Raw genomic sequence first — 71,395 nt, forward strand, 5'->3', positions numbered from 1 at the left:
GGAGAAAAGATGGGAGTCTAGGAAAGGGGTAAGGGTGTTTAATTGAACTTTGTTTGGATCCTTTAGGGTTTGAGGGAATATGGACTTACCAATGTAAACCCCATTATTATTATTATTTTAGATTTAAACCCATCATTTTTAATTCTCTCAAATTAGGAGAATTGGGAGAGGGAGGAGTTCCACTCATATTAAAAAAATTAAATTAAAATTTTAAATTCATCCATACAATGTAAATTTATATTTATTTCTTTAAATTGAACAAAAGAGAAGTATAATTGCCAATTTATATGATGTTTGTCATTTCCTCTCCTTCCCAATTTAAAAATTAAAATATCCACACAAAGGGTTGGGATAATGGGATCAAGGTTTTAAAACCGGACCGGACCGGACCGGCCAATCCAACCGGTTCAATTGGAACCAACCACTAATCCGATCTTGTAAAACTATCCATAACCGACCAGGAACTAGAAAAATTGGGTGCTAAACTGGTTCATTGACCGGTTCGATTTTTTAAACCATGATTGGGATATCTATCCGCCCCACACCCCAGCCACATCTCCTCCCCTTTTCCTTCTACCATCTAATCTAATCTCTCTTTGTACTTTGAACACATGGTTAGAGAGAGAGAGAGAGAGAGAGAGAGAGAGAAGTCATGATAATAAAATTGAGAAAGGTGAGGCCATAAGGCTCAGATTAATAAGAGAAGAGAGATAGGAGGCTAGAGAGAGAGACAGAGAGAGAGAGAGAGGGGTGGTCTAGACTGTTGGCAAAGAATGAAATGAGAGATATTGCTAAGTGCTAAACTGATCACATTTTGATCAATTTTATTTATTTTTCTTTGAAATGTCGTTTCATTTAGTTTTATTAAATTTTATTATAAATATATAATACATAAAAGAAAATGTTACATACAATTAACCACTCACTCTAGTTTCAATTTTGTTCATCCCCAGTAAAGGAACCGTGTAGCTAATCCATGGGATCTCCACAACATTTTAGAAAATGGCAGATAACAGTTGCTTCCGAACACATTCTTAATCATGTCAGTGCACTTATCCAAAATTATATTCATCTCATGTGGTACAGATTAAACCATATGGAGCATATAATGCATACTCCAGATAGGTTTTCAATAGAATGCCATGTAGTCATGCACGTTACACTTTCCAGTTTCCACAACCAGCAACACAATCTTCATATCAATTATTCATCCTCACTCTCTCTCACTCTATGACACGCATTAAATCATACAACCGTATAATTATGGCCAACACAAAGTTATTAAACTTACATACACATGCGCACATATACATATACACACAAAAGTGTGCACTAATCCACACATACATTTGGTAGAAATGATACTGGCTGCAAGTATCTTATTAGTCTAATCATTTCGACTACAATCCCAAAAATAAATGTGCTATGTTGTCGTGATAATGAATGCTCTTTCACATCAGCTCTTATAGAAAAGTACAATTCTTTAGCATATATTTATGGCTACCTAAATAGTAAATACTTAATCACATTGTCTAGGACAAAAGTTGGAACAAATTTCTATTCTATTCCTTTCTATCCTTCTCCCATTGCATGAACTCAGTTCTGCCAAAAAACATGTATGCAAAAAATCCAAATCCAAATATTATCGGGGATCCAAGTCCATGTAGTGCGTGCGTGCAGTGTGCTTCTTTACACGTATAACAATGAATCATGGAGGATATAGCATATGCTTCTAGCCCCAGTCTACGTGTCTGCTGATTTACTTATCGAAGTTCTTTTTCTAAGGGTGAACCACAAAACTCCACACTGCCCAACTGTCACACATGATTCACAAGCACAGGTGGGTGCTGCCATCTTATATGAACTGCATAGGGACATACAAGGCAGCAAACCAACATTAATTGGAACTCAAATATTACCAGTATCCTTTTACCTTGTGTCAATTCCTCTAATTTGCACCTAATTAGTCATCCCTAAACATGACTTAGGAAAAATAGGTCCTTTTTCTTCCCTAAACATGAAAGAGAAATAGACAAATTGCAGAAGTGATGCTTAGAATATCAATGACAAACATTAGCTTTAATTAGTACTGACCTGTGACAACAGTAATTCCACTCTCTTTCAGAGATGGCAGAATTGTCTTCTGCTGAAAAAGAAAAACAAAGCACTATATCCATCAAATTCACGAAAAAAATGAAAAATTGTAGGGCACTCCAATAGCCAGTATTACTCGTACATTCAGATCAAGATCAAATACAAAGTGCACCCATATCAGGTAGCCCTCCATCAACTCCACAGGTTGATGTGGCTTTAGCAGGTCCACTCTTCTTGCCTTGCTTCCGTTCCTTTTTACCTTTTCTAGAGTCAACTGATTGATTACTGATACAACACCACAACCATATTAGAAAATAACACGATTTTAAAGGGCCCCCACATCCAGCCACCAGAGCGGGGAGGGGGTGGGGTCATTGTAAATCAATAGTATAAATCAACCAGCAATTAGACCTTGGTAACAACTAATAACCAATAACAAAACAAAGCATATGAACAACACTTGAGATCAAACATCATTATCCAAGCTCTATGTAACATCATGGTTGAGAGAACCAGTGAAAGAACCTCTTCAAATTTCTCTTCATATGCTAGATAAGATCTGCCCCTTTCACCAATGGTAATCAATAAATCCCTTGCTAGCAAGCCAGTATTCAATTATGCTCACACATACACACTTGCGGGAGGTCAAGGACAGGTCTACATATGTAAGTGTGTGAGCGAGCGCATGTGCTCAAGTTGAATACTGGCTTTAGGTTAAACAGCACCTTCCCAGCAAGTGAATAAGTGGTAAATGCACACGTTATCCTCAATAAGTGGGTTTGAATCCTGCTTCACAGGTGGTGAAATGGTACGTTTCTATATGCAGTCAGCTGGATATACCCTTCCCAAGTTCCTGGGCCGTGGGGTGGTGCCATCACCCATCTTTTATAATTTTTTCACAACGCCAAAAAAAATAAAAAGCCTTAAGTCTACAAAATAGGAGTTCAAGAAAACATACACTACAAACTTAGCAACAGATCTCCCAGTGGCTGCTCCACAGCAAGCTTTGTATTTCTTCTTTGAACCGCATGGGCAGACCTTATTTTTTGAGACCTGGATATTTTTTGGGGGGGAATGTGGGAGGAGATGAACACACCAGCATCACAGCCTCCACGTTAAGGGAAGCAAATAATGATGTCTAATTTGCATTATATTGGGAGAAAAAAAGAAAAAGAAAAGAACCTTGTCATCTGGTTGGGAACTTCTATTATCATGACTTCTTTTAACACTACTACTGGATGCATCTTGTTTGCAGGTCCTCTCTAATGGTTTTTCCTCATGTTGCTCACAATTTCCATTTTCATCAACCCTGGATAACCTCAGATATATTAAAATCAGGATAGTAAAAAGTACAAGAAAAGAAACATATTTAAAAGGTTCAACCAACAATGAAGTAAAAGTAATTATTGTTTATTACCTTAACAATAATTGGTAAACAGAGTATCCTCAACTTATACCTTAACAAGAACTGCTAAACCTCTTCCAGTTTTTATGTATTCTCTTTCAAGCAAAACAGACAGATTTTTCCATCTCCAGTTCAATCCACCTTTTATCCCAAACTAAATATCTTAGTACATCAACTAATATTCCAAAGAAACAGGAAAATTTAACAAAACCCCAACCAATAAGACTTACTAATTCATCAATGAAACACCGCTAATACCAATTACAAGAAACAATTAGATACCACAGAATGAAAGACGGACCAAAAATAGGTAGTACCCAATGCACAAAACTCCCACTTTTGTAGGCTCTAGGAGAGGTTATAGTAGGTAGCCCTACCTCCCAATTTATTGGAGAGACTGATTCCCGGACTCAAATTTGCAACCTGTAACTTTTGGTGGAAGGCACTTGCCATTGCACCAAGCCTTGACAGATCAATAAATAAAAGTAATTTTTTTTTTTAACAATATGATCATATCAAATGAACCCCTATATAAGCATGCAACCTATCAACAAACTTATCATAAAAACATCCAATTTTCTCACCTACAGCATAGGCTAAGAGTGGTAAGCAAACACAGTACAAACTGTTTATATAGAACATAAGAATATGATTAAAAGAATTAACAAAAATAAACAGAATTTTTTTATCAGTAACCCCTCCTAAAATTATCCAGGAAGGGCAAAAAGTACTGACCGGACATTACCATAAGAAGTATCTACTTGATCAGGAAGTGAATCAGTTTGTACTGGGTACTCTTCTGCTCCTTGTTCTGCTATCAGAAACTCTATTGCGGCATCAACATCACCATATACTTGTCCTAAAACCTGGGATGAGAACAACAAAAATAAGATAACACCTCAAAACCTCCATGCAGTGTAAGGATACCAGTAATTAGAAGTTTAAGATATCAGCATTGACATTTTCTCAAAAAAAAAAGAAAAAAAAAAAAAAAGATATAAGCATTGACAGAAACTGCAGTTGTACAAAGAAAGAGGGGGGGGGGGAGGGGGGGGGGAGAGGAAAAAAGGCAGCCAATTATCACCTGTTTGACTTTTTCAGCATTTTCACATCCACTTCCAGCCATTACGATTTTTATGGATCCAGCATGAATATTATCCACACCAGTTCCTTCTTTAGACCTCCTTGCTGCAGCTTTTGGTTGATGGGCTGTTGCTGAAAGATCAGCATCCGCCTTTCACAAACTATAAATTATCAGGATATTGCACCCGTATATGTTCAAACTCATGTATAGATTGCGGTTGTAGTGATAAGCTGTATTTATAAAAAAAGCGGGAAATCGAGCATAAACCTTGATAATGATTGGCCTAGCTGGCCCATCACAAGGGTCTTCCTTTAACCGCACACTATTGTAATGTTCTTCATCATGATAAGATCTAAAAAACCAATTACATATCATATTTCAGAACCAAAACAAGCAGCCATCTACTATAAGAGGAAGTGCTTATTTAATTTTAGTAATAACAGTATACCATAACTATAGGAAATGTAGAAGTGGATCCAAATCGAACTCCTGATATATCTCAAAGCATTAAAAACCATATAAATGTTCCTACTTATAAGGCTCATGACAACACTAAAGGAAAGTGGATGCCATGCCTTAAAACACCAATGATATTCTGTGAATAGAAAAGCCTTAACTGATATTGCTAGTATCCGCAGGCATATATGGGCTTTTTTTTAATCAAAAAAAAAAAGGGTTGGCTGCCAAGTATAAGTGATGTCATTATTCCTTAATTCTCCTTTTCCTTCAACATAATCAGGTAAAGGCATCTGTAAGTTGCCATTTCTTTCTTTTTTCCTTTTTTTAAGTAAAATAATCTATTATATATATAACCGAAGATGTTTGACTTTTGATTGTCCTCATAATATTTTGCCAAATAAGCTTTTGTGACCTCACAATTTTAGACGACATTGTTCTAATACTTTTTTTTTTTATTGATTTTAAATTTATTCTATATTTAAACCTTCCATTAGAATCTTGCCATGTCATATTTTCTTTAAATGTTAGAATAATAGTTCCATTTACAAGAACAATCATAATAAATGTCTATTAATAATTACCATAACTATCAAATTTCATATTTAGACAAAAACTAAAAGAGAAAAATAATAATAATATCTTGCCAATCATTCCTGTGCATTGCATGGATTACTAACTAGTTTTATTCAATAGAGGAAGCGTGTCAAGTACAGGAAATGTGCATTGGCCTACTCCAAAAACATTTACAATCTCAAATTCAAAAGGTCTAGAGAATCTATGAAAGAAGGGGTGCAGCCTAAAACACTTGTAAAGAGACCATAAAATCATTTGTTCAAGTAGCATGTGTACAACTGTATGGTGCTTATTTGCTTTCCCATGTAATAATTGATCATAATTCACTATATGTCCAAAATCTATAATAAATATAACTCAAGGCTTCCAAATCAAATCTGGTAATATTCCAAGTCAGAATTCTATTGAGGACAAAACCTTGATTAATTATATTAAGGTGGTGATGTAGCCTATCAAGTACTTTGAATAACTGGATTTCTTACTACCCCTCTAGTTTTTTTTTTTTTTTTTTTTATTGTCAGGTAACATTAGATTATAGTTAAGTTGTCAAATTTGACGATTTAAGGTTAAATGAGAATAATGAGGAAGAGAAGAATAGAGAGACAAAGAGAAAAGAAAGAAAAGGTTGAGGGCATTAACTTATCAAGATAAAATGCCCTTATTAATATGACACCTTAGCATATATTTATATTAGGGTTTATAACATGATTACAAAAATGCCCTTATTAATATGCTAAAATAAGCAACAACTAGAACTAACTCTTACAATATAGGACAGTATGATGTAGCTTCAAGGTGGGAGATGATGACACCTTACTTTCCATGGAAAACCATTTGGAAGGTTAGGATTTCTTCTAAGGTAGCCTTATGGACAGCAGCTTAGAGAAATATCCTCACTATGGAGAATCTTCGAAAGTGGAATATGTGCATTGTTGATTGGTGTTGTATTTGCAAACATAGTGAGGAGACCACCTACTATTTGTTACTTCATTGTGACTATGCGTATGACTTAATGCTGTATGGTGGTTTTGTATTTTTGGCGTGCAATGGGTCTTGCTGAGGAGAGTGCTGTTGTTGGAATGTTGGAAAATGGGGCTTTGGAAGATATTATGCTGTTGATGTATGGATGGGGGCCATGCCTCATTGTGTTATGTGGACCATTTGGAGGTAGCAGAAGCTCCATAATTTTAATGGGATTGAGTGCTCATCTATGGAGCTAAAATTGCATCTTTTACGTACCATGTTTGATTGGGTGGCTGCCCTCAGTGGCCATTCCTTTTCTTCCTTAGATGAATTCCTAAATTTATGTAATTTTGATTGACTCTTTGTTGTGTCCTTAGTACACTGCCAGTGTGCTTTTGGGGTTCTTTTTCATTTTCTTTTTATTTTCAATGAAGCATTTACTTATTAAAAAAAAAAACAGTATGATGTAGGACAAAAGAGCTATGGTACAGAAGCTGGCAGAGGAAAGCAGCACAAGGTGTTTGCCTACTTATTATTAGGGTAAAGTGATGTAAAACAAAACTCCAAAGAAATTTGTGACAAAGAAACAAAGGAACAAAAAAGATAAGACAAGCCAACACCTAGGGTTGCTTGGAATCAGCATCAGACAGAATATAAAAACTAGCAATCAGCATCTAGGGTTGGATGGAGTCAACACCAGATCATTGGAAAAATTCCAACTGAAATTATATATATTATAAACTTGTCTCCAAGGAAATCCAATGGAACACTTACATAAACTAGTAAAGACTATAAACTAATCCTAATTGACTTGGTTCAAAGCCCAATTATTGAATTACAATGAAAGTTATTTTCTTAATTAAATGTCTAATGGAAAAATATTGAGAAGCCCATAAAGATCTCCATATGGTTTTTATTGGCCTAATAACATAATAAGGTTGTCTACCTTAACCTCTTCCAAACCCCTCAAAAGTGGGGAGCTTTGGGCACTAGGAATGACCTTTAAGGTTGGTGAATTTAATTTTTATAAGCTCATAAACGAAATCATTCTATCTAATTTAATCAAATAATATAATTTCAACTATAATTTATTTATTAATCATTAGCATAGATATGTAAAGAGATTTTAAAAAAAATAGTTGTGGTGATTTACTATATATGGGAAAAGAATAAGTTAACCAAGTAACTTGCGAATAAGCTCGAGATTGTTTGACAAAAAAATGAACCAAGCTTGAACATGTAATCTAGTTTGTTGATGAGATTGAGCTCGGCTCATGTTTGAAATAAAACTAAATGAACAAAACGAAACTCTAAATACTTGTTTTGGCTCGACTTGTTTACAGCCCTAGGCCCTAGCTATGAAATCCCTTTTCATCTACTGACTCTTTTAAGGGCCATTGGAGAAGAATTTTCCCTAAGAATAGGCAATTGCAAGGGACCTTTCTACACCTCGTCCATAGTCAAAAGACATGCAAAGCATATATGCAGTAAATTATGATAAAGACTCAAGATTTACTTACAAATGGACCATGCAAGCTCCACGCTCATCAAAATTACGAATGTACCAGCGAGGCGACATGTTCTGCACCAAGTGTATTCGTACAGGAGCATATAGCAAATTAGCATAAGTCAACAATGTCATAGAAATGTATTTATCAAAGAAAAAAAAAGTCATAGAAATGTAAAAACTCCACCTGGTATTTCCATGTTTCAAAATTCTTCCAGCCAAAAAAGTTATTACAAAAAGATTTTGACAGAAGAAAATATGGTGCATAAATAGAAACTTTCATCATGTCAGGTATCAAACGTTACATATACTCTCTTTGAGGTCACTGGTTAAGTTTCAGAAAGATTGGTCTCCCATGTTTTTGCTGAGTTCTATCACGTTTTCAGTTCACTTCCTGAATAGTATTTTTACATTATAATACAATATATCAAGCTTATATTTTCCTACAAGTAATAAAAATTTATTGAGAGAGAGTAAGTACTTTCATGCACACTGGATGTGAACACAATATTAAGATTATAAGCTCCAATCATTATAAATGAAAAGAAAGGGAATCAATAAAATCTATAATAGAATTCCAATCACTAATGCCTATGGTTTGGGACCACTCAAACAATGATTTCAAAAAGCTAGTTTTAAACTCCGCGACAATTAACTTCCCATATTTGAGAATCTGACTATTGCTCAAAAGGAGACAACTCAGAACAATCAATAGAAAGTCCAATTATAATTATAATAAATTCTAATACTCTCATTTAATACAGATACTTATGCATGCCTAAGGTTTTTTCTTTTTTTGGTTTATACATATACATAAGAAATACATCTTAACAGTTAATTATTAATATTCACTGAAGTCATAATGTCTTGATTTCAAAAATTGACCCAGAATACCTGGGACTAGGTACGTAATGCTAATAATAGTAAGAGGCAACCTCATTATTGTACAACAATGAGGCTACCATTAAATTTTACAACAGCACTTAAAGACTAGCTTTAAGAATGCAACCAAATGGAAGAGAGAAAAAGACAAGAATACTTGTTGATTGGTGTTGCATGTGTAAGCACAGTGGAGACCATTGACTTTTTGTTTCTTCATTGCAACTATGCTTACAACCTATGGTCTGTGGTGTTTTGTCTTTTTGGAGTGCATTGGGTGATGCCAAAGAAGGAGGTGGAGTTGTTGGAGTGCTAGAAGGGGGGCTTTGGCAAACATCATGCTCTTGATGTATGTGGGCACATGCCTAATTGTGTTATGTGGACCATTTCGAGGGAGAGAAACCTTCTAATTTTGATGGAATTGAGCATTCATCTGTGGAACTAAAATTGTATCTTTTACAAACCATGTTTGGTTGTTGGCTGCCTTAAGTGGCCATTCCTTTTCTACCTTAGAGGAATTTCTAGATTTATGTAATTTTGGGTGAAGGTTTATTGCATCCTAAGTACACAATAAAGCATTACTTATCAAAAAGAAAAAAGGAAGGAAAAACACGAGCACTAACCCAATCGTGAGAACCAGATGGATAAGAGCTGATAATAATTGCAAACAGGGAAGAAAAAGGTCTCACCCGGTGAATGCACATATTACTATGTGTCACAAGAGAAGCTGCCTGCAGTTCCATATGTCCAGCCCATGTGCCATCCTTTTCCATGCATTGGCAGTATTCATCAAATGGAACATCATCCTCAATAAATGGTTCAAACATTTCGCGATTCTTCTGTTAGTTGCAGCTCCAATGTCAGATTATTTACAAGTTGGTTACCCAATAAAAAAAAGGGACTTCTTTATTTTAGTTTTTTTTGGATGGGGTGGGGGGCAGCTCGTAAATTATGCAACCAGTTCCCAATTTCATGGTAAGAAAAAATATAAAAAATGTTATTTGTTGCAAATAACAATAAATAAAGTTGTAAAAATCGAAATAAAGGGATATTTCACATTGGCAGGCAGGACATCTACCTGTCTGCGACTCTGCAGCATACTGCTACTTAAAACACAAAATAACTTTAAGAGCATAGTCAAACAAAATCATAAAACAGCATAATTTTGACGATTGCCAGTTATTTGAAATGAGCATTTTATATCTATCACTAATTATTTCTTTCAAATGACAGCCATTTCTTTCACTCAGCCCCTTTATGCTTATTATAGCTCAAAATCCACTAATTATTGCAGTCCATTTACTTATGGAAGAATAAATAACATATAGTTAATTTACTTATAAATAACAAATAGTTTTTCAGAAAATACTAAATATGGTTAAAAACACCATCTAATGGAGAAATGGAAAAAGGGTGTGAGATCAATTTTCTCAACAAAAAAGGGGGAAAAGTCATGGATAAAAGTTTTATTTCTTTCAAAATCCATGTACCATAATATATTCTACCACCATGCCACGATACTTTTTATGTTCCTCTTCATTGCCTTCCAACTGATCTGCAAGGGCCCTACAAATTTACAAGAGCAAACAACTTAAACTGCATTTAAAAGAAAAAGGTTTTAACAAATATATTTTTGTTGGTCAAGACTAAGAGTCACCGATTGTGTACAAGAAAAGCTACTTATCAAAATATATATATATATATATACACGCAAACACACACAAGAGAAGCTGAAAACTCTATGCACGTGTGCAAACATAAAATGCAACCTTACAATATATCAAGTTAAAAATTTCAGAAGAAGAATTTCAATATATATTGCACATATAAGCACTGACCTGAAGAAACAATTACCATCTGCAGTCACATGGACAATTTTAAGGCCCAATACATCAAGCTGAGCACGGAACTGAGAAAGATCAGTTGGCTTTCCCTGCTTTTTGACCTGTCCAACAAAAAAATATCCCATCTAAACATTTTTGTAAATTTTTAAAAGGAAACAGTTATTAAAGCATCAATATCAAGCATGGTCCAGAATATGCTAAATATAGCTCAATTACTTAACTTGATAAACAGTCCCTCCATCATCCAAATGACCAACACACAGTCCCAGGTTAGCTAAAATAAGCTCAATTCATCATTCAGTAACTCAAGGGACAAGTGTGCAACCCATGCACATCTTCGATTCTATCTCATTTGCCAAAAGAATATAAACCCTTTCTTGCCTTCCCATAACCATGAATGTCACACACCGTCCATCTCAATGATATACTACATGCTTCATCTAATCCTGAATTTCTCAAACAAAATTATTCTCAACCAAGACCTTACCACGTATCCAATTAAACAATATAATCTCTACTACACCACTCCCCCCCACCATGTGTCTAAGCGCTACAACATGATCACTCCCCAAACGCATAGTTAGGCTACCTCAATCATGTAAAATCTATTGCCAGGCATGATTGATCCAAACCTAAAACTTAACCCAATTCTTCCCACCCCATTATGGCATTAACCAGTCTCAGTTATTTGAGAAATTGAAACCAATATATAGTTACTCTATTATCATACTAAAGAGATGTGCTGGTAAACCAATGCTCAAATATATTTACAGCAAATAGCACCTCAACTACTAGCCTAGGAGGCACAGGCATAGACACGGGTACAGGTATCATATGGCGACACAAGCAATTTTTTGAAAAATTATAGCATGATACAATAGATAGAACACCATTACGACACAGATACGACATGTGTATGTCACCCCAAATGAAGTGTCCGTGCATCCTAGCATAACCAAAAATCCTCCTTACAACCTATAGAACAATAGATTTGACATTTCTCGACTAGTAATTCGTTACAACCTCGCCTCCAATTCAAGCTGCAGCTAAAGTTTCTTATGTTACATGTCTTAGATAGTCTTATAACATTCTCTAACTGCATAAAAACAAAACCATGGACCGAACAAATTAACAAACAAAGAGTGCAAACAAGATCATATATAGACACTTGGCAGTTCAACAAAATTTGTGAACCTAGTAAGAAATCAAGTTTTGAGAAGTTAGGGCAAGTTTGAACACAATGCCGAAACAATGAACTGAACAGGAAATTGAAACAAAAAATTTATGAGCGATTATGCATTAAGGTTTACGAAATCTGGGCAATGGAACAAGAAAAGTAGATATATAAAACAAGAAAATAAGGAGGAGGAACAATTTTAAGGAAGAGCGTGTGAATTTGCTTACGTGAGGCTGTTTTTTAGGTTTGGAGTTATGTTGCTTTGTTTTAACCATCCCCTCGGAAGTCGGAAATCCAAAAACTGTTTCCTGTGAGAATTCCGAAGAGACTAGTTTGGGCTCCGACAGCGAGCGAGAGACTAACAACAACTAAAATGAGAAGAGGTTGTTATTTACGTGGGCTCCAGAACTCTGGTTTTAATTTTTTTTTTTATGCTCAACAGAAAATAAGCCAAATATGTAAATAAAAATAAAAAAAGGTTTTCAACGCAACAAATATTTTTTCTCCTCCAAAAAAAAAAAAACACAACAAATATTTTCTCTTATTTCCTTTTATGCGGTCATGTTTCCATTTATAACATAAAAAATAAAGCTAAAAATATAACTAAAGTACACTTTTAACCGGTAAAGTTTGGGATTGATTTCATTTTGGATCTTACATTTTCATATTAGTCTTTTTACATTTCAAAATTTTTATTTTGGCCCTTCAAATTTGATTAAGTTTTCATGAAAATGAAAATCTTAAACATAAAATAACAATATGAAAACAATCATAAAATGTACTTTAGTATAAACATATTTTTTTAGAAAAAAACCTCCTTGTGATATTGTTTTAAATGAAGTTGTACAGTATTTGTCGAGCCTAAAAACAATGTTAGAAAATAATCAAAATTGAATTTAAAAAAAAAAATAAACGATGATGTGAAAAATTATAAGACCTTAAAAACTATGTAATAATAAGGTCAACTAAAAGTCAAACTTTCTTGATTTTATCACAAGGGGTTATGTGTTACATTATTTTAGTTATACATATCTGTTTAGATATAGGACATCCAAATATTTAAGATTAAAATTCAATAGTATTCATACTAAACAGAAATCGTGTCTTAAAAACACTATTTCGATTCTACTAATCAGTTTGGATATTAGACATCCAAATCTTTAAAATTTGAATATTTCTAAGGAAACAATTCAAATAGTATCCATTTTGTACCGAAATCTTGTCTTAGAAACATTATTTTAGTTCTAGATATTAATATGGATATCTCTAACACAAAAATTCATAGTATTCATTTTATTCTAAAATCATGTCTTAGAAATAATTTGGTTCGATCAAGCTTCCCAATAATTCGGTTCTAGAAATAAAAATTCAATTATTTTATTCATTTTAATAATTCGGCTCGATCAAGCTTCCCAAACAAGCACATCTTCAAGCAGCTTCGGATCTTCCCAAAAGTCCAAGGATATAGGGAAAATTCGGTGTATCTGGGATATATCAACCCCCTGTGATATATCTAGGGGTGGCAAATGGGCGGGTTTGGGTGGGTTTGGGGTGAGCATAATTGGGTTGGGTATATAAAACTCATTTACCCATTTAAAACCCATTTAACTAATTCCTTATAACCCAAATCCAACCCAACCCAATTATTATAGATATATCCCAAGGTAGACAACATGATTCAAGATTACATTCTCTAGTGAATTTAACCAATTTAAAATCCTGACATAAACAAAATCACATCAGGGCCCATATGACAACCCAAATATCTCTCCTAACAGGAACAAGAAAGTCTTGCACAAGCACAGTACGGGATCCATTTGCTGCCAAACTTTCAGCCGACTTGACCAACACATGGGCAGCCTTGTTTCTCATTATGTTAACCCACCTAAAGACAATCTAGGGCTGTCCAAAGACCCACCGGACCTGACCCACCCATTGTTGCTGACCAAATCCGACTTGCCGCCGACCGAACCGACTGTTCCAACGATTGGAGATGGATTTCATTCTTTAAAAACCGAGATCAGCGAGTCGGATATCGGATCTCCTCCTTTCAAATCCGACAAAAACCCGACCCTACCGATCCATCTATTTTTCTAGTGAAAATTGCAAAAATCCAGCATCTTTGTGATTTTTTTCGAGAAGATCTAGGCTAGATCCGGCGATATTTCACCAGATCAAGTTGAGATCTTGCTGAAAATGGTCGAGATCTCGCTAGATCTAACAAGATCTAGCAAGATTTTAACTGTTTTTCCAAATTTTCTCACTTGATTTCTGCCGTTTTTCATCTTTTCCTCGCCGCTTTTCAAATCTTCAACCTTGACCGATCTGTTCGACATCCGTTGAAGCTCCAACCCACCCAATCCGATCAACCATTCTAGTCGGCAACAGATTGAAATGTTGACCACTTGATCTAGTTGGGTTGGTTCTGGGTTAGGCACAAACCCAACTCAGACGGACCTGTGGACAAGCCTAAGGCAATCTTGTACCCAATATCCATCAAGCACATTTGGTATATGGTAACCGGCACATTTTTTAAGGATAATGAGATTATACTTAAAGTAGTAATTATTGTTGATTCACGGGGATGAACAAGTGTGGTCTCAAGCAAATGCATGCCATAAACTCCATAAGAGTCACAAATCATCATTGCAAATTAGATTAAGGGTCAAATCCGGTCGGTTAATTAAACTGACTTGATGGGTGTTAATTAGTCTCTTCAACGAAACCTTTGGGTGCAATATTGCTAAATAATAATATAAGCTTAATTAGGCCAATTAGTGCTGCATATTGCCACCAAAGTATGGTCCATTCTCAACAACATGGCAAAACAGTAAGGACAAGTTCAAGTTTCAACTCCCAAATATAGTCCCACCAATGAAAATTGACAACTTGTCGTTCGTTCCTGGAAAAAGCAAAGCCTTTACACGCGGCCATGGCAGAATGGTTCACTTCAAACCAAAGTAAGTAAACGGTGTGACATTGAAAGGATTGGTGAAAAGGAGATGCTGCTTCTACTGGATGTGATAGAATAACAATAAACTTCGTATCAGTAACAGTTTTGGTGCTTTATATTTGGCATGGTGGGTCTGCAATATTCAAAGGCTTCATAGCGCTTTCCCTAAAGAGTTCTGTCCGAGTCTTGTAGTTAGCTAGATTCATTCAGTATAGACAAAGCCATGCAATGCAAGTGAAGTAAAAATTCAATGTAGCAGAAACTAGAAAGTATATAGGTAGCTTATTTCAAGCTCATACAAATGGGTTAATATAATTCACTTGTGATTCAACCTAAATATAATTTAGTTTATAAGAGCATTCACAGTGGGAATAACATATGTCATATGTTGGTAGTATTTAGCATTTAAGTCCTAAAACTCCCCAACAGCCGGTCTTGCAAAACCTGACTATTGCAAAAAAAATTGCAATTGTGCTACAGCGTGATTCTAAATGTAGAATTGCACTGTAGCACAATTGTAAAACTAAATAATAATTTTTTATTCAATCTAACTTTTTCTCTCTCTTTATTTTATGTATTTTTCATCTCCTCTCTCTCGTCTTGCACAATAGCCTCTCTCTCTCTCCCTCTCTCGGTGGGCATATTCTGGCGTGGATCTAGCGTGGGTTTGGCGGCGGCATGGGTTGCTCAAGCTTGCCGATGATGGGCTGTGATTCTCACCAATGATGGGTTGCTCAAGCTCGGTGAAGATGATGGGTTGTAATTCTCTCTCTCCTTTTATCCTCTCTCCCTCACTCCCACTCTGTCTCTTAGTCTCCCACTCCCACTCCTTGTTTCTCTCGGTGTGTAGTGATGGCCTATTTGTGGTGGATCTCGGTGTGGCAAGGTCATGGTGGTGGTGTTTTTTTTTTTTGAAAGGTTACGGCGTGGTGAGATCTGTGGGTCGTGGTAGAGGTGGATGAGGCAAGGCAAAGGAGGGTTGTGGTAGAGGTGGGTGCGGCATGGCAGATGTGGGTTGTGGCAGAGATGGGTTTCTTTTGTGTAAATTTTGACTTGATTAAAAAAAAAAAAAAAAAAAACCCAGTACTTTTGGATTCGGATTTTGCTATTAGTTTGATTTGATTTTGGGATGGATTTTTTTTTTGTGGGTTCATGGCAGTAGAGTTGGGGGTTGTCGTGGTGGTGGTGGAAGGGGGTGGGGTTTTTATTATAGGTCATCTGTGGGTTCATGGTGGTGAAGGTGGGGGATTACTGTGGTGATTGTGATGGCATGGCCATGGGTTTCGGTGGCTGAGGTTTTTGGGTTTTGTTTTCTCTATGGGTTTCTAGGTTTTGTTAATCTATGGGTTTCTGGGTTTCGATGGCCATGAGTTTGTGGCTGGGGTTTCAAGAAAACAACATTATGGATGGGTATACTTAGAGGAAGCATCTATATGTACTTGAAGATGACTTTGGTTTTCAATCGATAAAAATCAGTGTGGGTACTGAATTTTTGAGATAAAAATCAGTTTAGGTATGTTCTTTGTGGTGGTGGTGGTGGTGGTAGGTGGTTGCAGAGGTGATTTGGGTTTTGGGTTTTTATTTTTATTTGGGTTTTGGATTATGTTATTTTATTGGGTAGATATATTATGTTAATGTGTTGTATGGTAAAATAAAAGTTGGGATGTTGGGTGTATTGTAAAATATAATTGTATAACCAATAAAGTAGATTTTGAGATGGTAAAATGAGATATTGTTTACAAACCGGATGTGAATGCTCTAACTTGTTTGGATTGTTTCTCAAAAAAAAAAAAAAAAACATGTTTGGATTAAAATGAAATAGTAATAGTTTTGCCCAAAATACCTTGTTTAATTATAAGGTTTTTAATTACTACATTGGATCGTTTAATGTTTGGTTAAAATAAAATTGTAATAGTTCTATCCAAAATATTTTAAACGATTTTATTTAATCCAAACTTTAAGGCCTCGCTTGGGAAGAGGGAATGAAATTTGAATAGAAAGGAATTAAAAGAATCATTTTAGAATATTTTTCTATTCCCTTGTTTGAGAGTTTTAATGTAGAGAATAGAAAATTCATTCCCTTATTTGGAAGTTTAAGTGAGAGAGAATGGAATGAGTAGGAGGGAACACACATTCCTCTCTATTCCCTTAAAATCTCAAATTTTCATTCCCCCCAAAATTGGGAGGAATGAGAGGGAATGAAATTAGATTTAATAATTTTTTTACTAAAACTCCCAAAATACCCCTATATATTCAAATTTTTATTTTAAAATAGAGGTCTAATAGTAATATTATCATAAAATGATTTCATTCTATTCCCTCCATGCTGCTCCCAAATAAGATTACTTACATTTCATTCATTTTCATTCATTTATTTTAAAACATCTAATTAAGGTTTCTTAATTTCATTCCATTCTTTTCTCTTACTTAAATATATTCCATTTCATTTCATTCTTTTCGATTCCCTTTCATTCCTTTATGAACTCCCAAGCGGAGCCTAAGGAATCAAAATGTAGTACTTGAAAAAGCTTGTGAGAGTAAATTGTGATTGGGCCAAATCACCTTAAATGTCAAAGTGCAGCAATTGGAAAAACTTGTGGGATAAAATTGTGATTGAGTTTGTTTGTTTACAAAATATAAAATCATTTTTAATTTGGATGGAAGTGAAACCTCAACAATTTAATTTTAAAGAAAGAAAGGATAGGTTTTGCCTTTTGGTTTATCAACAACAAGAAGTCTACCACCTTACACCCATGGTGCGATGGTCACTCCATAAGTATAAGTGCTTGTGAGGTATGGGAGGTAAGGGCCGAGATTCAAGTTTTCAAAATGAAGTTTTACACACATATACACTTAGATTATAATAAAGTAAAATTCTATCTTGTAAAATAAATAAATAACAACAACAACAAAAAGTCTACCCCTCCAAAAAAAGAAAAAGAAAAAGAAAAGTCTGGTTTCCTGGCTTTTCTCTGGTCGTTGACACTCGAGAGTAGATAATACACCCTGTCAATTAGTTTGAGCCAGGGGTGTATATAATAAATGTAGGGTGGCTTTTCATATTTCATACCCACATAAATCCCTAGTTTTTATTATTGTCGTTTTTCCAAACGATAGAATTTATTACAAACCCAACATGGTTTGATCCCGGCCAGTCCATCCAACTGTCATTAACGTCAAATATACAGATTGACCATCAGGATATTTTGGGACTCGTATCGAATTGAATTTTATGACATATTTATGGGTTATACTACGTATGCCCTTATAATTAGAAAACTATTTAAAGAAAATTTTATGAAAAAATGAAAAAATGATTAATTTTTTAACAATTTTTTAAAATTCTCGTAAAACAGTTTCTAAAAATATAGGGTTAATATATGCTCCCTAACTTTACTTCTTCTTTTTTTCCCTTCTAAATAGCTGTTTAGAATGCTTTGCAGCTCAAAAATTGTACTTTGTACTTTTTCCAAAAAAAAATTTGTACTTTGTACACAATATTTTCACAACAACTTTTATATGGTCAACATTCTTAACGTTTCACAATAAATTTTATATGGTAACTAGTAAATTGTTATTGGTTCTAATTTAAATTCACTACTGAAATTATCTTTTTACTCACTTAATAACAACTTATCACTTAGGATTTATTGTAAAAGTGTTGTAAATTTAGCACCTCTCAGTTGATAATAATCAAGAGCAATTATATTAATTAGGATTAAATGATTAATTAAGCTAACTCGAACAAAATAAAGTGCGAGATTAAACAAAATAGAAAACTAAGTTTTGGAATTAAACTTTACTTGCATTAACATGATATAGATACTACAATCATGCCTAATTTTATAACAAAAAAAAAAAGGGAGATTACAATGATAAACAAGCAAAGTTTTCATATAAAGCTGGAGTGTCACCTCCTCTCAGATGAAACCTTTATTTATACTCGTGTCTTTGCAATTTCAACCAATTGTAGTAGGACATATGTCTCTATGGTCTTGATCCTTGGAATGATTGTCAATATGCGTCGTTGAGTCTTACTTGATTTTTGGGGACAATTACATAACCAAACCCAAATCCTTTTCATTTTTAAACTCTAGGTTGTTTATAATGTTTATACCATCGATATTTGGCTACCAATGAATAAGTACACATTGCAAGTGTATTAGGTTATTTAATCACAAGAGAGTTTTCTTTGTGTGATGTCATAGGTTGTAGATTAGATTGGATAAGTATATGTTGTGACAAATAGGGGTGTTGATACACAAATAGGTTGAAATTAACTATATAAGTGATTATGAGAAGTTCTAATTGTAAGCTAGTAACTTGACTACTTTCTTTTTTGGGTATAATATAAATGTGATAGCTAATCAAGGGAATCAATTTCGTACCGGAGTTTGTTTCGGTTTGGCTAGGAGAATGAAATATTTCGGTACCAGTTTATATTGATGTTCCATTTTGAAATTACCGCTATTTATTTATTTCTATACATAAATATATATTTGTATATTATTTATATAAGTCTGAATTTATTAATTGTTGTGTTTATCAATATAAAATTTAAAATCTACATATTTTATAAGCCTACATATTGGCTTAAGTACATTAATTAATATATTATATTAAACAATTTTTTTAATTTAAATTTTTTTTATTGTACCGGCCGAAATGCCAATACCAGTCGGTACAGTTGAAATAGACGAGTACAACCTGGTATTTTTTTTTTCGATACATTATGGAGAAGTATTGATACTGATTTAATGACCAATGTAATATATTTCTTCGGTACGGCTAGTGTCGGTATAATATTGACTTCCTTGTGATTAATTCCTCGTGTTGTGATAAATAGTATTAAAGTCAAGTTAGTAACAACATGTGATTTTGAGACACTATCATCACATAACGTGCACTATGACGAGAATGTAAAAAATTTAAATGTATGACGAGAATGTAAAAAATTTAAATGTAGAAAGATTGCCTGATCTCGAATTTTATAGATTGAACAGACATGCATTAGAGTATTCTCATCAAACATGTCAAAAAATATAGTATTTAGCATCTCAAAACATTACTTTATTTATTTTAATACTTTACTTTACAGTACACCTAACATTAAAAGTTCTATTTTTTTTACCACTTTATTAAAATATTATTTATTTTAATCAAGTGAGAGAAAGAAAGTAGTGGAGAGAGGCACAAGGCACAACACAAGAGAGAGTGAGAGAGAGAACAAGAAAAAAAAAATTCTAGCCACTTGCTACAGTAGGATGTCAAAGATGACATTTCATTGTAGCAAAGATGTCAAAAATTTAAGAATAGCATGCTTGATGTGGATGATATTTTAAGAAAATGAGAGCTAAAATTAAGATTTAGCATTTTTTATATTTTTAATGTGAATGCTCTCATGTGGGTGTGTGCTAAGTCTCACGTATGGTGTGACGCTTTACTATGCTTGCTTCTCGCTTCCATGTCCCGTGCTCTGATTTGACAAACTGAATTTTATTATAAACAATACGACATATGGAACTGCTTCAACAAGGTCAAGACAATTATCATACACATGTCGTATTAAAGTGCAATGGTTACTTTTTCTATAAAATAAAAAAAAAAGGTGAAATAGTTACTTTTCCAATTGTGGCTCAAAATACGAGTGCGTAGGTGCTATTTTAATTGTAAAGACGATATAATACACGAGGGGCCACCTCTTTTTTTTTTTTTGGTGGTGTGAAGGTCATGAAGCACTGTTCAGATGTCTTCTCCACATAAATGCGGCCAGAAAAGCTGTTGCAATGCATTGAATACGGTGGCGGCAGCCTTCCCCTCAGATATTTCTTCATCCTTATCGTCCTTGAGTGTGCTTTGAGCTTATTTTGATCAGGTGGGCTCCTCGGACGATCAACCAGACTTTCCTCCTGCTCAATTAATCTCCGCTATCATACCAGGGTAAAACATCCTCCTCGGACAGGAAATGTCCTCCTCGGACAGGAGATATCCTCCTCGGACAGGAGATATCCTCCTCGAAAAGCGATGATCCTCTACCCAGAGGATTCCGCTCCAATCTGGACATCGCATTCTATTCATCCTTCTCTTCGGATGTGAAACAGTTCTCTCGTGGGTGTTCGGCCCGTTAACGTGGGCCTGATCCTTTTATCCCCCACATATATATATATATATAAACAAGCAAATAAATATTTTTAATATAAAATTCAAAACTAATGAATAACTGTATCACAAATAATAATTCAAAATTAAAGCATATTTCAATATCACAAATAATTAATCACAACATGGCAAAGAAAATAAACCACAACAACTAATAAGTATATATACTTAGGGTTTGAAATTTGAAGAGTATATTGGTAAAATGTCATTCAATTAAATAGGTCAAACGGGTTCCATATGTTAAACACTAACCCAACCCATTTATTAAATGGGTTAGGCGTGTCAACCTGAATATGAGACGAACTCATTAAGCCTCAACTTATAACTTGTTAATTTCGTATCATGTCATATCGAGTTTGCGGGTCATGTCTAATTTTGTCACCCTTGAGATTAGGTACCAAATTGTAAAATGGGGGAAACTTTAGTGACAAAAAATCAAAACAGTGTTTGTTCTATAAATAAATATTTAGCAACAGACTTTTCTTCTACTTCTACTGATTGGTGTTCAATTCCCGCCTACACCAAAAATTAATTGATGTCTTGGTTTAATGATAAAGAAAAATCATTAGGAGCAGACGTCATAAGTTGAAACTCTCTTTAAAAAAAAAAATAGACCTTAAAATTGCATGTAGGTCATCTAGCTGGGTCTAACAGAATCAACAATTACAGTTTGGTGGTGTGAATTGTTGACGCTCAGTCCATATATTTAGTCTTTTAGTTTCTCCAGGCCCATAAAAGGTTAGTTTAACATCTAATTTGGGTGAGTCCAAGCCCATCATTACAAAATTTTCAATGTACACTATGCAAACTACAAAACGGCTTGTGCATGATTCCCTTCACTAAGTAGAACGGGCTTTAAGGTTAGCTATATATTTTTTCTGGGTTTCTGGCCCAAAAGAAAATGAAATAAAGTGAAATCAGGTTCTACATGCACATTATCCCACTGTCTAAGTTATCCTCAGGGCAAAAATATAAAATCCGGGAAGATCAAAACCAGAAATTGATAATAACTCTAGGATTATGATTTTTTAATGTTAGTTTTTGGCTAAGCAAGGATTATGAATTGATATATATGATTTATTATTATTATTATTATTATTATATAAGGAAGCGGTGTTCCAGTCTTTGGTTGAATTATTTCACTCCCTACTCATGAGACACTCTGAAACTCATGAGACACTCTAAAAATCTAATGGTGAATGTTCTGGCACCTAGTGTTTGGCTAAAGTTTTTACTGTAACCATGTTCCATCTCAATTGTCATAATTGGTTCCATCTCAATTGTCATAATTGGAATTGAGCTCAGAAGGATTTACCACATAAGCAAGGGAAAGGCAGTGAACGCTTCCTTCACAAATCATTGCCGTGAGGGTCTTGAACACATAGTACACATAGAAGAAGGTCCTCGCTCTGCTGTAGGCCAATATGCCTGTATTAATTTAACCCAAATGTTATCATTTAATTAAAATATGATTATCCTTGTAAGTGATTTGAATTAAAAATAAGAATCAGCATTAGTGGTCATTGTAGTCATGTAGTTGAACACCTAGAGGGGGGGGGGGGGGGGTTGTGGTGGGGCCACCTCTTAGTGCTTGCAAACTGCACATACCCATGCCATTAGTGCCATATATATCTGGATTAAAGATCCCGAAACAAAGAAAAGAAAGAGTGCACCAAAAGACAGGGATAAAGAACGGGGCATATTGTTTTTTTTTTTTTTTTGGTTGTAGGTAGAACTCAACAACCGAGTATATATGCGAAACAGAGGGGCCACTTGCCAACTATAATGTCATAATCATCTTTTTTACTCTCAAGCTGCGTTTGTTTCACATGAAAACCAATTTTGGAAAGCATTTTACACTATTGTATGTGTTTGACATCAACTGAAATATGGTTAAACTGAAAATGTTTTACACTTTGAACATAAAATACCCTCTCACACCTGTAAAACCATTACTATAGTTGTTTTAGCTTCAAACAACATTTTACAGATTGAAAAAATGGAGAGAGAGAGAGAGAGAGAGAGTCGCCTCTGGAAGCTCATCGGCGCCGCCATCCAGATTGTCACCACCCAAGATCGGAGTTGCCATAATAGTTGCCGTTGGAAGCTCATTGGCTTCGCCATCCAAATCGTCGCCACCCAAGACTGATCCACCCAAAACCGATCTCATTCTCAACCCAAAGCTCATCGGCATCGTCGTTCTCGTTCTCGACCGCCATCTAGATCCACCCAAAGCTCATTGGCGCTGCCATCCTCCATCCCTTTTGATCTCTCTCTTTCCCTCAATCTGTCACTCTTTCTCCCTCTGATCTTACTCTTTCTTCCTCTTGCTCAGTGTTTTTATTTTGATTTTTGGTTGTGTTAAGTGTATATATCGAAATTTTCTATAATAAAATTTGTTTGGATGCTAAGAAAATGTGAAAAATTTATAGGAAAATAGTATTTTTAGAATGTTACCAAACACCGAAAATCGTTTTCCCGACTATTTTCCATTGCACAACCAAACACTCAGATTTCACTTTCCTTACGAGAATTCATTTTCCCTTGCGTTCATTTTACACTCAAAATTTGATTTATATTGAACCAAACGCACCCTCAGATTAGACAAATACCAACAGTAAGCCTAATGACTATAGGTTATACACTTATACTATCATATATTGATGGATATATGACCATATATTAGTATTTGGTTCAGGAATTTTTTTTTTTTTTTTTTGGGAAAGATGATTTAGATATAAACCATGTTTTAAGTGTCCTATATGCAAAGAGATAGAAAGGAAATGCCACTTATTTTGAAAAAAAAAAAATAAGCAACAATGTCAAACTCAAAACATCAATATTGGTAAGTGATTAATGACTTTTATTGTCCTATATGCTATTCCTACCCTGGAATCTCTCTTAAAGTGAAATATCAAATGCATCCAAGTACACCTACTACACTACTAGAAGAAATCAAAAAGTATGGAGGACTTAAGTACATGGAATCACTCTATTGGTGACACATGCTGCCACATTACTCATTGTAGTTGGCAAGACTTTTTTTTTTTTTCATTGATCTGAATTATTTTGAATGCTCCAACTGGCAACTACCACCAATGTTGCCACCCTCAATTTGCATTAGAATAATACAGTGAATTTTAACGAAATAATTATGTGATTGAAACCTTGATGTCACTAACTTAAGTTATCAAGTTCCCCCATTTCCTACAATTCCATGTGTAAGAAGTTTTCCTCAAAGATATACATAATATCAAACTTTAAAAAAAAAAAAAAAAATCATTACAAATAGATAGAGGTATATTCTTAGTCATGAAATATAAATTTGTTGTTATGATGCGAGTTTAAACCACAAATGGAGAGCTAACAATATTTGACATGGAAATGGAAGAAAAAGTGAAATTATAATATCACATGATGAATTGGTTGGTTGTACAGTTAACGTGATTTCTGTAGAAATTAAGGAAATGATTGGAAGGAAACCAATGTGGTGTTGGCCACTGATCCTCTAGTGAATAAGTAAAAGTGACTATTTTTCTTTGTGAAAGAGATAATTATTTTATGTTGGTTTACTTTCGTGCCTTTGTCCTTGTTTTTCCTTATAGAGGATATTTTTAAGGATTATATAAAAAAAATAAAGGATTTTTTTTTTCTCATTTTGGAGAGTAATTCTTAGATACTTCCAGAGCACCGAGAATGGTATTTCCTTTTCTCACATTCATGGTGAGGTCTACTTATTAAATTCATGGCAAGATCTACCATGAATGTGAAAGGAGAGAGCATAATTTATCGGTACTCCGAGAGTATCTAAGAATTGTCTAGTTCCAAGGATTTATTTTCCAAATCTTTAATTATTGTCATGGTTAATGAGAAAAAAATGGTTGTAATTAATTAGGAGCATATTTAGTCTCATCCAAATAAACCAAAAAATAAAAGGGCTTAATTACACATTTAATCTTCAGCCTTTGTCCCATATTTCAAAAATAATTCTCATCCTTTAAAATGTTTCGATTTGGTCTTTGTACTTTTATGTTTGTGTCAAAAATGTACTTGCAACGAACTGTTACTTTGATTTTACCTATCTCCAAACACGTGTTAAATAAGAAAACAAATTAGTTGAATAACTAGTCTCTTCCCTCCTTTGTTGTTGTCAAAATCCTTAGACTTCACGAAGCAATCTTAAATCAAAATCAAAGCAAAAGTTAGCAGTAAGATCTTTTTGATACAAACTTGAAGTTTAAGAATTAAAATTAAAGATTTCAAAAGACATGAACCATTGTGAAACATGGAGTAGAAGTTGAGGATTGAATGAGTAATTAAATAAATAAAAAATACAATAACAACTCATAATTATTAGAACTACATTGAACCAACTATTTTTTTGATCTATTACTTTTATTATATTGGATATTCCATAAAATAAATAAAATCCCTTGAGCCATAAAATACACATAATTCCTCCTTATTACATTGTGTGGATGGCCGAGAGCCTTGTATCTCAATAAAAACTTTTTAGTGTTCAAACGAAGACGTTCAAGGCTCGAATCTCTATTACCATGTTGTAATTATCAGATTATTACAATGTGTGAATTTTAGTTTATGTTTAATAACAATTTTTGTTTTTTATTTTCAAAAACTTGTTTTTGGGAATATAAAGAAAAAACTATTTTCTTGTATTTTTGAAATCAAAAACATGTTTGATTAGTTGAAATTAAAAAGATAATTTTTTGAAGAAAAAAATAGAAAATACTAAAATATGTTGTTACTAGGATTCGAACTCTAATGCTAACTTATTAAATGAGATAGATTCATTTTAAATTAAATGTGTATTTTCATTAACTTTTGAAAATTAGAAACTGAAAACAGCCTTTTACATGTTTTTAGTTTCCTTCACAAATTGAGTTTTGAGAACATTTTTTGTTTTTTGTCTATTTTGGGTTGCCCAACAAGTTTTTTAGTCTCAAAAATAGAAAATTGTTTTTGGAAACAGAAAATAAAGGGAAAAAATAGTTACCAAACACACCTTTATAATTGTGTAGAATCCACAGTAGTGTGATATCCATATACTGTGAGAGAGGTATTAGTATTACATATATCAAATGCATGAAATATCTTCTTCATGTGATGAGCTCAAGGTCGAAGCATATTGAGAGCTAATGCCCCCTCGAAACAAGCAAAACATTAACAGATATATCATGAAAGTAGATCATACTATCATAATTATGAAGACAATATTGTACATGATTTGAACGCATTGAAATATAACCAATGATAATCAATCGAAAAAAAGAAGAAGATAATTGAACCAATCCCTTTAGATCTTTTAAATTATCATCCTTGATACATACAAACTTAAAAATCTTATTTTAACTGAAAAAAAAAAAGCAATATAAAAAAACTAAATAAATATCTTGTTAGTAAGTTGTTGAACAACAACAACAACAAAAAAAAAAAAAAAAAAAAAGTTGAACAATTTTTGGCAAGATTTAATATATTTATTCCATAAGGATTATTGTTAATTTTCTTACAATAAAGGGGTGAAAAGAATTTGAATCTTATCTCTAAATGGAATGTCAATGAATCACAATATTTTTTTATTAATTATACTTACTAATTACTCAATAAACATTATTACTAATTGATTACATTTTTTGATGAAATATTAAATTGTTATTAGTAATTTATTACATCAATGAACTAACAGTTAAACTTTGTTAAAGAGTATGTATCTCCATATATACTAACTTTATTAAGAGAGAGTGAGAGAATTGACAGGTGGAGAAAGACTTGCGATCTTCCGGTCCGTCGTAACAAAGCGAAAGCAAAAGCCCAAAAAAAAAAAAAACAAAAAAACAAAAAACAAAAAAAACAAACCGCGCAAAACGCAACGAATCGCGTCAAAAAAAAAAAAACCTTGAACGACTACGCACATAAAACGGTACATCTGTGTCGTCAGATCCAAGCCGACACTTTTGCCGAAAACAACAAAAATAAATCAAAATAAAATAAATATCTCCGAACTCTTCCTCCGTACTTCTCTACTCCAAAAAACACACACACTCTCTCTCTCTCTCTCTCTACTCCTTAGTCACTCTTCTACTTTTCCCACTTTTTACTTTTCCTGTTTACCAAACACTCTAATAACCTCTCTAGAAAAGCTCTCTGCTAGTTCTGCTCTCCCTGTTGGTGTTGCTTTGCTTCGTTATTTCTCTCTCTCTCTCTCTCTCTCTCTCTCTCTCATTCATTCTCTCTATGCCATTTCTGTGCAAGGTGGGATCGGAAGTGAGTACTGACACACGCACATTGTTGATGCTATTCGCGTCTCTGCTTTCTCTCTCTTCATAGCTTTATTGAATTGCCAGTTTGTTTATTCAGGTTTCTTTTGCATTGAAGCCCTCATGCACGGTAAATAACACCCGGTGTGGCTTCTTCATTTTCTGAGTTGAGAGACCCTTCAGAATTCAGATTTACTGCTCCATTGACTTTTAACTTGGAGGTGTTGTAAATCTAACTTTTGGTGTCTTTTCTAATTTGGAAAAAAAAATATATAAAAATTGGGAGGTAAACTAGCTAGCTATTACTGTATTTAGTTTTGCTTATGGGTTTTGCTTTTTTCTTAATTACCATAGCAATGTGAGATTCCTCAATTTTTTACCTTATTGTTAGTGATAAGCTAATTGACTATACATTCATTGATGCAATATTACTTCATCTGAGTTTTTGTGTTAAATTTTGTCGAATCTTTGATTGTGTAAGAGAGAGAGAGAGAGAGAGTTTCATTGATTTCTAATTTTATTTGAAAATTTGAGTGGTAAGAAGTAAAACAGTGTTATTCTGTAAATGGGGTTAGAGTAGAAGAATAGTTATGCTCTTTTTCATAGCCGTTTGCTTTATTTTTTTTTTTCTTTTTCTCCCAAATGTATTGAGTGGTTGTTTAATTAGTGCATTGGTTATGTTCGTGAAAATTATTTCTTTCCTTTCATTCTTTGACTGATATGCAATTCTCTTTTATGTTTCTTGTGTACTTGGGCAGCACCCTTTGCACTTTTTAAATAAATAAAAAATTACAAAAAGAAGATATAAAATATAAAGAGAGTGACATCATGGTGGATTGTTTAATTTTCAATCAAGAAGACTTCTCTTCGTGACCGGATCTTTTTGTACAGATATATTAATTTATGCTCAGCAGTAGTAACTGATATAAAATTAGAGTTATAACTTATAAATTTGGTCTTCTTTTATTTTTCCATGCAGATTCCTCATATAAAGTCCCTATACTATCCTATCTGGACTTGGCAATATAATGGACAACAAGGCATGGCTTTGGAAGAAGAAATCTTCGGAGAAGACTGTTCTTTCAATGGACAAAATAAACACTTCTTTAAAAGGAAATGAAGAAGAGGTAATTCAGTCATTATCTCTTTGTCACTGATAGAAGTATGTGGTTAAATGATTGAAATTTACCATATCCCAATAGTTTAAACTTTTGGAAGAATTGGTGATTTAACGGTCACTAATATTACTAGCAAGATGACATGTTATCTTCTTCATATTATGTCATTCTTTAAGTTCATGGCTTAGTGAGTTCCACGGTATTATTTTCTCATCACATCAGAGGCACACTGCACTGCATCTTAACATGTTTTAAGTCTAATGCTTTGGCTATAAATCTTTAATATTCACTATTTTTGTCTTATATAGTGAGGAATTCCTCACTCGAATGTTTATTGTTTAAACATTGAGTTGAACTTCAGTAGGAGTTCAACAGATGAAAGCTTAAATACTCATAGACCGCCTATAGTATCACTAGAAAAGGCTTCTTGCCTGAGTATGATGGAAATTTTGTGAACAAGCTTTAGAAATGAGATTATTATGTGTTAGTTGATTTTTGTCATTTTATTAAGGAGCTGAATCTCAGCTGCCAAATGAGTTTATATTCTAGTTTTTAATTAAAATAAAGGAAAAGAAAATGCTATACTGCTGTAAGGAGTGCCAATTAACACAATAAATGGTTATGCATCAAGAGGGGACTAGAAAGGAAAAAATAAAATAAAAACGGAATTGTTTGACTCAATGGAGTTGAAAAAATCAGGTTTCAAATTCTGCCCATTAAATATTCTACAAGGGAGTAGGGTCAGAATGACAAACATCTGAATTTGAATACCAGAGTTGACCACCTTTTATCTGCATGTTTTTCCTTGAAGCCTTTAGCTTTGAGATTAATTTTCCAGATTGGTTAGAGGCTGTGGTTGAAAAGCTCGTTTTATAACGTGCCTCTCCTATTGCTAATACCAAAATGTAGTTCATAGTACAAATATTGGTTTAAACAGAGGTTCATAAAAAACCTGGTATATTACAAGATTGAAGTAGTGTATCTACAAATATTGGTTTAAACAGAGGTTTATAAAAAACCTGGTATATTACAAGATTGAAGTAGTGTATCTGAAATATGAATAACCAAAGTTTCTTTTTCAGTCAACAATTGTCCTCAGGGAGAAACATTAGCATGTTTCAGATCATTCTCTATCACAAACTAAGACTCCTGATTTGGTTAAAATAATCACAAAAGTCAATCAAAAGATGAAATGTACATGGAAAAGCTTCCTATGGATGCTGAATATGCTTCCCCTGTGTGGTTCTAGCCTTCTGGGATGCCTAAGCTTTATGAGATTTTGACTCTTGGGGATCACAACCTAGTGACTATTATCAAGAAACTAGTGCCTGCTAGTATGGGCAAAGAAACTTCAAAAGTGATTCCCAAAGAGGCATTCCTACTTGAGCAGATTTTTGAGTGTTTTCTATATGTCTTTGTCTTTCATTTGGAAACTTTTTTATGTACTTTGAGGCTTTTGTGGCACCTTATCCTTTTTTCCCTTTCTTCAGATACAGACACTTCTGACCGAGAAAGCCAAATTGGAGAAAGACCTTAGAATTTTAAATGATAAGCTTTCTTCAGCCCTCTCTGAGTGTGACGCTAAAGATGAACTTGTGAAGGACCATGCAAAGATGGCGCAGGAAGCAATTGCAGGTGATATACTGTGGTTTTTCCCCATTCTAGATTCCCTTGTACTTTGCTGGGAAGTTATAGGCTGCACTGTGTACTTTTCTTGAAATAAAATTTTGGAAAAATTGCACTTTAATCTATATAGTTTTTGGGGTTATTTTTAATTAAACCTTGGAGTTTCAAATCTTACACTTAAAACCTCTGACTCTCTCAACCGTAATGAAAATCGCCTTCTGTCAATTTTTCCCATAATGATATCTGAGCACATGAAAAATGGTGAATGCTGTGTTTTAGAAAGATTAATATTGGACCCTCCCAATTTGCTTTACTCCATTTCCCAATTCTCTTAAAACAAGAATCACCATATCATTAGAATAGTGGGAGTTTCTCCAGACTGAGATGATTTGTTTGTCTCACACACACACACGCACACACAATTCTTTTCGTTCACTTTGATACTTTGTCGTTTTTGGCTATGGATTTTGGTGCAGGTTCACTTTCTGTTTGTTTTCCAAGAAAATTAAAGGCAAAGAAAAGAATGTAGAATTTTGATTTTTCTAATTGATGTTGTTTTGGTTTTGGAAAAACTGGCAGCTGGCTGCGTATGTGTTATGTTTTATGGTCAGTGATGGTGGCCTTGGTTTAGCAATGAGTTTTGGGTGTGGCAGATTGGGCTTGGTTGGGTTTGAGTGAGGTGGCACATGGGAGTTGTTGCGAGGCCCTTTTGCCAGTTGGTGTGCAGATGATTGGCTGTTTGGGCATTTGATGTGCTTTTTGTTTTGGGGATGGAGCCATAGATGTCTTTTGGTGATGGGTTTTGATTGTGGTGGTTGTGAATTTTTTTCCTTTTTTTTTTGGGAGAAGCAATTGCAGGTGATATACTGTGGTTTTTCCCCATTCTAGATTCCCTTGTACTTTGCTGGGAAGTTATAGGCTGCACTGTGTACTTTTCTTGAAATAAAATTTTGGAAAAATTGCACTTTAATCTATATAGTTTTTGGGGTTATTTTTAATTAAACCTTGGAGTTTCAAATCTTACACTTAAAACCTCTGACTCTCTCAACCGTAATGAAAATCGCCTTCTGTCAATTTTTCCCATAATGATATCTGAGCACATGAAAAATGGTGAATGCTGTGTTTTAGAAAGATTAATATTGGACCCTCAACTTAAAATGATGTTGTTTTGGAACTTATTAAAAAAACTCCTTAACAACCAAAAAAAAGAAAAAAAGAAAAAAAAAGAAAACACTCACTTTCTCTTCTCCTCTTCCTCCTTTCCTTTTTCAGTTTCCTCATTCTGAGGAAGACCATAGCCAACCAAAGTAAAGTTGCAGAAGGTTCAGATGTATCCTGGGACAACATATTAGGATGCTGCCACTTCTGTGATCATTTAAAATCTAAACAGTGAACCCCCACCCCCCATTATAGCCAATCAGTACACATCAAAATGTTGAATGCTTTTCCCAATTTGCTTTACTCCATTTCCCAATTCTCTTAAAACAAGAATCACCATATCATTAGAATAGTTGGAGTTTCTCCAGACTGAGATGATTTTGTTTGTCTCACACACACACACACACACACACAATTCTTTTCGTTCACTTTGATACTTTGTCGTTTTTGGCTATGGATTTAGGTGCAGGTTCACTTTCTGTTTGTTTTCCAAGAAAATTAAAGGCAAAGAAAAGAATGTAGAATTTTGATTTTTCTAATTGATGTTGTTTTGGTTTTGGAAAAACTGGCAGCTGGCTGCGTATGTGTTATGTTTTATGGTCAGTGATGGTGGCCTTGATTTAGCAATGAGTTTTGGGTGTGGCAGATTGGGCTTGGTTGGGTTTGAGTGAGGTGGCACATGGGAGTTGTTGTGAGGCCCTTTTGCCAGTTGGTGTGGAGATGATTGGCTGTTTGGGCATTTGATGTGCCTTTTGTTTTGGGGATGGAGCCATAGATGTGTTTTGGTGATGGGTTTTGATTATGTTGGTTGTGAATTTTTTTCCTGTTTTTGGTTTGTGGGGGGGGACCTTCTTTTTATTTTGTTTTTTATGGTTGAGAAAGTGTGTGGTTTTAAATGCAAGATTTGAGACTCTAGGGTTTTTGTTACCACTTCGGTTAAAATGTAATTTTTCTTAAAATTATTCATGCATAAAAAAAAAGTTATGGGTTGCAAAATTACCACTCACCTTATGATATGCACTTGGTTAAATTATGTCTTCAGATGACAACAAAGTGATCCTTTGCTAAATAATTTTTATGTAGGCTGGGAGAAGGCAGAAGCAGAAGTGGTGTCTCTAAAGCAAGAATTAGATGGAACTTTACTGCAGAGGGTAGTTGGTGAAGAAAGATTAGCTCATCTGGATGCAGCGCTCAAGGAATGTATGCAACAGCTACGTTTTGTTCGAGAAGAGCAGGAGAAAAGAATTCATGATGCTGTTATGAAGACATCAAAGGAATTTGAAAAAACTCAGGCAGCTTTAGAGGAGAAGTTAGCAGAGACAAGTAAAAGGCTTGCCAAAACAGGTGTTGAAAATTCTCAGCTTAGCAAGGCCCTCCTGGTGAAGGAAAAGTTGATCGAAGATGTTAATAGACAGTTGACTCAGTTGGAGGCAGATTTTAGTGCACTAATGACTAGATTAGAATCCACAGAGAAAGATAATGCTTCTTTGAAGTATGAGGTTCGAGTGCTTGAGAAGGAGCTTGAAATCCGAAACGAGGAGAGAGAATTTACTCGTCGAACAGCTGATGCATCACACAAGCAACACCTAGAGAGTGTGAAGAAAATTGCAAAGTTAGAATCAGAGTGTCAAAGGTTGCGTCTCCTAGTCAGGAAGCGTTTGCCAGGTCCTGCTGCTTTAGCGAAAATGAAAAATGAAGTTGAAATGCTGGGAAAGGATTCAGTTGAAATGAGGAGGAGAAAGTTGAATACAACTGGTTTCATGGTTGACTCTGCGATTGATAACTCTCCCGAGAATCCCAATAGAAAGATTGGTTTTCTGACCGAGCAATTATGTGCTATGGAAGAAGAAAACAAGAATCTCAAGGAAGCCCTTCATCAAAATGCAAATGAACTCCAAATCTCAAGGATCATGCATGGTCGCTCAGCGTCCAAATTATCTCAAGGTCAGTTGCAGCTTGAAGAAGTATCAAAAGGTCAGACAATTATGGAGCCAACAAGGAGTAGTCGTATGTCTCATGAGCTCTCTCTGGCATCAATTTCTGACATTGGCAGTGATGATAAGGCTAGCTGTGCTGAATCATGGGCTTCTGCTTTGATTTCGGAACTGGAGCACTTTAAAAATGGTAAACAAAAGGGGTCACCATCATCTAAAACTATTGGAACTGCAGACATTAATCTGATGGATGACTTTGTTGAAATGGAAAGATTAGCGTTAGTGGCTGTTGATAAACCATTTGGAGATTCTGATGCTTCTCAGCCCTTGGAAACTGAGTTAAATGAGGATTCTTCAGAGTTAAAGGGTAGGGAGATAGTTCCAATTTCTGACTCTGAAGCTGGCTTCATTGTGTCAAACCAGGAAATCAGGTTCAAAGATACATTAATTGGTAAAGTTCCTGGTTGGGTGCAAGATATACTGAAAGTGGTTTTGGAGCAAAACCGTGTTACACAGAGAGACCCTGATGAAATAGTTGAGGATATTAGAGCAGCTTTGGTGGATATAAATTGTTCAAACCCCAGAGAAGTTGTTGATGCAAGGGAAAGTTCAAACAATCCTGATGCATCTAATCCCCCACATGTAAATGGCTACATCTCATGGAAGCCATCAAAAAAACATTCTGTGATGGATTCTCCTGGTGGTGTATCTCATGTTGACGTCTCATTGGCAGAAAAGAGCAACCAGCAGTTGCACTCGGATCTGGGTAAGTCGATAGGCAAACTAATTGAGCTTATTGAAGGGATCAGTTTGCCATCTCTGGATTATGATAAACCTGAGACCTTGTCCAGAAAGGATGGGAACATTTTCACCAACAAAAATTTAGATACACCTACAGGGTACATGGTGCGGGTTTTCCAGTGGAAAACTTCTGAACTCAGTGCTGTTTTACAGCAATTTATTCATAGTTGTTATGATCTGTTGAATGGAAAGGCTAACATAGACAAATTTGCCCAAGAAGTAACTACTGCTTTAGACTGGATTATGAATCATTGCTTTTCCCTGCAAGATGTTTCAAGCATGAGGGATGAGATTAAAAAGCATTGTGATTGGGATGAATCACGAAGTGAAAGTGAAGCAGAAGCTGGAATTATTGGTCATTTTTTTGAAGCTGATAAACTATGTGTTCCCAGAGAACAATTATCATATTTGCCTATGATTGCTGCTTCTAACAGTCATCATATTCATATGGAAGAGCTTCAATATAATGTGAGGGAAGAAAATAGGAAACTGAGAGATGACGTTATGAATTTGGAATCTGCAAAGAAAGACTTGGAAGGGAGGCTTTGGTCTGCTATTGAAAAGAGTGAATCCCTGATGAATAAACTTCTTGAATCAGAAAAAACCATTGGAAGCTTGCAAACAGAGTTGGAAACTCTAAAAGAATCAAAAGGAAGGATTGAGGGTCACATTGAAGCCCAAAAGTTGATGAATGAAGATCTACATAGACAACTTGCAGCAGCCAGAGCGGAATTAAATGAGGCTTGGCATAAGCTTTCATCACTGGAGGTGGAGCTGGATAATAAAAATAGCTGTTGTGAAGAATTGGAGGCCACATGTCTTGAACTGCAGCTCCAGCTTGAAGGGTTATTTTTCTAATGATTTTAATTCCTTGAAATATATTAACTATTACTTCTATTTGTCTGAATTATTAAGATATGCCTTGTATCTGATATATTTTCAGCATTACAAAGAAGAAAAGCCCGAAGCATGTCCTCAATCAGGAAGAAAAGCAACTTCGTACTGTAAGTTCATACAGTGTTACTGATGCTAAGGTTGTGGGAAATTACTTTATATTTTTGTTTGCAGTGTTACAATCTGTTAATTATTTGATAACTGAAGCTCACTTTAGATGTTGATACTCTTTGAATTTTTTACAACGCATTTCACTAACATTTGCAATGTTGAAAGGGTATTTGACCATCAAAATTTTCTTGTTGCATATAGAGAATATAATCAGACAACAAAATTGCCTTGTTTTCATTAACAAATAATGTGCTTTTCCTACTAGAGCATGTGTGAATTGCTTGAGATTTTTTTTTTTTGTTGATAGATAATCAGAGTGATATTATTGATGGAAAGAGAGGAAAAATACAAGTTTTCATGATGATGAACACAGGTAAACATAAACAAACAACAAAGAAAAAGAAATCAAGAGGCTATTCTAAGAGAAAACCTAAACTTTGAAAGAGAGGAACAATCCGTAGAACCCCTGCACCTAGACCAATAAAAAAGATTACATTGGCATAGAACTTTTAACTCTTCCAATGTCTTCTCAGTGTCCTCAAAGGAGCAATGATTTCATTCCAACCATACAATCCACATCAAACAACTTGGAATCAAATTCCAAATATTTGAAGTATGATTCCCAAGCCAATGATGCCAACAAAATAACAACCCCGCCATAGAGCCTAGCATGACCCATTGAACACCAAAAACCTAAAGCATAAAAACCCATAAAGCGTGTACAACAGGACAATGAAGAAGTAAATGGTCCACAGATTCTCCATTACAACGGCACATCCAACATTGATTTGCCAATGAGTGATCCCTAAGCATGAGATTATCAAAAGTAAGAATTTGACCATGAGCAGCTGTCCACAAAAAGAAAGCCACTCTTAGGAACCTTAGTTTTCCAAACACCCTTCCAAGGGAACAAAGAATTCTGAGCATCCCAGATCTCATGGTGGAAAGACCGAGTGTCAAACTTACCATTTCCTTTGAGGCGCCAACAAAGAGTATCACTCCTTATACTCCGGGGAATACGAGATTAAATAAATCAAGACGAGAACAAGCTGCATCTAGCTTCCAGTATTGAAAATCCCTATAAAATCTCAAATCCCGAACTCTAACAATTCCCCCCTCCTGAAGACACAAAACATCAAAAATACAAGCTTCCTTGTCATCTGAGAAATCGTAAAGCTTAGGATAGAGAAATTTAAGGGTGTTATCCCCAACCCACCTATCATGCTAGAAGAGGATATGAGTACCATCACCCACTATGAAAGACAGATGCTTAGAAAAGCTCTCCCACCCTTTATTGCTTGAGATTGTTAAGTTTTCCTCATACAGAAAATGAATTAAATTGATCAATGGTGTATGTCCTTACATGTAGGAATTACCTGCAGAAAACAAATAAGTAGCTGAAAGGATTGGCATTGAACTGAACTTCTCAAACTTGATTTCTCCATATGATTAATACCATAGAAAATAAACAGAAATCTACGTCATCTATTAGGTTTTCTGTACACCTGCCTTTAATTATATTAGCATAGAAGGAATGTTGAAAAGAGAGGACTTCATGTAAAATATAAATAAATGAAAGCGAGAGAAAAAAAAAATTTATTGTAATGCATTCAATGAGTATCACTCTTACCAATGCCAAGTAATTTGGAAAATTCTGAAGAGTTACTTACTAGTGCTTAGTTACATTTTACACATCTTACTTGGTTTTGAGTGAGGGGCTGTTGATCAATTGTGCAGGATTGGGAGATCACAACTGCTTCAGAAAAGTTGGCAGAGTGCCAGGAGACTATCCTAAACCTGGGCAAGCAATTGAAGGCATTAGCCGCACCAAGGGAAGCAGCCCTTTTTGACAAGGTCATAGCTAACCCCACTGACACAATTATCACCACCACCACCACCACCACCACCACAGCCCCAACCCCACCCAAGGACAGGATCATGAACCAGCACGCCTCTCTACTCGATCAGATGCTAGCAGAGGATGATGCTGCAGCTAAAGTTCTTAAATCTCCAAAGATCAAAGAAATCAATGGCAATTCCACTATAAAAGACATTGGGTCATTCCAGCCTCTTGAAAAAATTCTTGTTATAAATGGTGTTAAACACGAGGATGACAGCGCTACAGGTGGTTCTTTGGCAATTGTGCCTAGCAAGAAACAAGGAGGCGGGAATTTGTGGAGAAAGCTGTTGTGGAGAAAGAGAAAAGGTAACAGTAAGAAAACATCTCTTCCGTTTGCCCCCTGACAACATCACCGTACTGATAAAGTGATGGCAAGCTTGATGATCAGGGTTCAAATTTTTTTTATTTTATTATTATCATAGTTGTTCGATTTGTTGTAAAGGAATTGGGAAATAATAAGTCTTGGCTTTTATTAATCATATGAGAAAGAGTGAGAGTTTTGCATGTTGTGTGTATTAATGTTGTATATAAAACTGATGCCAGGACATTATAAGTTTTACTGCATAGTGAAGATGTTCCTAAAGGTGATAAAATTTACTTGAGCCAAGTTTAATATCAGGATCCTTTTGTTTTGTTACTTGAGCGAGTGAACTTCTTCTTCTTCTTCTTCTTCTTCTTCTTCTTCTCCTCTCTCTCTCTCTCTCTCTCTCTTTTATTTTTAAAGAGATCGATATATTAAAGCGAATACTTGACTTAGTCAGGTTCGACATTGCTAGCACAATGCCTATCATGGGCTACACCCAAAGCATCCAAACTTGGTAACATACGTATATCAGCAAGGGAAAAAGATTAAAAAAAATATATATTCTATTTGAGTTTAGCTCCCCTTCTAACAATAGCATCAGCACACTTGTTAGACTCCTTGAAGCAATGCTTTACCCTTGACTGGGGTATCCTGCTGAATGGTGTCCTATGATCATTAATTAGTGGGAGGTTACAACTAGAAGAACAAGAGGCTAGAGTAAATAGTCCACAAATATTTTAGCATCTAGCTCAATTTTCATAGAATGGTTTTGTCACGAAGGCACAGAAGAAGACCATCCCCTAAAGCCCACAGTTTGGCAAGAACACTGTTACTCCTATGGCTGATGCAAATCCTTTGATCCACTCGCCATTGTGATCTTGAATGAGTCCACCGCCAGCCAGACTGGAGTGCCCAGTGAAGAGCCATCAATGTTGAGCTTAAACCAATAAGAGGGTGATTTTTCCCAGCTGACCTTTTGTAAGTATCTTAACTCTTAAGGACCTACACAGCTTAGGTGAAATAATAAGGGAGTGTTCTTCAGCTTTGTAAAAAGTCTCTAACAAGAAGCATAACATTAGGACCTTCCTTTTTGCATACCAGGTTATTTCTCTGTAAACACAAACTCCAAATGCCAAAGAGAAAGATCAGTCTCCAAGGGAGAAGAGAACCCTGGCAGAGGGCATTGCTGCAGGAATTCTCAGTTAGAATCAATCTGCCTCTGTTAACCAGCATAACTTTTATTGGCAAGCAAGATATGTAGCATTTCAGCATAGAAGTTTTAATCTTTGGCAGAATGTCCAGTGACCAAATCCATTTACCTTTAAAAAGATTTGGTTGATAGACATTCCCAGCAGCAATGGAGTATGCATTCTTGGTTGGAGGAATCCCAGAGAATAGTGTCTTCACAGATACTTACACAGCTAAGAGAAATAGCTTTAATGCATATCTTCAAAGGTATAGCCATATGGGCAACTCAAAGGAGAGAGTTGAGTCCCATATCCCATTAGAAAATCCATATTTAACCAGCAGGCTATTTCCATCACTTTCACTCCCCAGGCATTAAGAAGCCCTTTAATAAGTTTTCCCAGCACACCTTGTTTACATCAGCATGCATGCCAGAAGCTCAGACTGCTGTTGTTACCAGTCTTCATTCTACTGTTGTTTACACCAGCAGGCATGTCACTGAACTTAGTTCCTTAATTTAGTCACCTTATTTGGGTTCACAACCAAGAGCTTAGCTAGTTTGCCTAAGTAATTTAAGATACCATAGCATTCTTTTTCTTTACATCTAGTAGGGATTGGCCGTTAGTCTGCCACCTAATGCTATCATCTGATCATCAATTGAAGATCTAAAAAGCTTCCTTTTCCAATACAAAGAAAATAGATAACGATGCTCTATAAGTCCAAAATTCGAAAATATTTCAATATTTTGATTCCCCTTTGCATTTAGAAACAAAAATGACATCTAAATTTTAATCATATATGGTATATTGGATAGCTTACAGAAAAAAGGCTTTAGATAATTTTTTTTCCTCAAAAAGAATAAGAAAGGAGAGAAGATGGACACAAGTCCCTCTTTGTTCATACTCAATCCCTGTATAGTACAAATCTCGCAACATCAGGGAGTCCAGCCTCTTTATAACATTCAGCAATCCGATCCACAGAGTCGTCCCAAGTCCCTTCAACAGAGGATAAATCCAACAAAAATGCAGCTTCATCCAACGCAACCTGCACATTTGAATTATAGAAGTAGAGCACCAGATGTAGACAAATAATATACTTCCCTTGTGATGTTCATCTTAAAATGAATTTTCATATTGAAGTTCATGATATAGTAGCTAAGATAATAAATACTGAAAATTAATCATAGTACCTGAGCAGGTGCCTTTCCCTTCTTAAGATCTTCTCGCTTTCCCTCTTCTGTCACCTTCTCCTTAAAGTACTCAATCTGCTCATCCTCCCATTGTGCTATTTCTGCAACTTCCTGGACATAAACTAATCAGAAACTCCTATGGCTGATGCAAATCCTTTGATCCACTCGCCATTGTGATCTTGAATGAGTCCACCGCCAGCCAGACTGGAGTGCCCAGTGAAGAGCCATCAATGTTGAGCTTAAACCAATAAGAGGGTGATTTTTCCCAGCTGACCTTTTGTAAGTATCTTAACTCTTAAGGACCTACACAGCTTAGGTGAAATAATAAGGGAGTGTTCTTCAGCTTTGTAAAAAGTCTCTAACAAGAAGCATAACATTAGGACCTTCCTTTTTGCACACCAGGTTATTTCTCTGTAAACACAAACTCCAAATGCCAAAGAGAAAGATCAGTCTCCAAGGGAGAAGAGAACCCTGGCAGAGGGCATTGCTGCAGGAATTCTCAGTTAGAATCAATCTGCCTCTGTTAACCAGCATAACTTTTATTGGCAAGCAAGATATGTAGCATTTCAGCATAGAAGTTTTAATCTTTGGCAGAATGTCCAGTGACCAAATCCATTTACCTTTAAAAAGATTTGGTTGATAGACATTCCCAGCAGCAATGGAGTATGCATTCTTGGTTGGAGGAATCCCAGAGAATAGTGTCTTCACAGATACTTACACAGCTAAGAGAAATAGCTTTAATGCATATCTTCAAAGGTATAGCCATATGGGCAACTCAAAGGAGAGAGTTGAGTCCCATATCCCATTAGAAAATCCATATTTAACCAGCAGGCTATTTCCATCACTTTCACTCCCCAGGCATTAAGAAGCCCTTTAATAAGTTTTCCCAGCACACCTTGTTTACATCAGCATGCATGCCAGAAGCTCAGACTGCTGTTGTTACCAGTCTTCATTCTACTGTTGTTTACACCAGCAGGCATGTCACTGAACTTAGTTCCTTAATTTAGTCACCTTATTTGGGTTCACAACCAAGAGCTTAGCTAGTTCGCCTAAGTAATTTAAGGTACCATAGCATTCTTTTTCTTTACATCTAGTAGGGATTGGCCGTTAGTCTGCCACCTACTGCTATCATCTGATCATCAATTGAAGATCTAAAAAGCTTCCTTTTCCAATACAAAGAAAATAGATAACGATGCTTTATAAGTCCAATATTCGAAAATATTTCAATATTTTGATTCCCCTTTGCATTTAGAAACAAAAATGACATCTAAATTTTAATCATATATGGTATATTGGATAGCTTACAGAAAAAAGGCTTTAGATAATTTTTTTTCCTCAAAAGGAATAAGAAAGGAGAGAAGATGGACACAAGTCCCTCTTTGTTCATACTCAATCTCTGTATAGTACAAATCTCGCAACATCAGGGAGTCCAGCCTCTTTATAACATTCAGCAATCCGATCCACAGAGTCGTCCCAAGTCCCTTCAACAGAGGATAAATCCAACAAAAATGCAGCTTCATCCAACGCAACCTGCACATTTGAATTATAGAAGTAGAGCACCAGATGTAGACAAATAATATACTTCCCTTGTGATGTTCATCTTAAAATGAATTTTCATATTGAAGTTCATGATATAGTAGCTAAGATAATAAATACTGAAAATTAATCATAGTACCTGAGCAGGTGCCTTTCCCTTCTTAAGATCTTCTCGCTTTCCCTCTTCTGTCACCTTCTCCTTAAAGTACTCAATCTGCTCATCCTCCCATTGTGCTATTTCTGCAACTTCCTGGACATAAACTAATCAGACACATATAAATACCAGAAAAGAGAGGGAGGAAAAAAAATGAAGACACTAAGAGAGAGAGATCTCGCTTGCAAAGGCCATGCCGGAAATATCATGAAAGTGTCCATACCTGGTATTTACAGCCCAAAGTCCACCATGGTGATTTTAAAGCTCCCCTGGCAGCATCTTTCGCTTCTAGATTACGCCCAACCCTATGAAATATAACAAAAACTTTTGAGAATGAAAGCTATCCATATTTGTCAAAATTTAGGAAAAACTCATAGGAGAAGGTGATTAGAGAAGATTTTTAGAAACCTCAGCAAAACCTCTGCATTGAAAACAAATGGCCGGGCAAATCCTGGAAAATGCTCCTTCTTGGTATAAAATTCTCCAGTTACCATAGCTGAAACCTTTGATAAACAACATATAAAGAAATAACATCGTATGTTCACCAAAATACTGCTTAGATAGAAACAGTATCCCAAATCAGTTGTCTTACATGGTCCCCTTCCTCAAAATGCCACATCACTTTACGCTCTAAGATATCTGGAAACAAACCAACCTGCAAATGAACCTTTTCTTGTAAACAATTTGTTACCCAGAATATAAACACAATATTCATCTAAATAGTTTACAATTTAGAAATTTCTTTCATGCCTTTCTTAAGAGGTAGACATCTAGATTTGAGATCTGAGACTTGGCATAGTCACCCTTTCTGTAAAATTTCTCCCCATCATCTGTTGGAGCTTGAAATAGCTCATTCTTGATTTCTGGAGATTTGTTGGCATCTTCTTCAACTAGGAGTCTGTTTATAAATTGATCTACCTGTATACAGAAGAAAACCAAAATGCATTTCTAGTGAATTCTAGCCAAGCCTTAATGCACAACATTATTCATGCTTTACTTACATTCTTGGCTAAAAGCCACACTCCATGCTTTCTGACTTCCACCACCGGCATCTCCATGCTGTTGGTATCAAAGAAAATCAATAAAGCAAAAACAAAATAAACCAAACAAAGGCGGTGAAAAATATTGTAATCATGTATACCCAGGTGGAGCTGTAGGCCATCTCAGTAGAGCAGTTACAGTTCCTATTAACAAGGCAATCACACAACAGCTTCAACTCAAATATTTCTCAGGAATATCCAATGCCAAACATATGCAAATGCAATGCCTTAGCCATACCAGAGCTGTTTTTTGACAGGGGAATGGCAAGGGGGATTAACCCTTGCTTGGCCCCAGGAGACAAAATGGATTCACCTATTACAAAGCAAGAAATGTGATAGATCACATTAGGATTCTATTAGTTATGAGAAAACTGAACAAGAAGCACTTACCACTTTAAAAAAAAGGTATAGAACATGTGGGACAAATGTTGGTCAATGCATGGTATTTGTGCACTGTAAAAAAAGAATATATCTATGCTGAATCCAGATTTGTTATCTCCCTGGATGCTAGGACTATTGATAGCTGAAGTCCATGACTGAACATCAAGGACAGTGAAAACTCAAAGACACAAAAAGCCTCTTGTTGCATAGTGTTAGGTTTTAGATTGGCAAATTCCATGACAATGTAATAATCAATGATTGTGTTATACATTGTTCAAGATCAAAGTGTGATGATGCAGCTCAAAGAGGACGTTCTGTCAGTATTTTGACTGCCATTCGATCAATTGAAATCCAAGTTTTGACAGACATTTGATTGCTTCTCGATTGATCAAAAGAAGATTTTCGACAACTCTCAATCTCCACTTGATCGATCAGAAATCGCATAGACTCTAATGTGTTTTAATTTCTGAAGTCGGCAGCCTTGGTTTTTGTACACTACTTGCCTAACATATGAAAGGCCCGCTATAAATTCAAGTTCATAAGGTTTTTGGAGGTTATAGCCGTGCACCTTAAAGAGAGATGTTCTAAGCCTTAACTGTATAACCCATGAGTTCAGAAAACTGATTTTAACAATGGTGTTGCTGCCATATTTGTGATCAAAATTGAAGTCACAGAACCAACAACCCAGTGTGTCACCGAAGTATTCAAACCTTCAAGGAGGGTCCTTGGAGTCAGTCAGAAATTCTGGTCAATTATGGACAGGTCATTCGTCAAAGATTCCATGTATGAAGAGCTCAGACATTCCAAAACTCGCGTGGGCAGCATCAGTAAGTTCATCTATTGGTTGTAGTGTCTAGGGTATTTGAGGAGTGTCACCCTTGGATTGTTTTTTCCTTTGGAGTTGCTCTCCATTGGTTTTCACTTCGTGACCGAATCTGCATGGCATCTATCATTTATTACTTTATTTACAGATTTGGTACTTGCTGTGGTTGTGATTAAATTGTTAAACTTGTGATCATATAATTAATTGGTAAATAATTAATTAATCTTCTGCCTAATCGAATTGGGGTCTAAACCAATCCTTTTCACATGGTTTTTAAGACAAGCAAAAGCTGTACCACTAAACATGGTAGAAATCGGATTCCTCCATTAAATGCACAGGGAAAATGAAAGCAATATTGGTTCATTTGGATAGACAAGAAAAAAAAAAAATTGGATTTCAATTTTTAGTTTAAATGACTTATTTGGATAAAGGAATTTAAAGAGAAGGCTTTGGATTTCAATATTGGGTTTAAATTACTTGAATAAAGTATGAAATGATAGAAGTTTTTATATAGATGAATTTTATGATGGGATTTGGAGATTTATTAATATGTGGATTTAAAAACGACTAGGTGTAAGAATTCATTTTAAATCAATAATATCACTAAGTGTTTTTCTTTTAGCAAAACACTTCTTATGTGTTGTTAAATTCATATGAAGCAATTTATACTAACAATTGTTCTTCAAATCCATTGATTTTAAATCCTTAAAATCCAAATGCAAACTATGGGAATTAGATAAATCTCAGAACCTAACATAACATCAGGCATTTGCCTTCTGAATAGCTTTCTGAACAAGGGAATACAAAAATCAAGGACCCAATATGGCGCATTCAATCATAACCATAAATTCTCACTTGAGAGGCTCTGCACTTAAATTACAAAGCACACAACTCAGTACTCTACAACATTTTGCAACCATAATTTCCGAGCTCATTTTATTGAAAGTAACATATAGAACCCCCCCACACACACACATAGCCAAAGACATAAAAAACCCAAGTGACAACAAAGCAAAACGATATTACCAAGTTCTGAAAAATCTAGGAACAAGAGGGAAAAAAAAACATGGAACAAAAAATGACCCACCTTTAGTCTTAAGCATTCTTAACAAGTGACACAAATGCTGTGGAGGCTGAGTCGCTGCCACATCCTTTATGAACGTTATATGGTCTGAATGAAATACCCAAATGCCAACAAATATCAAATTTTGAATCAAGCACTCCTTTTCTTTTTTTCTTCTTTTTTTTTTCTCCAAATAATAATGAATGAATTCACATTTCAGTCTCAAACTGCACATAGTACATACCTGGAGTTGGAGAGGAAGAATAGCAGCGAAGGCGAGCCCTGCCGTGACCAAGAAGTAGAGTGGGCAGAGCGGTGCCACGTGGCCCGCCATACACCACTCCACCCCCCACCTTCATTTTCTTCTTTGAGCTTACACGCACGCTACAAATGAAATGAAATGCTCTCTACTCTACAAGTCTCTCTGCTATTGGCTCAGGTTCGTCCATTTCTTTCAATCTCTTTTTGGTTGGGTCAGATTGGGCCTAAGACATTGCTCATGGTTGAAAATGTGAGGTACCCAAGTTTGAAGGCCCACTTACACTTCTAAATAAACCACAAAAAGTTTTCACAATTTTTGCCAAAATCCGCTATTTTGGCGAGTTGTAATAAAAATTGTGAAATTTTTTGTGGCATAACATTTCTCTTAAATAAATAGGTGTAGTTGTATTAAGGGTTTTTTTTGTATGCCAAATATTAAGTTTTTGTGAAAAATATTTTTAGACAAAGTTTTGTTACAAATTTGGTTGTAACCTAAGATTAAAACTTTACTTAATCTTTTTTTATTAGATGTGAATTTTGATAAATCCACAATTAAATTTTATTTTATTCTATATCCTTTATGCATTCAAAATTTTGAGAAAATCAAAGATCAATAACAATATTATTAATCAATTGTTTAATTTGCAAGTTTTTGTAATATAAAATTATGTATAAAAAATAAGTTCATGGTTCATATAGTTAATAATATTCAATTAGTATAAAATTTGACATGTGTGTTAAGAGCGTCAAAAACATGTAATCTAAATGTTAGACTTTCAAATTCGTAGCAATGTTAGTTTTTTTAAAGGAATTTGTAACTTTAGGCTAAAAATAAGGTTGTAGTCAAACTTTGTTCAAAAAATATTTTTCACAAAAACTTAATATTTGGCTTAAAAAAAAAAAAAAAAAAAAGCCCCCTTAGTACAACTACAAGTCTCTGCCATTGGAGAAAATACATACTGTTTCTATTGCATGTATCCTCCCCCTCACATGAGAGGAGGAGGATACATGCAATAGAAACAGCATATACCCCCTTCTGCTATTCGCTCGTTCGTCCTTTTCTTTCTATCTCCTTTTTTCTTTTCCAATTTTTTGTTTGGGGTTAGATTGGGCCTAAGAGATTGAACATTACCCAATTATTCAATGAAGAAATTTATCCTAAATATTTTTGAAGGCCCACTTATGCTGCTGATTAAGTAGGTCTAGTTAGGCCTATAGCGTTTTCAGGGATATAAGTACGGCTCAAAGTCCAAAAGGATTAGGTGGAGTGTTTACTTCTTGTTATTGAAGAGGAGGAGAAGATGATAACATTGAGTTAGATAGGCCTGATTAGGACATTAGCAGCCAGGAGTTAGGCCTAGTTAGACCGGTTTGTTTTCATACACGTGCAGTCGTGCACAAATTTACTTTTTTATAATCGTTTTCTCAATTCTATGCGTTTTATTCTATCCCTTACAACTTGTCACATAAATAAATTGTATCAAAAACTTTGATCTTAGCATTTTTTGTTTCATAGACGTACACAAATAAGCTTTTTCATAAGTTTTTTCCTAATTGAACACTTAGTATTATGTGATTCGAGTAATATTACTTTTACTCTTATCTGATAAAAAAAAATTTATTTTTATGTAAATTCATTAAATACACCTCTTTTATTGACACTAATCATATCATAATATTTCAACAATTATGAGAATTTTTGTCTTGCTACCAAAAACTTTTTGTTTTATCTTTTTTTGTTAAGTGAAAGTTCCATAAAATTTAATCTTTAGATCAATAGTGATGTTAGACTTATTAAAAATTTGTTATATAAAACTTACAAATGGATGTATTATAAATTACCAAAAAATAAATTACATTTATTTACCACATTCATTACTGAATAAGTTTGTAAAAATTTTGTAATAAATTTATAGTAGAGTAGAATATCGATATTGATGACAATTGATCAATAGAAAATTCCTAGTTGGATATTGTGAAGAGATGGGTAACAGAGATATTGGAAGAATTTGGTTTGAATTAGTTAACCCACATATGACATAACAATCATAAAAAGGAAAAAAAAAAAAAAAAAAAGTAACCAAGAAAAACATCTACTATAAGTAAGAATGTACTTTTATTCATTTATTTGCATATTGCATACCAATTCAGATGATTGATGCAAACATTTGTCAAGAATAAACGTGTTTTAAGAGTCACGCCCATTTGGTAATGTTGTTTTAGTAACGTTGTTTAAGTGTTGTGAAAATATGTGTAAATGAAAAAGTATTGTGAAAATACATGTGTTGTTTAAACAACTAAAACTATTGTTTAAACAACACAGCTTAACAAACCCTTATGCTTTAAGTCTTCAATTGACACCACCGCGTACTCTTGGTATGGTGGTCACTTCACAAGTATAAATGTTTATGGAATATGGGAGGTAAGAGTCGGAGTTCAAATCTCTATGGGGAAGTTTCACACACACACACATATATATATCTATATACTTAGATTATGTTAGTATAGAAATTGTATCTTGTAAAAAAAAAAAAAGTCTTCAATTGACAAATCAATTTTATGATAGAAAGAAAAACACGCAAAATAGAAATCCCATGATGATTATTGCTACTGTTTTTGCTTGAAACTATTTAAACATCGATGAACTCTGAATCATTTCCTATAGCCTTCAATATCTCCGGCGAAAGACAAGCTTCAATGTCAATGCTACCTTGTGCCACCCCAGGAAAAACTGTGATCTTTCCATGAGTTTTGTTCCCACCACCGCTTCGCACAGCTACTGGTCTTCCCCATCCAAAGTCGTTGCCATACACATTGAACCTCGGCGAGCTGCTCGTAACCAAAGCAGTGCTGGCCATGCTACTCTCTGTGAGTATCTCAGGCTTTTCTACCCATGACTCCAAAAAGCTCCTAAGTTTCTCTTCTGTGTGCAAGGCAACCATCTTGTTCATTTCCCAAGCTGCATAGCCAAGTCCACGTTTGAGTAGATCACCTGCTCTGATTGCCACAGTCCCTGTCTGCACTGCATTTCCAAGGTATTCGTCGGGCAATGGTGGGTGCAATCTTGGTCTAGCTCCTATTAGCAACCGGTAAAGGACTTGATGATTTGGGTCAAGATTTTGGCTACGAATTACAGACCGCCAGAAATGAGCTAAGAGTGCTTGTAGAGAGGATATCCGGTTGGTGCCAATCTCTGAATTGGCCTTTGCTTTCAATCTTGCAACGTTTTCTTTTGTGAAATGGAAAACTCTTTCTTTCAATGGTGGGGGAGTGATCAAACTATCACTACCAGAGAGTTTTTTCCCGTAAGGAATTTTGATTGGACAATCAATCCCATCAAGGAAAAAACGTTGAAGGACTGGAGGTTTGGATATTTGATCAAAACCCCGAGAGATTTCAGACCAAGAGTTGAAAAAATGCCAAAAAGACGTGCCATCAACAACTGTGTGGTTAATGGTGCACCCGATGAAGATGCCATCAGCAAGCTCAGTGATTTGCACTCCAAGCAAGGGCTTAGAAATGCCTTCATAGTTGCGCACACCATTGAGTGGGAAAAACGAGTTGACAAGTTGTAGAGGAACGTAAACAGGTTCAAGGATGTCAGCAACGCTAACACCATTGGCTACAGCGTGCACAAACTGTGCTCCAGCGTTGTTGCAGTCAATGAAATAGGATATGGTGTTGTTATCCTTGTTTTCAATGGTGGCAAGGCGACCAGCCAAGGGTGTGAAGAAGTCTAACGTGCGAGATAAGGTGGTTCTAAGGTGATGGACTAAGAGAGTGATTTCTGATTCTGACTCTGACTCTTTGGCTTGTGAGGTTTTGGGGTTGTGGAAAAGGAGTCCTTTCTGGATGGGGCCTACTAGAAGGAGCTGGAGATCCCATGGAGTTAACTCAATTCTCTGAGTTGGGTGCTCCGGCTTGTGACTCGCGGCTTTGACAGTACTCGTTGAGATGAGTCGAATGCCTGCCATTGCCATGTTAGTTTATGCAACTGCTTTCTCCGTGCACAAGCATGAGCTTATATGCAAAAGGAGTGCTGCAGAGTGTCATTACTTCTGAATTGAATTCATTATTTAAATTAGAGATAGTAACATAGAATTATTTAGAATTGGTGGTAAAATTTTTATAAAAATATTATAAACATAACACTTAAAAAAAAAGAACGCATATCTATCCCAGCTTCTCCGTATCACCACTTATCTTATCTATGCATTACCAATCATGTTATGACACTTAACTTTTTTCTGGCCAAAGAAATTGGATTCTTAAAAAGGTTAGCAGATATTGGAAGTTTCTTTCCATCTTTATCTATTTATTTCCCACGTTAGCAATTTTGGGACTACTTCTTTGAACTTTTATTTCCATTTTCGGGCAGCTCTCCTTGTTACTATGGATCCGGATAATATTTGCCTACGTTAATAATTCATTTTAGTAAATTTAAAAAAAAATTGAAAAAATTAGTTAGTTTTTATTTTTTCATAATTTTTTAAAAATAATTTATTAATAGATGCTTTAAGGATATATATCAATAAAACCCTACTATTATTTGTACAATACATGTCTATCGAGAAAACCACTACTTGATCTCTTGCATTTCTCTGAAGCTTAGGGTAGTTCTTCATATGCTCTAAAATCTAATGCAACTCCTTTCACTATTGAATAAATGGTTATGTTAATCGGTACTCTTAAAGTAATTGTTAATAAGTCCCCTTTTGGTTTAGTGTTTTTGGGCCAAAACTCACTATTGCAATTTTAAATCGGGATTTTTTTTTTTTTTAAATTTTTGGCGTTTGGTAATATTTCCAGACCGTGTGTTTGAAATTGCAATCAAACCAATAGGCAATAGCACGTTTTACTAATATACCATTTGAGATGGAATACGAAAATGCACGCCAAGCTTGCATTGTTACCATTGCTAGTTTTGCATATTATCCCCAAATTACCCTTGTTTTTATTTTGAAATCTCAATTTTACCCAGATCTCTAACCCAAAAAAAAATCTCTAACAAAAAAAAATATCATCTCGGCTTCAGAGTTCAAACTGCTGCTAGCTTCTGGCTTCTTTTTCTTCTCTTTCTTCTTGTGTTTTGGGTGAAGAAGTAGAGCTGAAGAATAGAGACATTGGTGGGTGGAGTAAAGAAAAGATATTTGATGGGAATTGGGAAGAAATGGGTGGATGAGAAAAAAAAAATTACAATTGAATTAGGACACAATAAATTATCACAAAATTTTTCACAACAGTTGAGGTGTCAAATATTTCATGTCATAAAAAAATTTTAATTAATCAATAAAATATTATACTAGGATTGATTAGAACTAAAAAAAAATAATATTGTAAAAATATTGTGACATTTTATTGTCTTACCAAATTTTTTAAATTAGTGTTATTTTTCTTTAGAAAAAAAGATAGTGTTATTCACACAACATTTTTATAACAATTTCATAAAAGACTTCTCGCAGCAAATTGTTATTGATTCTCATTTGGAACTACTATTGACATTATTATTATTTTTATCTACCATTAATAATTTATCGCATAAATTTTATTGTGGATTTTTTGAGAAAATGTTGTGTGCATAACTTTCATTAAGGGAAAAAAAATAATTTGAAAAGAGTTTGTTACTTTTAATAATAATGAGTATAATAATTACAAAAAGAAAAATATAAGTCTCAATAAAAACTAATTACAAAGATTTCTACAACTAAAATTATTAAGTTTTATGATAATGATGATGTATTCCATTCTAAGAAAAATTAAAAGAGTCAATTACTATTAAGAAGTCATTAATAATAATAATTGTGAGGGTAAAAGCCCAACATTATGTATTGGGCCTAGGACCCTATTTAAAGATTAAGGTGTGTCCGAAGAGAAGAAAATGATTGAGAAGGATTCCATGTGGGAGAGATATACCTGGAAATGATCAAGGAATGTAGTCCGAAGAGTGTATTCTCCTCTAATATAAAGAGTCTCGATCAAGCGTATACTAGGGAGGTTCGAGTGATCTTCCTAACAATTCCAATGATAAGGATAAACTTTGGGCATATATAGAGATAATAAGAATGGAGAAATATCTAAAGGAAAAGCTGCTACCACCACATTAAATTCACTGCATCAACTTTTTTGGCCGCATTAATACGAAGAAGACCTCTGAACAGTGCAATCTCAATTACCGCCATTCATGGAAAACCGACGAAGATATCTGATGTGACGTATGCTCAAGTGAACGTTTAGATGAAGACAAGTGGATGATCAAGATAGTCCAAAAGAAAACTATATAAATTTAAGAAACCCCTTACAGAGAAGGGAGGAAAAAAAAAAAAAAAAGAAGGGAAGAAGAAAAAGAGAGTTTACTGTAGTTCTAAGAACTGTATTAACCTTTAAAGCATTAATTTGTCTCTTCGGACATCTATCTATCTGAATTTCACGTGTGTTTTCATACTTGTTTATCCTTGATGATCTGCATGAGACGTTGCTTAGAACACTTAGACTGTCTTTCACCTACTCTCTACAAATTCATTGTGTTGGGCTTGTTGGGCTCATACCCCATATCTGTTGGGTCTGAGCTACAAACTAAGACCTCACAATTGGTGCAGTTTATGGGAAGAGCTTGATCAAGTGTGGAAGTAACAATTGATGATGGCAGAACCACAGCAACAACATGTCGATCCTTTTCTCAACTTAGAGCAAAGACATGATCGTGAAGGCAGTGTACATACTACACATACTGACCAAAGCCATCCACGAGGTGGAAGTCACGTGTCTCATGCAAAGAAGGACAAGAATATGCAACAAAAGATTGATCAGCTAAAAAGGGAGTTGCGCCATGCAAAGAGGAAACGGACCTCTTCATACTCCGATGATAATTCTAGCAACGAACCAGACGTCACTTATAAACGGAGATCTCGAACACCAGTCAGTGAATCCTTTTCTTATGAAGAGGAACATTATCGTAAGAGGCAGCCTCGAAGTCCATCGCGCGAAGGCGTAAGGAACGACACTATGAGCAAAGCCTTGAATCAAATCTCTAGATCACCTTTCACACGTAGGATTGAAGATGCAATACTCCCTCGTCGTTTTCATCAGCCGACGTTCACTATTTATAATGGTAAAACAGACCTCGTGGAGCACGTGAGCCACTTCAACCAGAGGATGGCTGTCCATTCTAAGGATGAAGCTTTGATGTGTAAAGTCTTCCCTTCCAGTTTGGGACCAGTTGCAATGAGATGGTTTGGCAGCCTGAAAGCAAATTCCATTAGTTCATTCAAAGAACTCACTCAAGCATTTGGTTCCCGTTTTGTCACTTGCCGGAGAGTTGCTCGGCCCTTAGTTTCACTGCTATCCTTGAGCATGCAAGAAGGTGAGAGTTTGAAAACATACTCAGATAGATATTGGGAGATGTTCAACGAGATGGAAGGTGATTTTGATGAAGTGGCCCTTAATACGTTTAAGCTCGGCTTACCTGCCGACCATGGTTTAAGAAAGTCTCTGACTGGAAAACCTGTCACCAGTGTTCGTCAACTGATGGACAAGATTGATAAGTACAAGAGAGTCGAAAAAGATCAGCAACAAGGAAAAGGAAAAAACAAGGTTATCCCCAGGAGATAAGGGATTTTAGGTCAGATAGATACAGTAATAACAAACAGCGTAGGGATTTTTCTAGGCAGTCAGGATTAGCGAATCTTCAAGTAGTCAACACTGTATTCAAAGAGCCAGTACATCAAGTTTTAGAAAAGATCAAGAATAAACCATTCTTCAAGTGGCCGAATAAGATGGTGGGAAACCCAGAAAGACGCAATCATAATCTCTATTGTCAATACCATCAGGACCATGGGTATACCACAGAGGATTGCAGGAGCTTGTGGGATCATTTGGACCAATTTGTCCACGAGGGTAAATTGAAACAACTCTTACATCATTCCAGCGACCGAGGAGGTCAGACGGGCTTGGAGCACCAAAGGGATGATTCTTCAAAGCCCCTTTTGGAAACTATCAATGTCATCTTCGCCGCACCAGGGAGAACAGGGTCTAGGGTAATGTCGATAGCCCGGTTACCCACATATGGTAATCATGATCTGAAGAGATCTAGAATGGATATTCCACCAATTCTTGGGTTCTCGGATAAGGATAAAGTGGGAACCATCCAACCCCGTGACGATGCTTTGGTAATTACCCTCAAAATTGGGGGATATGATGTGAAGAGAGTAATGGTGGACTAGGGCAGCGCAACCGAAATAATGTACCCTAACCTGTACAAGGGGCTGAACTTAAAACCTGACGACCTAAAGCCATACAGTTCTCCCTTGGTGAGTTTCGAAGGAAAAATTGTTATCCCAAAGGGTCAAATACGATTACTCGTGCAAACTGGTGTGGTAATAGTAGAGGTAGATTTCATTGTCGTGGACGCGTATTCACCTTATACTGCAATTGTGGCTAGACCTTGGTATCATATGCTAGGGGTTGTATCCTTTACTCTGCATTAGAAGGTTAAATATCCATCTGATGGACAAGTTGGTGAAATCCAGGGAGATCAATCTGTGACCAGACAATGCTTGGTGGCTGCCATCCAGCATAAGCCCGAAACTGAGTACTCGGCCCAGGCCAAAAGGGAGTTATAGCAATTAAAATCTCGGGCATCATCTGTCGAAGGTTCAGCCGAAGGCACCAGGTGCAAAGATTTGATAAAAGTTGCTATTGGAGACAACCCAAAAAAGTTCTTTCAAGTTGGATCTCAACTACCTCTGCAGGAGAAGGAAGAGCTAATAGAGTTCCTTAAAAAAAACATTGATGTATTTGCTTGAAATGCTTACGAAGCACCGGGAGTGGATCTAGAATTCATATGTCACCATCTGAAAGTTAATCCCATGATCACCCCTAAAAGACAGCCTCCTCAGCCCTCATCCAAAGAGCATGCTGACGTAGTGCGATAGGAAGTAACAAAGCCTAAACAAGCTAGAGCTATTAAAGAAGTTTTTTACCTTGAGTGGCTAGCGAATATTGTGGTGGTAAAGAAGAAGAATGGGAAATGGCGAGTATGCGTAGATTTCACTAACTTGAATAAGGCTTGTCCTAAGGATCCATTCCCTATGGCGAAAATTGATCAGCTAGTAGATGCCATTGTCGGCCATCCTCGGATGAGTTTCTTGGATACTTTCCAAGGTTACCACCAAATACCATTAGCTCTGGATGATCAGGAGAAGACTGCTTTTGTCACCCCTATTGGGAACTACCACTACAAAGTGATGCCATTTAGTTTGAAAAACGCAGGATCTACCTACCAAAGAATGATGACGAGGATGTTTGAGCCACAACTGGGTAAAAGTATCTAGATTTACATAGATGACATGGTGGTGAAAAGCAAGATCGTTTCTGAACATGTAAAGGACCTTGAAAACATTTTTGAAGTTCTAAGAAGGTACAAGCTGCGTCTAAACGCTTCCAAATGCTCATTTGGTGCGGGATCAGGCAAGTTCTTAGGGTACATGGTGACTCACAGGGGAATTGAAGTTAACCCCGATCAGATAAAGGCCATCAATAATTTGCAAGCTCCTCAAAATCCCAAAGAAGTTCAGAAATTGACTGGAATGACCACTACTCTGAACCGATTCATCTCTCGATCAGCAGATAGGTGTAGACCTTTCTTCTCGTTGATCAACAAATAGAAAGGATTCGAGTGGATTGAAGAGTGAGCTTTGGCTTTCCAACAACTTAAAGACTATTTAGCTCAGCCGTCAATCATGTCCAGTCCTTAGCCAGATGAAGTCTTGTTTGCCTACATTGTTGTGACTCCTTATGTTATAAGTTTGGTGTTGATACGAGTGGGCCAATGTGTACAAAGGCCAGTTTACTACGTGAGTAAATCATTGCATGAGGCTGAGATTTGATATCTGCCACTAGAGAAAGCCATCCTAGCAATAGTGCTTAGTACACGAAAGCTGCCTCACTATTTTCAAGCACATACGATGGTTGTTCTTACCCAACTTCCACTCAAGACCATACTCAGAAGCACTGACTACACAGGGAGAATAACTAAATGGGGCACTGTCCTAGGGGTTTTTGACATCAAGTATATGCCCCGTACCTCCACAAAAGGGCAAGTCCTCGCAGATTTAGTAGCCGAGTTCACTGAGCCCTCATTAGAAGAATTGATACCAGCACAGAATATGGATGAAAAATCGGTTAGCATAATCTCTCAAAAAAGCCCCTCATTTTGGGAGGTATATGTAGACGGCATGGCAAACTAAAAGGGATCTGGAGTGGGGCTAGTGCTAATATCCCCAAAGAGGATCATTATTGAAAAGTCAGTAAGACTAGGCTTCACGGCCACAAATAATCAGGCTGAATATGAAGCTCTGCTGATGGGAATGGCTATGGTTCCAAGAATAGGAGGAAGGTCGGTGGAGGTGTTCTCAGACTCAAGGTTAGTCGTTGGACAAGTGCAAGGGGAATTTGAGGCGAAAGATGAAAGAATGCAGGAGTACCTGAGCCGAGTTAAATGCTTGTAGTCGGAGTTTGAATCTTTTAATTTGTTGCACATCCCCAGAAGTGGAAATGCACATGCTGATTCTTTGGCCATGCTCATCACATCCTCGGTGCAGGATTTGCCTAGAGTTATCCTCGTCGAAGACTTGCATAAACCTATAAAGACAAGGAGGGAGGTAGTCCGAATTCATCAAATCAGAGCCGAGCCCAATTGGATGGATCCTATAGTTAAACTCTTAAAAGAGGATATTTTGCCTGAAGAAAGGTTAGAAGCTGACAAAGTTCGAAGGAAGGCAACTAGATTCTGGCTATCCGAGAACCAGAAACTGTACAAGCGCTCCTATTCAGGAACGTACTTATTATGCATACGTCCTGAAGCAGCTGAATCACTTCTAGAAGAGTTGCATGAAGGAATCTGTGGAAATCATACTAGAGGTAAATCTTTGGCTCACAGGGTTATTACTCAAGGTTACTGGTGGCTGAATATGCAAAAAGAAGCCCATGAATATGTTAAAAAATGCGATCAATGTCAACGGTTTTGCGCCAAACATACATTAACCAGGTAGAGTCCTTAATCCACTATCTAGCCCATGGCCATTTGCTCAATGGGGCTTAGATATTGCGCGTCCATTCCCTAAGGCTACAGGAAACAAAAAGTACCTTCTGGTCGGCACAGATTATTTCACCAAATGGGTTGAAGCCGAGCCTCTAGTTAACATCAGAGACGTAGATGTAAATAAATTTGTCTAGAAAAATATTGTCACTCGATTTGGGATTCCTCACACCCTCATTTCGGATAATGGCCTTCAGTTTGATAGCAAAGCATTCAGGAATTACTGTGGAGAGTTGGGAATCATGAACAAATACTCTATCCGTGCTTATCCCCAGGGGAATGGGCAAGCAGAAGCTGTTAACAAGGTCATAGTAAATGGACTAAAGAAGAGACTAGATGACGCGAAGGGTAAATGTGTGGAAGAACTGCCACACATACTTTGGACATACAGAACTACGCTGTGTAGGTCTATTAGAGAGACCCCCTTTTCAATAACCTATGGAGCTGAAGCTGTCATACCTCTAGAGACTAGGTTCCCAACGTTAAGAACTAGTTCATTCAGTCCGACTAGTAATAATGAATAGCTAGAGAAAAGTTTTGATATAATTGAGGAAAGAAGAGAAAATGCAATGGTCCGATTAGTACATTATCAACAAAAGCTCAGGCAGGGCTATGATGCCAACATTAAGCTGAGGCCTCTAGAACCTAGTGATCTAGTGCTCAGGAAAGTTGTGGGCATTGTAAAGAACCCAGCTTAGGGAAAGTTAGGGCCCAATTGGGAAGAGTCATATCGTATTACTTCAAGGGTTGGCATTGGAGCGTATTTCTTGGAAGATTTAGATAGTCATGTAATACCACGCCCCTGGAATGTAAACAACCTTAAAAGGTACTATTATTAATCGAATCTTTTCTTTAATCAATATGCCAATTTATTATATAAAGTTTTTGGATAAGTATTTAAACTTAAATCCAATCATGCTTAAAGTCCTCAGATCAGATGATTTGGGTTAGTTAACACTCCTTTACAATTCTCTTAAGTGTTTAAACTTAAATCCAATCATGCCTGAAGTCCTTAGACCAGATGATTTGGGTTAGTTGACACTCCTTTACAATTCTCCTAAGTATTTAAACTTAAATCCAATCATGTCTGAAGTTCTCGGACCAGATGATTTGAGTTAATTAACACTCGTTTGCAATTCTCCTAAGTGTTTAAACTTAAATCCAATCATGCTTGAAGTCCTCGGACCAGATGATTTAGGTTAGTTAACACTCCTTTGCAATTCTCCTAAGTGTTTAAATTTAAATCCAATCATGCCTGAAGTCCTCAGACCAGATGATTTGAGTTAGTTAACACTCATTTACAATTCTCCTAAGTGTTTAAACTTAAATCCAATCATACTTGAAGTCCTCGGACCAAATGATTTGAGTTAGTTAACACTTCCTTACAATTCTCCCAAGTATTCAAACTTATATCCAATTATGCTTGAAGTCTTCAAACCAAATGATATGGATTAGTCAACACCTCCATACAGTTATTATTAATGCTTAAACTTAAAATTAATCATGCCTAAAATTCTCAGATGTATTTAAATAAACTCTAACTTATGATAGGCCTCTTTAGTCATATATTTAATTCAAAATCAACGCTAAGTAATATTCTCTGTAAATTTCGAGAAGACCTGTGAGACTTTCATATCATTCATTGCTTTCATTGCTTATTAATAATTCTTATATAAATTACTTTTTTCAGTATTGATTTAAGTTATTTGCATCATTAGTATGATATCATGATTAAGTTTGCTTATGTTACAGTAGCTACAAGTCAATTATTTGCAATAATAATAAGCTTTATAAAATGTACAACGAAGATACTAACGATAAAAGAAACAGTTTCATTGATCAAAAGAAAGTACATTGCAATCCCACAAAAAAAAAAAAAAAACAAGTACAAGTATGAAATAAAAATTCCTAAGTTTTTAAGCCTTCTTCTAAGGGACCAAAGGGTCAGCAACCTGACTGGACTGGGTAGCAGCAGCACCTGGGGCTAGGGATGGCAATTTTTACCCGGCCCAGCCCGACCCTAATGGGCCGGGTTTTACCCGGTCCGATTAGGAATAGGGTCGGGTATGGGTTTAAAAAAAAAAACCCGAAGAAGGTCCGGGTTTTATTAAAAAACCCGAGACCTGACCCGAGACCCGCCCCGAAACCCGGCCCGGTAAAAACCCGGTTAATTGAAATTACTGAAATACCCTTATATATATAAACCTAAAATTTCTAACCCTAATTCTCATTTCTTCTGCCCTCACTCACTCAGCACTGTCAGCAGCCTCCCTACACTCCCTCCCTCTCAATCCGACACAGCCCCTACACTCCACTGTGAACACCTCCAAAAACCCAGACGGCGAGATACCCAACCACCAAATCACAACACCACTGCCTCACCTCGAGCTGTCGCCGTTTTTCTTCGCCAAATCGGAGCTGTCATCTCTTTTCTTCACCAAATCGGAGCATCAGTTTTTTCTTCAGGCTTCAGCCTTCAGGCTTCAGCTCAAGGTATGCTCTTTACTCTTTACTCTTTTCCTTAACTCCTAGTTAATCTTTTCAATTCGCTGTGTTTATGTTTGTGTTTTTTGTTTTGTCGGATGGGTTTTTTTTTTCTTTTTTAATTTGGGATTGGATTGGAGGTGGCGATGATTATAAAAAATTCCTCATACTAAATGCTCAATTGTATGAAATTGGGTATGAGTATGACAGACTCTTATTAACACCCATAGAATCTGAGCCCTCTCCAACTCTTACTACCATAGTTTTTATGTGTTAATAATATTTGTTATTAAATTTGATTTGTTTTGGTCTCGAATGTAACCTGTAATATCCNTCGTCAATTTTTAAACTAACCCTTCTGCCCATTTCAATTACCGGTCAGTTTCTACATTGGTCAGGTTGTATTTGTATAAGTAGCTAGAGAGACATATAGTGAGAGATGTGACACTAGTTGTGTTAGTTGGTGGGTGAAATTCATTCTTTTATTAAACTATCTATCTATCTATCTATATATATGATCATTATTGAATGAGAGAGTAGGCTGGTAAGAAAAACAAAAAAAATATTGAGGGAGAAAGTAGAATAGAGATTAGAGAGAGATGCTTATGATGATGTACTGTGTTTGACGTGTGTTTCATGTTTTGTTTATCAAACTTCTGGTGACAATGGCATGTTGAGCTGAAGTTGAATGTTATGAAAATTTTGTCTTGTTTTATGTTTTGATTGACGTTTGGTTGCTGAGAAACTGTAAGGTAAAGGTTATTAAAGGAAAATAGATGTTTTGGGATTTTCCATGTTGCGGTTTTTTGTGGGTTTGCTTTGTTTAAGTAGAGCTGAAATTCAGAACATTATGAAGTTTTGGTAAATAAGTCACCTTTGTGTGAATTTCTGATGTACTAGCTTCTTATCAAGTGTTTTTTCATTTGCTTTATTTTTATGTTATATATGGTTGGGATAAGAAGTAATAGAAGACTGAGAGCAATTAACAAGATTTTATGAGTTTATTTTTTATTTTTTATATAGAAGCAATATATACTTAATGAAAAGGTAAATATTTTAGCCATTCCCGTCACAACTGTTGCTTCAGAAGCTGCCTTTAGCACTAGTGGGAGACTTTTAAGTCCACACCGTAGTAGACTACATCCCAAGACTATAGAGGCAATGATGTGTGCTCAGAATTGGTTATGGAGTGAAATCAACGGTTAGCAATTGTCTAATTTCTATTTATAAAATCAAAATTGTGTTTTTATATTTGCTAGTTACAATTTGATGAAGTTTATTCCATTTTTTAATTCATTGTTGTTGTAGGTTCTTCAACTATATCTGGAGATAGTACATTTCAATCCATTCTTGATGATGGGGAGTCAAATGAAGATGATGGGAGTTGTATTACAGTTGATGAAGATTAAACATTTTGTATTAATTTAGTAACTTTTTTATTTTCTTAGACTTGTTTCCTTAATTTGTTGGTTTGTAATTATTCTAAACTTGTGGGATTTATTTCGTAACTTTTTAATTTCTTGGACTCGTTGGACTTTTGATACTTATTTTGTGGACTTGTTGGATTTATTTTAATTTTATGTTTAGTTGGTGATTTTAGTTAAGATTTTGTTGATTAATGATTAAATGGTTATCTTAGCTAGGTAATTTATTGATTTAAAATCTTAGTTATGATTTATTGAATTATGATTATGATATTAGTTATGATTTATTGATTTATAATTAACAGGTGATTTATGATTAGTATCCTTAGCTTATGATTTGGACTGATTTGGCATTTGGGCCACATTAATTATTTAGGCTTGAATATGCAAGCTTAATGTAGGCAAAATATGGGCTTAAATCTAGGCTTAAATCTGAGCTTAAATCAGGCTTAAATTAAAATTTGGGCTCAAAATTTATTTATTATTTTTTTTTTCGATTGGGCCTGTTTGGGCCCAATTTCTAAACGGGGCCCGCGGGGCCCGGCTGGGGCCGGTCCGGGCCCCGGGAAAAAACCCGGTACCCTAAACGGGCTGGGTCCGGGCTACGGGTCTTGCCCCGCGGGTCGGGTCCGGGTATGAAAAAACCCGGCCCGAACCCGACCCGTTGCCATCCCTACCTGGGGCTTGATTTGCTTGCCCTGACCACCAAGCTGACCAGACTTTGTTGGAATTTCAGGAAGGGCAGGAGAGATCTGGCCGACCAAGGGATGCTCCAAGGCTTCCGAGAGCTGCTTGGGGGGAGAGGAGTCAGAGCCTGGGAGTTCACGAATCTCAGGATCGTAGTAAATACTCCCAGGCTGTCTCAAATCAGAATCTACAGAGACTCCAGCAGCATCTAGGGCTTTACCCCAAGTTATGTCGCAATAATCTCTGCAGAATGTAGAGAATTTCTTTGTGAGTCTGCTTTGGGTCTCCTCCACCCCAAGCTTATATGCTGCCTGCCTTTCAGCCTCGACTGCTTCCTTGGCCAACTGAGCACTCTTCTCAGCCAATTGGGTAGCTTTCTTGGCATTCTGCAGCTCAGCACGAAGACCTTTGACCAGCTCTCTGTCTGTCTCCAGATTAATCTTAGTCTTACGCAATTGTTTGCATTGGTCATCGGCCTGCTTTTCAGCGGTCTTCAGGCTAGCATCAAGATTATTCCTTTGACTGGTCATTTCTTTCAACTGCTCGGATAGCCAAGAATAATCTTTTTTCATATTACCCAAAGATTTTTCTACCTCTGATCGAGAATAGGCCTCCGCCTGGACTTCAGTATAAGCCTTTTTGTTCCATTCCTCGGCCACAAAAACTTGCAGGGTAATCCGCACAGCAGAATGAAAAATTTCAATATAAAGCAAAGAAAAAAGACAAATAAAAAAGATTAGCACCTTAATTGAAGAAGTGGGTCAATTCACTTATCATGGCTAGATCCTTCTTAAGGGACAAGAAGAGTTCGTGTTGGCTGAAGCGCCTGTAATCCTCCATATCTTTGGGTAGGAGGAGTGGTTGTTCTAGGGCTTCAGCGATGATACCTGCCCTTCCCCCTTGATAATTTCTTACAGAGGTATCCTAAAGGAAAGGAGCACCATCCAATTCCAACTTGGGACACCAGGTGCGTTTTCCCCGTCGCACCTCAACAACGAAATGGTCTTCTCGGCTTTCAGTAGACGAGGCTCTTTTGCTACGATGGTCCTTGACCACCTTCTGTTGCTTAGGCCCTTTTGGAGGCATCACCTCCTCTTCTTTAGTGTTGGTCATAGGTCTTTTCTTCTTCAGATCTGGTAATGGCTGTAGGCCGAGATCTGAAGGGACCTGAGGAGGTGGTGGAGGAAGATTAACAGCTGGTTGAGACGAGCCCGTTCCTTTAACTCCAGCTCCTTTCTTCATAGCCTTCATTAGATCCTTCAAGCTTGCCATTTCCTCTTCTTCTTCTGAGGAATCGTCTAGAAGAGTAGTTATCAAAACAGGAAGGCGAACACTGGATTGCATGTCTATCTCTTCCTTGGTGTCTGAAACTGGAATCACTTGAACTCCTCCTGGTGCTTCTTCTTCAAATTGGAACTGATCGATCTGTTCCTCGAGCGAAGAGGTTGAAGAAGCAACTCTTTCTCTTTCTGCCGCTGCTTCTAGAGGAACCTATTGGACTGGTTGTATAAGTTGTGGCACACCCTGCGGATTCGGATGTGGTACGGGAGGAAGATCGAATGGCGATAGGAAATTGAGCCGAGAGATGTCTATTCGATTTATCCGATAATCTCCTTGCCTTATAGCGTTGCCAACCGGCTGAAAATCGCTCGACTTTGGCGTAAAACCAAGGATAAGAGGAACGGCCTAGAGCTGCCCGTCTTCACTTACAAATTTTTTTTTATCTTAGCAAGTAATTAAGCGCGGCGACATTTGTGAGGCTAAGCCGAGAAGCAATGTGTTCTTTATCTGTTAACACCACAACAGAACTAAGTATAGTCAAAAATTTGAAAATACTGAGAAGGAAAATTGTTAAAAAGAAAAAAGAAAATTCTAAATCTATTGTTAGGAAACTTAATTCTAGGATGTCCCACTTGGTTCTCCTGGTTGGGTTGGGTAATGAAGACCGTCATGCCACACGCCCAAGAGGATCACATAGTCATCTTTCATCCCTTTGTTAGATTTGGGAAGGCAGGAGAAGAGCCTAACAAATTCGGATCGGGATGTAAGATAGTATCCTGCTCCCTTTTGGTACATATGTACTACATCAAGTCAGGTGAGTTCCAAGCCTAGATGACGGTTCAAATCATCAACCGCTCCTAAGATTCTAAAGACGTTAGGTGCACACTAGTCGGGACTAAGCCTATGATTTCGTAGATAGTCTTTGGTAATGGGACCCATAGGGATAGTCATTCCCCCTTCTAGGAAAGCGATGATGGGGATTATAACTTCACCCACCCTTCGATCTGTTAGTAATCTTTCTGGGGGACAATATCTCAAACCTACATCTTAAGGTATGTGATATGTTGCCCTAAATCTCTCCATTTGGGCAGGGCTATCCACCATATACTTAAATCTACCCATCTCAGTTAAATAAAAAAGAAGAAATACTAAACGTGGTGACTGGGGAGTGAGTATTCAAAGGCCGAGGAAGCTGGCTGAAGAGAAAATGAAAATTTTGAAGAAATGGGAACTTACGCGAACTAAATTGGAGAATGATCTTTAAATTCGTAAGGAAATTCTTACGGATTCTTAGAAGAAATGAGATTGATGATTTGAGGAACTTGGTGAATTTGAATGCTCGAGTTCGCTGAAGAGTAAGAAATTGCAAAGCAAAAGAGAGAGAGTCTTTTTTGAGGCTTTATATAGGGGCCAGAAAGTGGGTGGGAATTATCCCACCCAAATCTTGAGGAAAAACATCGTCCGTTGGATCGATGGTTTACCATTGGATGCAAAAGACAGAACGCTACCTGGAACAATTAAAAGCGCTTCGAAATACCGAAACGTCAGCGGTAATGATGAAGTGCCTAAATTTATGCTCACACGCGTGTAAACTCAGGTATTTTTGTGTTTTAAGCTTTTATTTTATGATGAATCAAAATCCTATTTTTTCTCCTCGGATGCGAGGGAAAAATTAAAATTTTGAGGGGCTATTGTGGGGTTAAAAGCCCAACATTATGTATTGGGCCTAATGTCTTATTTAAATATTAAGGTGTGTCCGAAGAGAAGAAAATGATTGAGAAGGATTTCATGTGAGAGAGATATATCTGGAAATGATTGAGGAATGTAGTCTGAAGAGTGTATTCTCCTCGGATATAAAGAGCCTCGATCAAGCGAATACCTGGGAGATTCGAGTGATCTTCCTAACGATTCCAATGATAAAGATAAACTTTGGGCATATATGGAGATGATAAGAACGGAGAAATATCTAAAAGAAAAGTTGCTATCATTGCATTAAATGCACTGCATCAACTTTTCTGGCCGCATTAATGTGGAGAAGACCTCTGAACAGTGTAATCTCAACTACCGCCATTCATGGAGAACCGACGAAAATATCTGATGGGACGTATGCTCAAGTGAACATTTAGATAAAGACAAGTGGACGATCAAGATAGTCCAAAAGAAAACTATATAAATGTAAAAGACCCCTTACAGAGAGGGAGGGAAAAAAAAAGAGGGGAAGAAGAAAAATAGAGTTTACTGTAGTTCTAAGCATATTTTAAAAACCGGACTGGACCAACCGGTCCGACCAGTTCAACCAAGAACCAACCAAGAATCGACCTCCAATCCAGTCCGATTATGCTAAAAAACCGGAAATGAGCTTAAAACCGGTAAATAGTGAAAACCGGCCGGTTTAACCGCAAAATTGGAAACCGGCCTAGTCGAACCGGTTAATGACTGGTTGGGAGTTTTTTTTTTCTTTTCCCCTAAAACTACGTCGTTTTGGTCTCCTAAAATCTAACCCTAAGCCTAATCTGATCACTCTTTCATCTCAGTTCATCACTCTCTCTCACTCACCCTTTGGCCCTCACTCTCTCACTCACCTCAAGCTCTCAACTCAACTCAAGATCATCTCTCTACCTCACTTTGTTTTCTGCCTCACCCTCACTCTCTCACTCACGTCTCTGCCTTACCCTCACGCACAGCGGCACGCACAGCGGCACGCACAGCAGCACGCACAGCAACACAGAGCCACGCACAGCGCCGCAGCCACGCACCTCGGTTGGGGGTCTTTTTTTTTTTGTTCTTTTTTCCTTGTTGGTTGGTCTCGGCCTCGCCCTTTGAGCTCTACTCTTTGCTAATCAGGTTTCAGGTAATGTTCTTTTCTTTTCTTTTTTTTCTTTTCATTTTCCCAGTTTTTTTTCCCCATTTCTCTCGACTTCATCAGGTAATAATTAGTATTCTTTTCTTTTTTATGATTTGTTTTGATTACTTGATTTTGATTTTGACCATTTTCTCAGTTCTGTTTTTTTTTTTTTTTTTTTTCATTTCTCTCAGCTTCATCTCAGATTCTCAGTTCATGTTCGGCTTCATCTCAGGTTCTTCTTTTGGTAAATGATAACTTCAATTATTCGTTTACAATAGCATTTTAATTTATTTGTGATTTTGTGTATGTTGTGGATTTGATTTATAGAGCATTATTGTTTGTGAAATATAGTTTGCAGAGTATTATACTATTGACTGTGTATGTTGTGTTGATGAATTTATTTGTTGATAAAATGGTTGCTGCCAGTTTGAAATTGTTGAGTGAAATGGAGTCCGCCTCTATACCATCTAATGAACATGCTTCTACAACCGGGTCCAATGCTAATTCGTCATCTATGAGAGCGAAATGTGATCCTGCATGGGATCGTGTGATCTTACTGAGTATTATACTATTGACGGTGTATGTTGTGTTGATGAATTTATTTGTTGATAAAATGGTTGCTGCCAGTCTGAAATTGTTGAGTGAAATGGAGTCCACCTCTCTACCATCTAATGAACATGCTTCTACAACCGGGTCCAATGCTAATTCGTCATCTGTGAGAGCGAAATGTGATCCTGCATGGGATCATGTAACTGAAGAGGTGAAAGATGGAAAAAGTAGTTATAGATGTATACATTGTGGGAAAAGTTATAAAGGAGGGGGCATCAATAGGATGAAGAGACATCTAGCTGGAATTAAAGGTGATGTGGCTGCATGTATGGGTGTACCTTTTTATGTTAGGTTTCTAATGGATGAGAATTTGAAGGAAATTTCAAAATCTAAAGAATAAACAAAAAAGGATCAAGAAGCATCTAATTATTTGCCATTAGAGGAATCACCGGAATTTGAAGATGTCCAAGAAATTACTCCTAGAGGTAGGGGTTAGGAAGGGGAAATAGAAGTGGTCCTAGTAGTTTTCCACCAAGATCCAATCTTGGCAAGAGAAAGGTTGGTGACATTGGTAATTACTTCGCTCCTAGAACAACACCGGGAGCTCAACTTTCTATTAAAAGTGTGCTTGCTGGCAAAGAAAAGAAGTGGAGGGTTAATATGGCTGTAGCAAGATGGATGTATGATGCTTGCATTCCAATTAATGTTGTGAATTCTAGTTATTATCAACCTATGTTCAATGCTGTAGCTGCTTATGGTCCTGGATATAGAGGCCCAAATTATCATGCCCTTCGAGTGCCTTTGTTGAGAGATGCAAAAAGAGAAGTCTAATTGATTGTTGATTCTCACTGTTCATATTGGGCTGACACTAGTTGTACAATAATGGCTGATGGGTGGTCTGATACTAGGCATAGAACATTGATTAATTTCCTTGTCTATTGTCCTAAAGGAATTATTTTTATACGTTCTGTTGATGCTTCTGACTTGGTTAAGGATGCTATTAATTTGAGTAACTTGTTTGATGAAATTGTGGGTTGGTCTTGCAAATATAGTACATTTGGTCACTGACAATGCCGCAAATTATGTAGCTGTTGGAAGAATTTTGTGTGAAAAATATAGAAACATTAGTTGGTCACCTTGTGCAGCACATTGCCTAAACTTAATTTTTAAGGAGATTGGAAAGCTAGATCATGTGGCTAAACTTGCAAAGCGTGCATCCAAGATCACAGTGTTCATCTATAACCATGTGGCTTTGCAAGCTTGGTTGAGGACTAGAAAAAATTGGACGGAAATTGTGCGTCCAAGGCCAACTATGTTTGCTACTACTTTCCTTGCCTTAGGAAGTCTTAAGGAACATAAGCATGACTTACAAGTATTGGTGACTAGTAAATTTTATGTTGAATCAAGATATGCAAAAGATAAGAAAGCAAACGCAGTGGTGAAAATCATTCTTGACAATCAATTTTGGAATGATTGTCATGTAATTGTGCATATTATGTCACCATTGATTCGTTTATTACGCACTGTTGATTCTGATGAAAAACCAGCTATAGGTTATGTATATGATGGCATGTATAGAGTAATTGATGGAATCAAAAAAAAAAAATTTCGAGGACAAGAAGAGACTATGGGAGCCTTATGTTAATATTATCAAGGATCGTTGGGATAATCAATTCTATAGAGATATTCATGCTGCTACTTATTGGTTGAATCATGCCTTCCAATATGACTCATCCACTCTTAATAAGAGGCTAGAGACACAATCTGCTGTGACAGATGTTATTGAATCAAAAGTCTCAGTTGGTCGATTGAAGTTGGTGGAGGAATTAAGGCTATTTTGAGAGCGTGAACAAACTTTTGGAACCCAACTTGCTCAAGAATCAGCCAAGACATCTCAGTCGGGTAAGATATTGTTTACTTTAACTAATAATAAAATGAAAATATGTTTTAAAGATCATAGTTTTTTTTTTTTTATAATTTTGGGATAAGTATAGTTGTGTTTATTGATTCATTGTATCTTTGTTTTGTGTTGTATATGGAACTTAGATGAGTGGTGGAAGTTGTTTAGATCTTGTGCTCCAACCTTACAAAAGTTTGCAATTCGAATCCTTAGCCAAACAGCTGCCTCTTCGGGATGTGAGCGGAATTGGAGTGTTTTTGAACAAATACATACCAAAAGAAGAAATAGATTGGAGCATCAACGACTTAATGATCTTGTATTTGGTCATTATAACTACTGATTGAAAGAAAGGTATATACTATATATTATATAATTTCTTTGTTTCAATGTTTTTGTGGGGAAATATGAGTGATTCACTAATTTGGTCAAGTGGGTTCTTTGTGATTGTGAAATATAAGTGATTTGGTCACTAATTATTCATTATGTTCATCTTATGATATAGAGTCAAAAGGAAGAAGTTCAATTTTGATCCTATTGATTATGCAAGTATCGATAAAACTGAATTTTGGGTAGTGGAATATGAGGAACCTCCATTTCTGGATCATGAGGAGATAGAGAATGCATTATATGAAGAGGCAGCCTATCCAACCGAAGAAGGGTCTTCTAGTCATGTACAAAGAGGTTAGCTTATAACAATTCTTTGCCTAGTTACGTATTTTAATTAGACTATTTATGATTTATGAGAAATGATTATTAGAATTGTTATTTCATTTATTGTTCTTTGGTTTTGAAATTTGTATGGATATGGACAATGAAGTGATTGAGGATGATGATGACATCAATTTGGAATCATTTGGTGATGAAGATGATGCTCCTCCTGGATTTAGAGATAAAAATCATCCTATTCATGTTGAAGATGAAGAATATGAGGATGAGGATGATGATAATGATGTTAGTGGTGGAGCATTTGGTTTACATGATGATATTGATTTCAATTTTCTTCATAACAAATGAGGCTTGGGTCTTAAAACTTAGTAGTTGTTTGTTTGAAACTTTAAAACTTATTTGCTATTTGGATGTAATGAACTTATTTGTTATTTGCCATTTGGATGTAAATGTAATGGCTAATGAACTTATTTATTTGGTTTTGTTGAAACTTGAAAGTTTATTATGTTAAGAATGATTGTTTTGTAATGTTATTGTGTTAAGGATGATTGTTTTGTATTGTTATTATGTTAAATTTTTTAAAAAGAATGTTATATACTTGTATTTTTTTTAAAGGAAACATATTTATTACTATTAGTTTGTTAGTTTTAGTATATTAAAAAATTATTAATTATTTATATAATTTAAATAAATAATAATTAAATTATTTATGACATCACCGGTTCGACCATCGATCCGACCATAAAACCGGTAATTAGCAACTTTTTCAGTTCTTTCACCGTACGGTTTTTAAACCATGGTTCTAAGAACTGTATTAACCTTTAAAGTATTAATTTGTCTCTTCGGACATTTATCTATCTGAATTTCACGTGTGTTTTCATACTTGTTTATTCTTGGTGATCTACATGAGACGTTACTGAGAACACTCAGACTAGCTCTTTCACCTATTCTCTACAAATTCATTGTGTTGGGCTTGTTGGGCTCATACCCCATATCTGTTGGGCCTAGGCTACAAACTGAGACCCCACTAATAATAATAATAATATTATTATTATTATTATTATTAATAAAAAGAATGAAGTAATTAAAACAAAAATATTTTCATATTTATATATATTATCATTTTTAATAATTTATAACCCAAACCGTTATTTACATGAGTGCTAATTAAACAATTAATTTTTTTAAAATATTTTTTTATAATTTTTACCCAACGCTCAATTTAAAAAAAAAAAAAAAAAAAAAAAAAAAAAAAAAAAAAAAAAAAAAAAAAAAACCAAAACAAAATTTTCATATCTCACTTTTCGAAAAGCACCCTATCCCTTTTTCTTTTCTCTGCTTTTTGTCTTTATTTTCTATGGACAGTGATTGTTAATGCTTAGCAGGCAATCGGTACATATTGCCAGTTTTTTGGTACCAATCAATTGGTCTATTAACTGATGGACAAGACTCTCACCAGTGACGTGAATTACGTGATTGATTTCTCACAACAGTACAAAATTGAATACGACGACTCGACGAGAGTTGTTGCCTGTTGGGTTCTAAAAAGTTTGGATTTTGCTTTAAAAAAATTGCTTTTGTTTATTTATTTAGTTATCAAATGAGATAAGCTCAAATAAAGTTTATAAAAAGAATATTGTGGATGTCATATTTTGCAATCTCCGTTCTATCTCACTTCAAGGAGTAATTTCTTTACTTCATGACATATATACGAGTAAAGTTGTAATTTTGATCATTAGATTTTCCAATACTCCATTAAAAACAAATCTAAAAGTTCTAATAACTAAAACAATATACCATGTGCTTAAGTGGATCACCAAATTAAGAGTTAAAAGTTGAATTAAGATTTAACAGTAAACATACATACCTTTCTACCACTAAGACTAGACACGTGTGATTATGGCTAACTAATTATAATTAGTCCTTTAAGGGTCCATTTGATTGATAGGAAAGAATAGTGAGAGGATAAAATAAATTTTAGTTTTCTCTTAAAGACGTTTGATTGAGAGGATAAAAAAATGGAGGGATAGAAAATAAGAAGAGATAGAAAAGTGGAATTGTACAAGTGATTTAATTTTTTTCTCATATGAGTTTGGTTAAGAGGATGAAAAAATCTTCTATTTGGTTGAGAAGAAAATTGAAAGGATAAAAAATATAGTTTGTGTAGAGACCATTTTTGCCGAAGGACCAATAGCTTGCTTGTAATCCTTAACAAGCTAATGGTACACTCTCTACTTCAGCTCATGCTTATAAGTGGGAAAGTGGGGGAGGGGGAGTTTCTAATCGATGTGGGACTCTAAGCCAAAGATTACAAGCAAGCTATTGGTCCTTCGGCAAAAATGGTCTCTACAGTTTGTATAAATTTATTCTCATGCCCCTATTGAATAAAAAAGTAACAAATTATATTTTTATTAAAATTTTGTATATGAATGTGCACTTCATTAGAAAAAAAATGGAAAAAGGATGAAAAAAAATTTTAAAAAAAGCCAAGACAAATGAGGAAAGACAAAAAAAAATAAAAAAATAAAAAAAATACAAACCAAAGAAAAGTAATAGAAGAGGACGAAAGGATGAAGAAACGTGAAGCAACTGGAAAACGTTGTCCGCAGCCTAGGACTATTTTGGTCTCTGTCAACTGTCAAGTCTCGAGTGTTCTTTAATCTTCATTTTCTCCTGAAGATAGCATTTTGGTGAGTTTAGGAAGGAAATATCTGATCTCTATCAATTTTCTTGTCCTATCAAACACACAAATTTTTCATTTTCTCTCCTCCTTTTTCTATCCCTCCTAATTAAAATCGGTCCAATCAAACGGGCCTAAAGGTTTAATTATAATCAATGATGATCTAGGTTTAGGATAAGGGTGTATCAATAAACATAAGATTAGTATTTTAATAGATGATTGGATTTTTTTTTTTTAATTATTATCTTAGAAATTATCATTTTAATTGAAATATCCACCGGTGTTATTTAACCTTAAAACGGCTAAAAATTAGGTCCCAAAAACAAGAAGGAAAATCTTTGAAGCTGCAAATAATAATAAAAATATAAAAGTGAATCCATCATTATCTGAATTAATAATTGGAAATTCTAAGAGTATAAAACTCATCAATCAATGCCCTTTCCCTCTCTCATAAGAGGAGGGGTTCACACAAAAATCCAAGTTTTTGAGGAAGATCCATTAAGAATTTAGGTGCTTGTGGATTTTTTTTCGTCAAACACGACACTCCTTCAGTTTTATGACTTTACAAGCTAGCGTGTTTGGTTTGATGAGTTTTGATTTACATAACTCAATTTTCGTCACCTAAAATTCAAAAAATGTAGGCCATACTAAAATGCAGTAAGTTGTTTGGTTTAGTTTTTGAGTTGTGTTTCATAATTTAAAATCCAAAATTTTAAGTTAGAGTCATGGAAATTGGGTTTAGCATTTAGGATGTTTCCAAAATTTTCAGTTATAAGTGTGTGAGCTCCACCTATTTGTCAAAATTTTGAGTTAAGGAGTGAAACATGCAGCTGAGATTTGGAACCAAACAAAAAGTAGAGAGAGTTTTGAGTTATAAATTTGATGGAGATTTTTGAATTGTAATTTTTTTTTGGGGGGATAGGGGTGTCAGCAC

At 35.7% G+C, this 71,395-nt stretch overlaps 4 protein-coding genes, 1 long non-coding RNA gene and 1 other non-coding gene across 12 annotated transcripts; 2 read left to right on the forward strand and 4 right to left on the reverse strand.

Annotated features, from left to right (window-relative positions):
* Window positions 1-1,348: 1,348 nt before the first annotated feature.
* LOC111995785 (OVARIAN TUMOR DOMAIN-containing deubiquitinating enzyme 7) lies at window positions 1,349-12,408 on the reverse strand. 2 transcript variants are annotated; one of them, XM_024027720.2, is made up of 13 exons: window positions 12,213-12,408; window positions 10,803-10,909; window positions 10,455-10,530; window positions 9,654-9,803; window positions 8,099-8,160; window positions 4,851-4,935; window positions 4,584-4,733; window positions 4,235-4,365; window positions 3,277-3,403; window positions 3,053-3,147; window positions 2,237-2,379; window positions 2,095-2,143; window positions 1,349-1,864 (listed from the first exon to the last, which is right to left on the reverse strand). In XM_024027720.2, the coding sequence occupies exons 1-11, from the start codon at window positions 12,258-12,260 to the stop codon at window positions 2,250-2,252; spliced, it is 1,161 nt and encodes a 386-aa protein (XP_023883488.1). In that variant the 5' UTR covers window positions 12,261-12,408; the 3' UTR covers window positions 1,349-1,864; window positions 2,095-2,143; window positions 2,237-2,249. The 2 variants fall into 2 exon arrangements, with proteins under 2 accessions (XP_023883488.1, XP_023883487.1); XM_024027719.2 differs by having other exon boundaries at window positions 2,095-2,146.
* Window positions 12,409-27,142: 14,734 nt separating this feature from the next.
* LOC111994140 (filament-like plant protein 7) lies at window positions 27,143-37,551 on the forward strand. Of its 4 annotated transcripts, none has more exons than XM_065764287.1 (7): window positions 27,144-27,379; window positions 27,473-27,593; window positions 28,352-28,499; window positions 29,981-30,125; window positions 32,358-34,854; window positions 34,953-35,043; window positions 36,752-37,551. In XM_065764287.1, the coding sequence occupies exons 3-7, from the start codon at window positions 28,401-28,403 to the stop codon at window positions 37,256-37,258; spliced, it is 3,339 nt and encodes a 1,112-aa protein (XP_065620359.1). In that variant the 5' UTR covers window positions 27,144-27,379; window positions 27,473-27,593; window positions 28,352-28,400; the 3' UTR covers window positions 37,259-37,551. The 4 variants fall into 4 exon arrangements, with proteins under 4 accessions (XP_065620361.1, XP_065620359.1, XP_065620360.1 ...); XM_065764288.1 differs by having other exon boundaries at window positions 27,491-27,593; XM_065764289.1 differs by having other exon boundaries at window positions 27,143-27,502.
* LOC136063638 (uncharacterized) lies at window positions 35,306-39,709 on the reverse strand. 3 transcript variants are annotated; one of them, XR_010625258.1, is made up of 5 exons: window positions 39,593-39,709; window positions 39,307-39,447; window positions 36,231-36,390; window positions 35,981-36,133; window positions 35,307-35,862 (listed from the first exon to the last, which is right to left on the reverse strand). It is a non-coding gene; the product is annotated as an uncharacterized LOC136063638 (long non-coding RNA). The 3 variants fall into 3 exon arrangements; XR_010625257.1 differs by having other exon boundaries at window positions 35,306-36,133; XR_010625256.1 differs by lacking the exons at window positions 35,307-35,862; window positions 35,981-36,133; window positions 36,231-36,390 and having other exon boundaries at window positions 39,129-39,447.
* A 1,094-nt stretch (window positions 39,710-40,803) lies between these two features.
* On the reverse strand, window positions 40,804-45,020 carry LOC111994144 (protein IN CHLOROPLAST ATPASE BIOGENESIS, chloroplastic). The gene is made up of 11 exons (XM_024026000.2): window positions 44,834-45,020; window positions 44,614-44,697; window positions 42,561-42,635; window positions 42,424-42,466; window positions 42,284-42,341; window positions 42,033-42,200; window positions 41,875-41,937; window positions 41,691-41,785; window positions 41,506-41,587; window positions 41,268-41,378; window positions 40,804-41,122 (listed from the first exon to the last, which is right to left on the reverse strand). Exons 1-11 carry the CDS (start codon window positions 44,946-44,948, stop codon window positions 40,982-40,984), a joined length of 1,035 nt encoding a protein of 344 aa, XP_023881768.1. The 5' UTR covers window positions 44,949-45,020; the 3' UTR covers window positions 40,804-40,981.
* A 2,353-nt stretch (window positions 45,021-47,373) lies between these two features.
* LOC111994143 (uncharacterized acetyltransferase At3g50280) lies at window positions 47,374-48,952 on the reverse strand. Its single transcript, XM_024025998.2, has one exon. The coding sequence runs from the start codon at window positions 48,828-48,830 to the stop codon at window positions 47,481-47,483; it is 1,350 nt and encodes a 449-aa protein (XP_023881766.1). The 5' UTR covers window positions 48,831-48,952; the 3' UTR covers window positions 47,374-47,480.
* Window positions 48,953-58,566: 9,614 nt separating this feature from the next.
* LOC111994156 (small nucleolar RNA snoR8a) lies at window positions 58,567-58,671 on the forward strand. Its single transcript, XR_002881046.1, has one exon. It is a non-coding gene; the product is annotated as a small nucleolar RNA snoR8a (small nucleolar RNA).
* The last annotated feature ends 12,724 nt before the right edge of the window (window positions 58,672-71,395 follow it).

The sequence above is a fragment of the Quercus suber genome, unplaced genomic scaffold (assembly GCF_002906115.3).
Source record: "Quercus suber isolate HL8 unplaced genomic scaffold, Cork oak 2.0 scaffold_549, whole genome shotgun sequence".
In the NCBI taxonomy this organism is placed as follows: Eukaryota; Viridiplantae; Streptophyta; class Magnoliopsida; order Fagales; family Fagaceae; genus Quercus; species Quercus suber.

What these genes read in the sequence shown, in the direction of transcription:
- LOC111994140 (XM_065764289.1), top strand. Translation starts at nt 28,401, where the DNA reads ATGGACAACAAGGCATGGCTTTGGAAGAAGAAATCTTCGGAGAAGACT. An exon ending in TAAAAGGAAATGAAGAAGAG is followed by an intron (nt 28,500 to 29,980) that starts GTAATTCAGTCA and finishes CCCTTTCTTCAG; the next exon opens with ATACAGACACTTCTGACCGA. An exon ending in ACAGTGTTACTGATGCTAAG is followed by an intron (nt 35,044 to 36,751) that starts GTTGTGGGAAAT and finishes TCAATTGTGCAG; the next exon opens with GATTGGGAGATCACAACTGC.
- LOC111995785 (XM_024027720.2), bottom strand. Translation starts at nt 12,260, where the DNA reads ATGGTTAAAACAAAGCAACATAACTCCAAACCTAAAAAACAGCCTCAC. An exon ending in AACCTAAAAAACAGCCTCAC is followed by an intron (nt 10,910 to 12,212) that starts GTAAGCAAATTC and finishes TTTGTTGGACAG; the next exon opens with GTCAAAAAGCAGGGAAAGCC. An exon ending in ATGCTGAAAAAGTCAAACAG is followed by an intron (nt 4,366 to 4,583) that starts GTGATAATTGGC and finishes TTCTCATCCCAG; the next exon opens with GTTTTAGGACAAGTATATGG.
- LOC111994144 (XM_024026000.2), bottom strand. Translation starts at nt 44,948, where the DNA reads ATGAAGGTGGGGGGTGGAGTGGTGTATGGCGGGCCACGTGGCACCGCT. An exon ending in ATGTCTACCTCTTAAGAAAG is followed by an intron (nt 41,938 to 42,032) that starts GCATGAAAGAAA and finishes GTTCATTTGCAG; the next exon opens with GTTGGTTTGTTTCCAGATAT. An exon ending in ATTTTGAGGAAGGGGACCAT is followed by an intron (nt 41,786 to 41,874) that starts GTAAGACAACTG and finishes TGTTTATCAAAG; the next exon opens with GTTTCAGCTATGGTAACTGG.
- LOC111994143 (XM_024025998.2), bottom strand. Translation starts at nt 48,830, where the DNA reads ATGGCAATGGCAGGCATTCGACTCATCTCAACGAGTACTGTCAAAGCC.